Here is a 60948-nt window from a genome sequence, read left to right on the forward strand (position 1 = left end):
TATTTTTTAGAGAGCTTTTTACAATTTTCAGTGGAAAATATTGAAAATAACCTACAGTTCAAACGGATACTTCACGACGTCGTGGGCGTGGCGACCGACACGCCTTACCGCGTTTGACCTGTTGCTTCTAGTTGAATCGGCGTAACTTTCGTAAACATGTTTATGCGTATAAACTTTTGCAATTTTTTCAATATATTTTTTTTTACACGGACGAATTTTAAATTAGAGAAAAAACGTCTTAAAATATTAAGATACGAAATTAAATTAAAATACGAAAAGTACAATTTAAAACTATGAAAGTTTCACAAAAATCGGAGAAATCATATTTTTGTTACAAATTTTCAGCAAGAAAATTTTTATGCATAAAGAAAAAGATATTGCAACAAAACATTAAAAGAAAATCATATATTTCAAATTTTATAAACAAAAAATGGAAAAAATCAATAAACAGAGTAATTTAATTTTTCCTTCAAAAACGCTCTGAACAAAAACAAAATTTTACAGAAACAAAATTAAACAATTGAAAATATTAATGAAAATAACGGTAAAAGTGAAAATAAAGTAATAGATACTTACCAAATCCTGTAGAGCCGGCAAAATTGGAATTTTAATGGAGGAAAAACAATATTAAATTTAAATATTTCGCCACAAAAATAGGAAGTTTGCCGCTAAAAAACCGGCGGAAAAAAGAGCGCGAAAATTTAAAATGGAATGAGAAATTTCCCAAATAATGAGGAAAATCAGAAAAATCTGATGAAAATTCAGAAATAATGAAAGCACTGACTCTAATTAAAATGAGCAAGGGGCAGACTAGCAGAGCTTCTTCTTGATTTCAGTGATAACTCTTCGGCGACTAGTCCAGGACTGACGGAGGGCCAAAGCGCGGCGCCCTTATATAGGTGCATCCACCCGGGGGGTGGCATGACGCAAGAGCACCCCCCAACCTGTAGCTGTGTTGTACTCCAACTTTTGGGGAGGAAACCACCCCTGCACCCCTTCCACCCATCGAACTTACAAAGATTATAAAAACTAACGACTATCGCGGATATTTCACAACAGATTTTGCGTTTAAATTACGTTTAAACTTAAAGAAGTTTATTTAGAATATTAGACTAGTTTTTCCTTCCAAAATTAGCTACTAATTTATAACTAACCGAGCATTTTAAAAAACTATGCAGGAAAAATTCTATAGTTTTGAAATATTACTTCTGGCGGTCGAAATCTTTAATTATATGGAAAATTCATTTAATTTAACATAAATTTAATTTAAATATGATATAAATAAAATATTACAACATTATCAAAAAATTATCCAATGACAGGTCAAGGTCAAATTGAATGTAGGTATTAAGACACTCGGAACATTGTATTGATCCTTCGAGACGGAAAAACTTGGAACTTTTTGTGATAGAATAAAATATTCCTTTATTTCATTATAATGTATGAACTTCGAGATTGTTTTGGTGTGAGTTAAAAAATAAACAATAACTCTATTTAATTATTATTACTTTCTATAAAAATACAAATAAAAAATAGGTAGGTATCATTATTTTTTTATTTGTAAGGTACCTATACGTGAACCAATTTTCATAATTATTTTTCGTTTGTAAATTCTGCCTTTAGTAATATTTTTATTTATTAGGTACATACAATTAAATTGGAGACATTTTGTGGCATTATAGGTAAGTACCTAGGTACTTTATAAAAAATATATGTAGGTACCTACATAACCTAAAATGTCTGATAAATTTTGTGTATTAATCTATGGTAAATCCTTTTACAAATAAATTACAAAATCGATATGCATAATGTACATAATAATACGTTCTATACAAATATCAATCCGATTTCTGGGAATTTTACAAAGCTCACACAATGAAGGAGGGCGGGCCACGCCCCCTCGCAAGCCCCGCCCACCGAACGCCCCTTATCCCACCCGACTGAAATTATATTTTTTGGAATTAATCTCTCCTAGAAATTAATCGATTCGGCTTAGCACCTACGCTTTAGTACTTCCATTTTACACGTGTATTTTGTAAGTACTTTTCAGCATGTAATCGACTTGTTCTAGTTGTTATATACGTTATTTTGACTGTAAAATTAAATAAATGGACACTAAACTTGACCTACATTTGTTAAAAATTACATAACTTCAGCGGCATTTATGAAATAGGGTAAAAAAGTTTACAGCGACCGCATTAATTATGTTACTCTTACTTTCTGATCGGGAACAGGAAAATGATTCAATCATTTCTATATTCTGTAATTTAATAAGAGGATTGTTTCGTATTATCATTATAAGAATTATCGTCAAAACCTTTGTTGCTGAGGGTAAATTTAGCAAATTATTATCAGAGCTTTTAAAAATCGATAGGCTTCGATGGAGAGTTTTAGTAGGTGTTATTTTGGTATATAAAACATTTCTTCAGCATAATATTTTCCTTATGTAATAGTTATGATTAGTTATTTTTCTTCTTAAGGTCCTATAGTTCCTAGTCCTTAAACCGATCACAATAGATTTTCAAAATTGTAAATTTTGTTAGGTAGGTAGGCAATATAAATCTGTGAAAAATAAGTTCCGACGGATTTGCGGACAAATTTTACCTTGGAAAACTTTTTAATTTTTTTTAAATAATATAATATTTTAGTTAAGTACCATCAACAGTCAAATTTATGCGTAGCTAAATCTTATTTTGTGAAGTACTTAGTAGGTAATTATCAGTGGCGGTACGTTCATACAAGCCGAAAAGCCCGGCTTGCCTTAGAAATTCGCTAAGAGACAGGAAAATACCTATATTCACGTTTGAATATTCGCGCGCAATGAGCAACTCCGAATTCAATGAAAACTCACCTACAATATAATATAATATGTATAATACGCCTAGCCTAAAACAATGACGAATTCGAGCAAACTTTTAATTTCATCCTTCTTGCTATCGGAATAAGGTCGTACCTTTTATTTGGACGTTACAACCTAAATTCGATGGATTATAAATAGTGCGGTGTCTCGCTTGCACGCGTGGGCTTTTACCGGGCTTTGCGCTCATCTCTTCTAACGTATGAAATTTCGTCGGAGTAGATACATACCTAGCTATAGAACTCTATAGCAATTTCTAAGGGAAAAAAGGCCCGGCTTTTTAACAGTGTGAAGATAGTTACGATTGCGCGAACGAACGTCGTGAATATTATTGTTAAATTATAGTTATTAGTTTGTTAGAGCGGGTGATTATACCGGTGTAATTTAGGTTAAGTTTTTCGAATTTTGTGGTAAAATAAGTGTCGCGACAGCAGATTGTGTTGTAAATTGTGGTGGTTTGCTTTGTGCTCAGCGGGGGAAAGGTAAAATCATTAAACTTTACTGAAAAACAATTAATTTCTTCATCAAAACCAACTCCCGATTTGTGCATTACCGAAACTAGTAAATCACTTATACGAAATTTTAATTGTAATGTTTACGAACGATTTCATGAATGAGAATTACTTAGAAGAAGCCTTTCCCCAGCTGTTGAAACTTGCACATATTTTGTTAGTTACGATTCCTGCTAGTAAATAGGTACATAGTAGTTCTTCCACGGAGCGTGCTTTCTCATCGTTAAATCGTATTCATAGGTACGTATTAATTATTAAGAAATACGTATAAGTATTTATTTAGCCAAGAACGCATTTCTGTATTAGGTATCAATAATTGCCATAGAAAAGTAGCTGTTAGGTAGGTACTTAATTGAATTCTAAAACAAACACCTAGTTACTTTCTATAATTCCGATGTTATAAAATCTTTCCTTCAGAAAGATTGGCGTTTTGAATTAAAATATAAATAATCTGTACAATTTTATTAATAATATAATGTCATACAGTTTTATATAATTTATCGATTTTAATGATAGGTAAACGTTTGACTCAATTGTTTGAGGGCGCGCGTGAAAATTTAAAAGATTTGATTCGGTATGTAGGTAATATGTTCACGTATTTTTTTTTAAGTTTTATAACGAACATAATTACACAGTATACCTAGGTAGGTATCTTATTCATGAAAAGGGTACCCATCAAACACTTTGAAAAGTTTGGGCTTGCCCAGTCCTTATACCCTAGGCACGCCACTGGTAATTATATATGTATCTAGCATAGAGAATTTAAAAAAGAAAACTTTCCCGATGCACCGAGCGATGCACTAAAAAGTGTCTATTTTATGCAAACGTTCTTGCTTTGTTAAAACAACTGTGAATTTCCAATTGTTGAAATTTTGTCTTCCTAAAATCATATAATTAAATTGATTTAGGTACCTATTTGAATTAAAATTTTCAAAACTCTACATCTTAACCTCAAAATTAAGGACTGTTGCAATTATAAAAAAAACAATGCCTTTTTCCTTTGCTATATTATCTGTAGTTCCTAAACTAAGTTCCTAAACTTAGTTCCTAAAATATGTGGGTGTTTCATAACCAGCTTTGAGTATAGTTGTTATCACAACTGGGTCAGATACCTAGACCCATAATATCATTACCTTGTGTCAATTATGTGTCGTGATTGTCGTCCAAGCTAATTGGATGTGGGTGTGTTTAACCCTGTGTGTGTATATTCATACATATCATTCGATACAAAATTAACGAGAATTTATAATATGTACTACACAAATTAGAACAGGCATTGTTTATGCAGAATGTACTGGATAAATTCAGATTCATGGAACTCTAACATTAATTAAGTATGCATGCAAAATTATGTAAGTAATTACAAAGCACTGCATAGTACAAGGAGGTATAGAAATGTAGGTATAGGTATTTAGGTACCTACCCTAATTCTAATTGCGATAGTCGATATCCATTGCCTATTTGGCTAATAGGGCGGCCAATTTAAATAGCTTGAACCTACCATAATGATGTGATGTGATGCTGCTCTATCTTGTTTGTATTACCTACCCTCATATTGTAATATCATTATTAATAGATCGGTAAACATAGATTTAAAGTTTATCTCAAAGTTAGTTACTGATTTTGAATCTCTTCAGACATGTTTATTGCAATTTATAACTTTGAGCGCAGTTTCATGAAGTTTTAAATTACCCGTTAATACTTAAATACCTATTAAATATGAACAGCTTATTTTCACCCAGGTAACTGATTCCATGATACATATCTACTTACCGACGGCGACTTACGCCAAAATAAGAAGTTTCTACAAACTTCTTCCTACCTATTAAAATGTTTATAAATTCTAATATGTAGGAAGAAGAAAATTAAAAAAATAACAACCTCATATTGCTTATTGCAAAAGGTTTTCAAATATCGCTTCATTTGATCTATTTCACGATGTATTGATTTAAGGATTAGCGGATTAGCATCAGGTACCTAATATCGCTAATAGGCTAGTTTATAACAAGCTTTATGGAATGTTTTTTCATATAGCTCTACCAGACCTTATCATTTTTATGATCGGAAATCATTTTTAGCTACGGCTTAACTAGGTATATCAGCTGAAACTTTTTTCTTGTTCAAATTTTGTTGTTGCTAACTCATCTACTATAATATAAAATTTATATGAATATACATAGTAGGTATATGTAGTTTACCTACCTGTAAACCACTGTAAAAACTTTGTCAATATGAAGAAACCTACATAGTACCTATTTTCAACCATATAAATTCGACATTATACATATCTACTTATATTCGACCTATAAGTGCCTTTGATGCTTCTTAGATTAAATTGGCTTTGAATTTACATTTAACTATGATATCAGAATATGGCATTAAGTGATAAGTCAATCTTATTCTTTGTTGAATCTATCTTAACATGTGCCTACCTACCATGCGATGTTTTTGAGAAAAAATTGTTATTTTTCCATTGCTACATTTCATAAGTATATTTATTATACACAGTTTAATACTCCCAAGTCCTTAGACATAACAATTTACAAGAATGGAATATTGTTATCTTTTACGTTTGGTAGTCATAACAATTTTCCTTAATACTTGCGTGGGTAGACTAAATAATTGCCCTTCTTATAGAATACGGCCCTGGAAAAACATCCCACTGATTTTCTTATAATTAGGTACCTACTCTCAAATACGAATATTAGATATAACTTAATTGTTAAAGTCTCTAACAGAAACAATATTATAACTTTATGAATATGCATAGATAACATAGAATATACTAGATAATGGCACAAGATATATATATTTTTTTAAAGCTAAAAATTCTATAAAATAAATGATAAAATACAGATTTCTTTTTTTAAGCATTGCCAAATTGCCCAATATTTAGGATTCGAATAATTACCTGCTTTGTTGATTTCGTGTTTCAGGTATTTGAGTTTCTTGTCGAATATCATTGTTGGAAGTCAGTTTAGACCACGTTTAGACAATGTAGGTATTTTGACGCGTCCGCGTTAAATGTAGAAGCCCTTCTGAGGCTTCTGGCTAAACATTGAGACACCACACAAAAATAAAAGGTATTTTGATTTCGAATGAATCGCTTGCATTTAATTAATTTTATTCGTTGAATTTGATATTTTTAGTTTCATTCTATTCTGCAAATAATTATAATTTCATTCGTTTTTAAGACAAGCCTCCATAAAGGTAGGTTCTCGTAGGTTTGGTAATCTTCGGGTACCTAAACCCGAAGATTCTTTTAACTTTTAAATGTATAAATAAAACACATTCTTTTTGTGATATAAAAATAAAATTTATTATACAACTACATAACACCATTAACTATAAAAAAAGATTTTAACAAGCACCATTATCATATAAAAATAATAGTTTACAATGAGTTTACATAATATACTTCCTTCTATCAATAGTTTATCTTACATACGATTTTAATTTTATTTTACAATGCATTCACTTCTTTAGTCTTTGGAATGTTCAGAAATTAATACTTTCAAAATTATTCAATAACTATGTACTTAATTTGAAAATATGCAAAAAACACATAAAAAACATTGTAACATTGAATCAACTGCTTAAGGTGATGAATTAATTTTTCTAACATTTACGGCCCTTTTCAAACCTTCGTAATTTTTATATTATTAAAGTTGTCGTGATGAAAATTCTTGACAAGAAAGTTCAATAGTAACACAATACGTCTACCGTTTTAGAAACATGATTCCATGATATTTTCTCGATAGAAAAAAAATACAAAGTTCTCTTTGTTATTTTTTTATAATCTCTGGCATCTTCAAAATAACAAACGTAAAGTTACGACTTTTTGGATATTAACTATAAAATATACAACCTATACGTCTACCGATTTAGAATTTTGAAATATGCGATGGTTTTGAAATAAACAAGAAATACTTGAAATTAGCGCGCGACCAGCCAATATAGCGAGAGCCGCCCTGTACCTTCCTACCCCGATCGCTGCACGAGTCATTCCCGCTACGGCCGTCACACGGGGAACTTGTGTCGCTCGCGCAATCGTAAAAAAGGGTGACAACACGATAAGACAAAATGAGACAATAAAGAAAATAAGAAGAAGAAACATAAAGGTTGGAGAAAAAAGAATGCTTACAATTGGAACAAATTAATGAAGAAGTTGGTTTTATTTTAAATTTGATGATAATTGTATTATAGACGATGTTTGATATGTACCCCTGTTTTAAGTACATAACGAATGTGTAAGATTTTTTTCATTTATAGCATAGATAATCTTTTCAGAAATCCGGAATCCAGAAGGAAAATAAACCCACTGATTGTTCACAATGTGAACCCACTCCTTCGTAAGTACCTTTATTCAGTCAAAAATGTATGTTATCAACGTTTTATCGCATGATTCCATTTTTAGCAAAAAGCAACAAAGTGCAAAGAAATAAAAAATCATGGTGAACTTAGTGGAAGTATGGCGGACGTGATATGGAACAGGAGCTCATTGGAGTAGTATTATATTTAAAAAAAATACGAAAAAATTTCAAGAATTACATTTCTTAGTAGGTGGTAGATAAGTATGTTGTATAAAAAATTTGATGTTGATATTTATTTCATTTATACTTACTACACCTGTGCGGGAAATTGCTTAGTACTAAAACAGGTTTATATTCATATTTACATAGTAATGTGAGTTTTCATTTCGAAAAATTTTGTGTAAGTATATTAAATTGAGTTACTGGGTGATCTGGAAACACAATTGGGCCCGGAAGATGGCGCTGCAGTCACTCCTCCTAATTACATGAACCGATTTGGATGAATATTTGTGTGCACATTTCATTTTTGTGGGATGATTGGTTGACTCGCTTTCACATTAGCTAATATTATGTATTTTTGTTGTTAGAAAGTAAACTTAATTTAATGTTTATAATACATTATTATTGGTATAAATAAGCCAGTGTTCGTCTCACATTGCTGTACCTGCCTACCTACCCTACCAGGGCCTAACTTTGTTCTGGCTATTTTATTTTGATTATTTGTAATGAATAATTACAATTATAATAGAGTGCAAAAAATAAATACATGCGTCAATATATTTTGTGTTTTTTTTAAACAATTTTTTTATTTAAAAAAATATCATTCCGTCCGCGGCTTTGCCCGCGTGGAATTAGATTATATCGTGAATCCTGTCTTATCCCACAGAAGTGTTCAGTTCGGATAAAAAGTATCCTATGTGTAAATCCAGGCAATTAGCTATATTTTATCAAAATTGGTAATGTAGTCTTGACGTGATTAAGTAACAACTAACAAAAAAATATACAAATTAACATCCAAAGTTTCGCATCAGTTTTACTGTATTAGTGATATCTTCCACTCTTGACTTTGACTGAGAAGAATTAGGGTTTATAACTTCTTTCAGAAATATAATTACCTTTCATTTCTGGGCATGACGTAATATCTACGTCAGCATCAAATTCTATCTAAATCCATTCAGTAGTCCGCGTTATTGAGTACCATTTCATTTTTTCAGAGTAACAATATTTTTTGTTATTTTAAAGATTATTTATAACCTGTATTATTTTGTAATAAAGTAAACATTACGAAATAATAATAATTATTAATAATGTCTAAGTAGTTGTTGGAAAGAAGATTATTTGTTTATAAGCAAGAAAATAAAACCAATAAATCAACAATTGAATAAATGTATAACAATATTATAACTGTATGACGACTCCATACATGTTTGTCCCGAGTCGGCCAGCGGCAGCGCGGTGAGTTTGCAAGAATGACTTCGCGCACACCCGCGTTCGCGATAGCGAGCTATTAGACTCCGCCCGCCAAGCAGTGGATTTTTTTTTGTGTATCGTCTTAATATCAAATTATCATCGTAAAAATTGTTTCAAAATCATTAAAATCACAGTACATAATATAATCTCAATAAAATTCATATATAAAAAAAACAATAATAAAATCTGATATAAAAACAATAACCTCTACACAAAGTTTATAAAACAATATGCCATTTTCATAATTAAAATAGTAATTGTCAACTTAACTAATAAATACACCATGCTTTGCCTACAATTTAGCAGATGAATTCTTTTTAACAATTTTGTTCAATATAACATGGGCTTCATCATAATAAGGGTTGAAATGTTGTTTTACTTTCGGCCACCAAGCTGCTATGTTAGGAAACTTCTCAGCGGGATCAAAACCGGCCATTCCTGAAAAATAAAAAATAAAAAAAATATTATCTGCATCCCATAAAATTGCAAGGATTAAAAAGAATTTAGTACTGCATACTTTTTGACGATTAGATGTGTGAATGTGGTTAATTTTTTGACTGATATTTTTTTTTTATTTAAACTAACTACTCTTCTTCTATAACATTCAAAATCAATGTAATGTATAAAACAAATATGCTTTCAGCTGTCTGTGTGTCTGTATGCTTAGATCTTTAAAATTATGCAACAGATTTTGACATCTTATCTTTTTTTTTCAGGAATGTTTTAGCATATAACTTGTTAAGTTTTATACAAAGCGGTTGAAGCCACGCAAGTAGATATAGTTAAATAAAACCCATACTTGGTTGTTCCAATTCGACTGCTGCTAACAAATCAGCCACAGTAATAGTGTTGCCAGTTACAAACTCATGTTTCCCCAACCATAGAGTATCAAACTCTTGTATTGCGTTGAACATTCTCCTTTCATATCCTGCTAATGTCTTGGGATCTGCTGGCTCTCCTGTTGTTATTGGTGTTAGGTACTGAAATTTGTATTTATTTATATTATGAAGATTGCAAAAATAGTTGTTGTCAGGCTTGCTTTTGTTATTATAAAGAGAACTTCGCTAAGTTACTTTTAAGCATTTGGTGAGTAAAATGAGATATAAAAAGTTTGAAACTATATAAGTATCATATAAACGATCCTATTGGTCTTAGCATGAAATATAGCCCTTCCTCAATAAATGGGCTATCTAACACCGAAATGATTTTTCAAATCGGACCAATATTTCCTGAGATTAGCAGTAAACAAACAAATGGTTCCGATTTATAATATTAAGTATAGATTTGTAGTTTAAAATAATATATTATACCTTGACTCTGAAGTACATAGCGCAATGCAACCTGAGTCCGACATGTTGCCATTCTAGATATTCATCTACTCTTGCTTGTGCCTTAGATTCAATTGGATATAAACTCTTTGGTATTATGTTTTCGCGCGACAGAAATCTTATGATACCTATACTGAAAGTTAATGAAAATATTATAACAATTGAATTAAATTGTCTTTTTTGGATAGACAAAACTATATCGTAGTTATTTATTACCTTTCTGTTAATATAAAACCATTGTAGTCTATTACAGGAACTTTTTGAAACTTATTTATTGACGCGTATTCTTCCGTAAAATGCTCCCCTGAAAACACAAATTATTATGACTAGAAACATTGAACAATGCAATATCGTATTAAGTAGGAGATATGGAAACCCCAATTTTATTACCTCCTCGTAGATTCACTGGTTTTGGTTCAAAATTATACTTAGCTGTTTTTAATAAAATAAATAGTGCCCTAGAAGGTTGTGACAAAAGGTCATAGTATAATTTTAGGGCCATTTTAATTTGCGCACTAATTTACAGAATATTCTTCACTTTTTGTAGTTATAAACTTGATTTTTGACCTTAGACCTAAACTTTGAAACCACAGAGCAAGTAATGTTTGAAACAGTACAACAAACAACATCTGATAAGTTTTGACATTTTGAATGACACATAAACAACTTTGGTGTTAGAGGGTGCGTATTCATTTTTCATAATACAAATGATTCAAAATGTCCTGTGACGGATATTTTTAGTCAATAAAAAAAATGGCATTCAATGTATTTAGACTCGTTTTTACCTCGCCTTATTTAACAGCTGATTATTCTAATTTTCCACGCTCATTTTATTATATGATTGATATTAAAAGTCAAAGTAAATGTTGCGTGTAAGTCACTTAGTGTTTATTGTGCTTTATATTGGGAATATTATAAGTCTGTTTTACTCTGTACGGTATCTTATAAATCTGTAGTCTGTGGTTAAGTCATTCGTTTTCATGAAAAATGAACGGTGAAAACTAAAATTGCAAGCAAATTGGAATTATTTAGCGTTTTGTCTGAAAATAAAAATATCACCATTACATTGTATTGAGAAGAGTAAACATGGCGTCTCTTGATCTTTTAACGCCACATTTAGATAAAATCAAAATACCAACATCTCAGCAATTGGTTTACAAAGATGAATGTGTATATTCGTTCGACAACCCGGTGAGTTGCATTTTGTTTCTAACCATAAAATTTTTCCAATTGAATATGTTCCAACAGGAGGAAAATATTTCCCAGTCAATAATTTTTTGAATTGTTAAATAATCTTGTTTTCCAAAAATACTAAATTCAAGTTTCATTTAAATCATCCGAGAGTCAAGAGCTACCGTAATAATATGCCGACAAAGTATTTATTCAAGTTAATTATGTATAACGAAGATATAAATAAAAAAAATAAACATATAATGTTTATTTTAGCAATGAGTAAAACCAATAAGAGAAAGCTTGATTTAAAAAATAATTTTATTTAAGTACATGAAAACTTCTGTATTGAAATATAACTGTGTTACACTCGCAATTATTTGAGAAAATATAACTATTTTTACATTTTAGCTTATTCTTCTATCTATTATATATATGTATATATATTATTGGCCTGTCTATGGTTTCTATAGAAATGTATGTACTTTGATGTATGGATAAATACCAGATTACATTAACACTTCGCTACCAATTACCAATTATTACCAATAGGTAATTCCTATTTCTTAAAATTGCATAAACATGTATATTAAGGCAATTACACGGTTCAACGACCTTAATGATTCTGTCACTACATTTGAATTTGTTTTTTTAACCGCCCTCTATAAATATGACATCGTTGTTGAAGTAAAAGTGACCATTATTATGGAATTGTATACTGTATCGTATTGTATCGTAATGTATTAGTGGTTTCTACCTAATTTATGTTTTCTCTGAGAGGCAGTAACATATTACATTTATGAATAGTAAATATTGTGTACTATGTATGTTGTAAATGTAATGTAGGAAGACTCATATTTTAACATTAATCGTTATAATCAAAGTCTCTACTACATGACCCATTCTGGAGACCTTAAGATGACAATTCATATTTTATTATTCCTTCACTTGGTACATTCACTTGATAGTTTTAATAAATCCATACTAATATTATAAATGCGAAAGTAACTCTGTCTGTCTGTCTGTTACTCAATCACGCCTAAACTACTGAACCAATTTGCATTAAATTTGGTATGGAGATATTTTGATACCCGAGAAAGGACATAGGCTACTTTTTACCCCGGGACTTTGGGTAGGTTTTTTCCCGGAAATCCCACGGGAACTATGAGGGCTTTTCTTTGACTGCGCGGGCGAAGCCGGGGGCGGAAAGCTAGTCTTACATAAATCACAAGGCACGGCTATGCCACTTATAGACCGCACTGATCGTCTCTTCAAAAAATGTAAGCGATCGACTGACAAGTGAGATAACTAACCAACTGGAGGGGAGGTTAAGTTGTCAGGCGGTAGATTAAAAATACCAGAAAACCTTGTCGATGGAAATGTTCTATGTATGATTTTAAAATTTGTAACACGAATCTATTTCTTTTTTCCTCGGAGAGTTACTGCAAAGGAATTATTGTTATATAATTTATATTTTTATGAATCACTAGCTTTCCGCCGGCGGCTCCGCCCGCGGTTTCAAAGAAAAACTCGCATAGTTCCCGTTCCCGTGGAATTTCCGGGATAAAACCTATCCTATATTACTCGTGGATAATGTAGCTTTTGAATGGTGAAAGAATTTTTAAAATCGGTCCATTAGTTTATGAGCCTATTCATTACAATCAAACAAACATACAAACAAAGTTTTCCTCTTTATAATATTAGTGTTGAAGAAATCATCGGTTCACCCAGTTAAAAGTGCGGAGGTAACGGAACCAACAAAAAATTCAGTTGAATTGAGAATTTCGTCCTATAATGGCGTCGGCTAAAAATGTTGCTATACGTTTATGTCAGTTTTGACTTTCCTACGATTTTATACAATAATATAAAATTAAATGATTTTATACAATATAAAAAAAATTGCTGATTTTCGGCGGTATGGCGACCATTTGAAACTGTCTGAAAAGTATGGCATGGCGATTTTCGTACATGGCTATTGGCTACTGGACGATGATTACCTGTGCAAAAATTAGCCTGGTACAAATGGTTGAATTTTTTTTTTAAATCAACGCATTCACGTCGGTATTGTGGGCTGTAAATTACACCGGAAAAGTATGGCATGAAACTACCGAACTTCTTTTTTATGGGCTATCGGTGAATCCTAAAATTTTTGTGTTACAAATCGTTTGCATTCCGTAATTTATCCGACGAGTTCGACTAACGCCCACGCGACTAGTCTGCCGGTACCACTGTTCTGACCATGATTTTTCTTTTTGTCATTGCGTACTAAGACCACTGTAGAACAGGCATCCTGTTACAAATTACCCAAAATTTTGTGTCAGTATCTCCCGGCTTTGGATTGTTTTGGACCCTTAAAATATACGATAGAACAGCAATTAATCTTTTTTTAAAAATATTCAAGGCACAGGGAAAGTCTGGTTACTGTTTTATAGGTATGTGTTTTCTGATAATATTTTACTGTCAAAAATTATCAACACTGGATATTATTCAATGACGCCTTTCAAAAACAAAACTAATTTACAAACAGATTTTTATATCTTTACATACCTATTTTTAACTTTCATTTCATGAACTGCTCATCTAAATACCTATTACAATCTGGTTTAATTTAACAAAACATTCAATTCGGTGAATTTTAGCGTTATTTTGCAAAAAAAACCGCACGTACAGTCCCCCGTCCGAGTCGAACTGACACCGTCAAATTTCGTCGAAAATATGCAATAGAGGTGAGGTTTTATGTGGGTTTTATTATAAATTCGAGTTTTTTCTTGATAACTTAACAATAATAATGAAAATTGAAAAAACAATCAATACAAATTGTTACAAATATCATAACATATTTTTTGGTATAAATTTCATGTATAAATATGTAGCCGTTTTCCTAACAAAATGCGTTTTATGTTCAAAAAGGGGTTGATTTGTATGTATTTTTTTTATGTTTAGGCCGTTCTAAACTGAAAAGTAAACAATACACTTTGTTAATTATATCCTTGAGTATCACATATATTTTTTTTAAGACAATCGTACCTACAGTTTCCTCAACAAAATTCAATATGTATAAGGTGTTTTTCGGTTTTGACCATAGTAATCCCCTTAATCCAAATGGTAAGTTCCCAATATAGGGACACCATAAAACACAATAATATTATGAAGTATAACAAAAATATAAATCTCCTTGAAACTAACCTTTTAATTTTTAATATAGTTGTAAATTATAAAAGACACAGTAAATCAAATACAAAACTATTTTACTAAATATACAACAATTGAGGATAAATTTAAACAGGAACAACCATATTATCTTTAAAGTGCTTTGTGTTCATAAAATTCTTTACTGTTTGATACACATTTGCGATTACATTAAATAGTGATGTCCTGGTACTATGCATGGAGAAAGAACAAAGTATCAGTGATAAAAATGTGTCAAACATTACCGGAGACCAAAATAATACATTATATAAAACTTCTTTTGTTACGTATGACTTCACTCCAACTTTTTTCACACTCATGGTATGAATTTTAGTCAATATCGCAATTGAAATTGTGATCGGTACAAAAATACTTATAAATGCTAGTATAAACATGTATAAGAGAACACTTTTGTTGTCCGTTATACAAGCTTTCATGCAATTATAAGCGAATTTAGGAGTTCTAGCTGTTTTTGACATTTGTGTGTAGGCAAATTCGGTATTATTACTATAGTTGCTTAATATTTTGAACACATTATTTAATACAAAATTGATTTCAACAGTTTTATTATCATTGTAGTCTTGTTCAAAAGTCTCTGTATAATTTATTTGTGAAGGTATGTACTTATGGAGTTCCATACTGGAATTAAATGAACACTTATTCTCTGTTAAATCCAACAGACTAATGCAATTTTCACGGTAACTCCTCATTTCGGACATAGACACTTCTTGAACATTCATTGGATATAAAAATAGAGACAATACAATTGGAATAAACCACTGGAAAAAAATAGTTATGTATGAAGAATTTCGTTTCAAAAAGTCCACAACACTGTTAAATTTAAGTTTTCTCTCAGATTGCACATTTGCACTTAAATCTTGAACAATATTTTCGTTGTCTTTGCTTTTTTCGTCTTTTAACATTTGGTAGTGCATATAGTTGTCTATTACCAGGCTTAGAAAACTGTTCACCAAAGACAAAATCAATGGTCCATAACTGAGGAATAGAGATGAGAAACCGCAAGTCATTGTGTGATCGTGAGGCTTAGTTTGTAGCATTCTCTCTTCAAATTCTTCCATGCTCATATTATTTGGGCCCAATGAATAGACGGCGCGTGATAGAAATGCGACTCCGATGCATATAAGAATAATATTCTCTGACAGCAAGACATGTGAGAATTTATTCTTGGCTCTCAAAACACTTCTTAAATTTAGCAAACCGATCAAAAATCCACTCAAAATTAGGAATATTCCCAGATAGAAGTCAACTGTTTTAAACATGTTGTTTCTTTGTTAGTTTCACTTTAAATGAGCAAACAGTTAGCCCCTATATATTGCAAAGCTTGTGTGATTATGATACCTGTTATCAATATGCAAATTATGGGGGCGCTTTTGAATAACTTATTAAACTTTTTAGTGGCATTGTACTGGGTTAATATTGTACATGTACTTTAACATTTCTTCATGAAATAACTAATTGAATTCTGAATAAATTGATATTAAGGTATTTTTATGTAGGTATCACACAAAACAAAATTTTAAATACCTATTTATAAGCTTAATTACTCCTCATATTTAATTAACATCCAAACAATATTATTACACCTATATAGCTGTTTTACACCATTATTTTTACTGTAAGAATAATAAAAAAATAAGAGAAAGTTGATCTTCTATTGTGGAAAATATTTTTTATAAAATCAATATAAAAAATTAGCTGCTATCTTTCCTGCTATGATTTACCAATAATTTACATGTATCCTTTAATTTCAGGAATCTGAAACGGGTCTGTACGTGTCGCTGACATCATTCCTTGGTTTCGGCCGCAACTACGTCGAGCAGTACTTTCAAAAAACCGGTAATGCTGTGTTCTTGCACATTACCAGGGAGAAGAAACCAGTAAGTACTTTTCTTATAATTTTCTCTACACTCAATATTATTATATTAATAGCCGATTTCAGAATCTTTGGTTACAACTTGTACAGCAAACTCAAACTCAAAGATATTTGAATTTCACCAGCAAAATGTCGAAAATTACATATGTAATTGTATTTACAAATTTGAAATTGTTGTTTATTTGTACGATATAATTGATGATTGAAAAATGAGCCTGAGTACATTTTTTCCTATTGTCATATAAATAGCCAGCTAGCAACTAGCTTCCGCCCACGACTTTGTACGTGCATCCCCGTTTTTACCGTTCCCGCAAGAATTTTGGGAAATCTTTTCTTAGCGGATGCCTACGTCCTAACATCTACCTGCATGCCAAATTTCAGCCCGATACGTCCAGTGGTTTGGGCTGTGCGTTGATAGATCACTATATCAGTCACCTTTGAGTTTTATATATATATAGATGACTTTATTTTCTAATTTAAAACTTATTTTAGATCCCCGAACCGGAACAAACCGGCGATGGGCCAGAGAAGAAGATCACGCGTTTGGCGATCGGCGTGGAAGGTGGATTCGATCCTGACTGCGGCAAGCCAAAGTACACCTACACAGACCACTATAATGTGGTCGTGTTGCCAGGCTTCCAGACCTATCCGTGGCCCAATGATGCGTTGCCTGAAGTGGTAAGTGTTTTATTATTGAATAAAAATTGTTCACAATGTTTCGTAATATAAAAAAAAAGTTTGGAATACAAAATTTACCAAAAAATTCAATATTGACTGTTGTATTTATATTAAAAACACAACATTTTTTGTTTTTTTTGACGTGATAACGTTTTTAAAATCGTTTTAGTCGAGTGACATGTTCAGAAACTTGTGTCACACCAAAACCTCACGAGCGCGATCGCAGGTATAACGAGAGAAAGACGGACCGATCTCCCGTCTCATCTCGAGCGCTGCCACCAATAAGACGTTATCACGTAAACATCTCGATCGTAAACCTACTTTACAAACTACCAATTTTTTTTTAACAACTTAGTGAAGAAAGCTCTAATAAAAATTATTATCGCAGATAAAGAAGTCTGTGCAAGGAATATTAGATGCAGAATCGCCATTCAAAATAGCTGAAATGCAAGCATTACATGGCACTTGGGATGGTGAAAAACGAGAAGTCTCTGTGTAAGAACTATTATTACTCTATGTTATAGCAATATTAACAAAAAAAAACCACCAAAAGCCAGTTCCACGGTTCCTGATAGGCACAATTATTTGACACAATTTGATTTCTAGATATTTAGTTCATTGCATTGTTCAATTAATAAGGAATTCGGTAGCCGAAACACCATGCGTCACGGTGGGTAGGTGAAAGACGCGGGTTCGAATAACAAAATCACTATCAAAATTCATTTAACTGACGGATATACTTATCAGAACAAATCCAATTGTGAAAATGCTATTAATCTCATTTAACTTTCAGCCACGCAGTAAATTTGCTTCAATTGGACAACGGAATAAAGATACCGCCCTCTGGATGGAAGTGCGAAAAGTGCGATCTAACCAACAACCTCTGGTTGAATCTCACGGATGGGTCCATTCTGTGTGGACGTCGATTCTTTGATGGCTCCGGTGGTAATGACCATGCGGTGAGTAATGTAAACTAAAGTAAACATTCACAGTAAAATAATTAAAATCAATCTTTATATTAGTACCTACATGTTTAAACTATCCTATCTCTCAAGTTGGATCGAACTGCACATGGTGTGCGTATTTTATTATAATCGGTTAAGTGGTTTAGGAGTCCATTGAGGACAAACATTGTGACACGAGATTTATATATATTAAGATTTGGCGCAAAAAAATATGGGTACCGTCATTTTTAATCTAGTATTGATTTAAAAAAACTTAAATTTTGTCAATTATATCTATAAGGGCCGATTTTTCAATGCTTATCCGTCCAATAAAGTATTACATGATAATACTAAAATGTCACGTAAACTGTCAAATACGGGCAATTAGAATACGTTTTTAAAATGGTGGTTTTATACATTATTTTACGAATAAGTTTTAACCAAGCATTGAAAAATCAGCCCTAAGTAAAACAATTTAATTTATTTTTGCAGGTGGAACATTACCGCCAAACGGGCTACCCTCTAGCGGTAAAGTTGGGCACGATAACAGCGGAGGGCAAAGGCGACGTGTTCTCGTACGCTGAAGACGATATGGTTGAGGATCCGTTTTTGGCAGATCATTTGAAGCACTTTGGCATCAATGTGCAGCAGTTGCAGAAGGTGAGGTGGTTTTACACGCTTTTTATTAGCTTCACCTGTATGTTTGTTTGTAACCGACTTCTTTGGGCGCAATTTTGACCCACTTTAAAGTTACCCACGTTTAGTTTTTTTTTTAATTATTATTATTTAAATTGGCATGAGTAATAGATTTTTTTACATAAAACATTTGATCCTTTTTAAAGACTCCAAAATGACAAGACATTATTACAATGCTTTTAAACTAAACATAAGTCAGTCTCGACAAAAAAAAATTGCGTTTGTTAAATTTTTTTTTCATACTCACAAAGCAACTGAGCTTATTATATGTAACAAGTTTTTGCGATTATTTTGCCTATATATGAAATTAAATTTTCCACAAAAATCTAAAAAAATAAAATATATTATTCACAGACGGAAAAATCAATGGCCGAGTTGGAACTAGAGTTGAACCGTCGTACCGGCGAATGGAATACGCTACAAGAGAGCGGCAGTGAGTTGCGGCCCTTGCACGGACCGGCTCTCACCGGCCTCAATAACTTGGGCAACTCGTGCTATATCAATAGTGTGCTGCAGGTAAATTAAGTTACATTCAAGTAAATTAAAAAAATAATAATAATTTAATAGTGCTATAAGATAGGATATTTGTTAAATCTCGTTATAATGGTTAAAGCCATCGTCATACATGCGATATATTATATTATACAAACCCAAAAACCTTAAATACTATACATAATTGATACTTTTTCAAAAATATTTTATTTTATAATTAATATACTACCCGCCCATATTTAAAAAAAAAACATACCGGCCGAACTGATAACCTCCTTTTTTGGAAGTCGGTTAAAAATCGCGCGGAATTGCTTTAGTCTTTCGCATATTCAATTCCATCCTATCATAATAGACGCGCTACTTACTTGAAAAATATTTCAAGTAAGTAGTTATTGTTGTTAAATATAAAAATTTGCAGGTGATGTTCCGAATGCCAGATTTCGTGCGTCGTTTCGTCGAGGGTGCTCCAGAAATCTTCGCCACCTTCCCGGAAGACCCTGTCAATGATTTCAATGTGCAAACGTAAGAACTAATTTCTAATTTAAAACCTTATTTCATTGCAGTAATGTTCAAACTCATATTATTTACTCATAAAAAACTGATCAATAGACATCAAGGCAGAGTTTTGCTACAGACTATTTTGGAGTCCAGTATTGTCTACACTAATATTATAAAGAGGAAAACTTTGTTTGTTTGTTTGTTTGATTGAAATGAATAGGCTCATAAACTACTGGTCCGATTTTGATGAAATTTGGCACAGACAATTTTTAGACCCTTAGAAAGAACATAGGCTACTTTTTATTGCGAAATATGTACCACGGGCGAAGCCGGGGCGGACCGCTAGTCTTCTATAAAAGAAATGACTGCTTTATCAACAACATCATTTTCTCAACTTTCCATACAATTTTTTTCCAGTAACTAACTATTATTACATATTTAATTTTTTTAACTCCTACTAATATTATAAATCCGAAAGTTTGTGAGGATGTGTGTGTGTGTGTGTGTTTGTTACTCTTTCACGCAAATACTACTGAACCGATTACAATGAAATTTAGCACACATATAGAGGGTAACTTGGATTACCTTAGCACCTTAACACATAGGATAGATTTTATCCCGGAAAACCCACGGGAACTATCCGGGTTTTCCTTTGAAAACGCGTTTGGAAATCTAGTAATTTATATTTCCAGCGCGAAAGTGGGAGTGGGTCTAATATCCGGGCGCTACTCGTTCCCCGGTGAAGTGGACGGCAGTCAGCAGGGCATCTCCCCGCACATGTACCGGCAGCTCATCGGCAAGGGCCACCCGGAGTTTATGACCAAGCGGCAACAGGATGCGCACGAGTTCTTCCTGCACTTTCTCACTTTGTTGGAGGTTAGTTGTGTTTTGTGTGGAATAGGTTCATTGTGATTGTTATATCAATACATTATGAGCGGCAACAGGATGCGCACGAGTTCTTCCTGCACTTTCTTACTTTGTCTGAGGTCAGGAACTTGAATAAGATATTTTTGGTTTTGCTTTATAAATATAAATTTATAAAGAATAGAAAAATTTCAATCACAAGGCAGGACTCGAACCCGCATCCTTTCGCGCCAATTCGTGGCGGATGCCTGACTAACTCGGCCACCCGAGTGGCACGCCAGAGCGATCGAATTTATTCTATTCTTTCAGTTTTATGTGTCTAAGCCATCTATTAGGTGAGGAACTTGTATTGTTTATTCAGTATGAAAAAAATTGCTGATTTTAGTTTTTCAATTAGACAGTGGAATAATTTGCTGATGTTTTGAAATGTTATAAAAGTTTCCTTATTCATTTTACAACACTACTACCAATAATGCGTCATAGCACAGTAAAGTTAGCTCTCGCGTGTTCTATCTGACAAAGCCTGTAGAGTACAACTCCTCCCCATTATAATAAAAAATTGCTTATATAAAAAATGACTCAACACCTAACTAGTACTTCTTAAAGTTTTAATATGCGATTTATTGCTATTTATTTAATCCTTCGAAACATGTAAAATGCTGAACTAGCATGTTTTTAACAAATAATTTACCACACCTAAAGTTTTTTCTAAACTTAGACAAAGTAATGAACATTTAATCAAGCCTAAACTATTTATCTAACCACACAGCGCAACAGCCGCCACCGCGTCAACCCGTCCGAATGCATGCGTTTCGCGGTAGAAGAGCGTGTACAGTGCACAGAGTCACGTGGAGTGAGATACACTAGACGTGCTGAACATCATCTACCGCTACCAGTACCAGTCGCAGCGGCTGATAATGTGCAGCAGTTGAGGGAGTACGAGAAACGCCGGGCGAACGCGGAAGCTAGCGGGCAGAGACTGTGAGTGGACTTTGAACCTTATATATGTCGCAGCAAATTGTACAATTTCTTCTGTTTACAAACGGCGTATGTCACTTTACAAACGCTAGGCATTTTGTTATATATGTCGAGAATTCGTAATCAGAAATTTTTGGTTTGGATAAGGGGGTGGGTTAGGTTAGGTTAGTTCTTGTTTTTATAACTACACAGAAATAGGAACCCCGCCAAGCGATGGCTCCATCGGTTCACAACCGTCTTCTTGTGGACGTTTGAAAAAAATAAATACACAGCATATTACAAAATGCCGCGCGTTTGTAAACGGCGAGGTTATACAGTGGTGGACGTTTAATTAGAAACAGGTAACACGATGAAGTAGTCATCAAGTTTATTTAACATTTGTGTATATGTATTAGATTATATGTATTAGAGATTAAGCATTATTTCATATGTAAAAGAACACCCGTTTATCTAGTTTTATAATAAATTGCTTAATTTTAATCAAACGTTAGCTTAAATTAATAAAATCAAACAACTTTAGGTGAAGTCTGATTTCCGCGTATTTTCAGTCTGGACAACAAATTAGAAACAGCATGTTTCGAGTGGTCTAAAGTCAAAACCTATTAAAATGCCGTCAATATTTTTTTCATCTATAAATATTTGCACCGTTTTTTAAACATTCTATCTAAAAGTTTCTGAAAATTAATTTACTTTGCAGCAAAAATGGGTAAAAGTAAGATTCGTGACCCATCAACAAGAAAAATAATTTTAAGTTTACATTTTGACAAAAACTGGAGTTACAGGAAAATTGCAAATCATTTAGAGTGTTCGATAAAAAGATATTCAATGTTACAGTCTATTTCAATAAGCATGGTAGTTCTGATCAAGTGTCTAGAAAAGCTGGACCATGAAAAATCACTGCTCGCGAGGATAGGCAAATGATTCTTTTGGCAAAAATGGATCCATTTAAAAGCTCAAATTCTATTATAAAATTAGTTTTTTCCGAAGATGAACCACGCCATGTGTCGATGAGATCGGTTTTCGGGTGGTAAGTCAAGGCAAAATTGTTTGTGAGAGACGCCAGGAAAGTACAGCTTCTTATTAGGCAGGGAACGACGATTTGCATTTACTAAGAAATATTGTTTGAGAACAGTCCGCCAGTGAAAAAGTTTTATTTTGGGACGAAACAAATTAATTTAATCAATTCTGATGGCAAAAGATACGCGCGTCGTCCAGTTAACCATACCTTAGATAATAAATTAAAAACAGTTAAGCAAGGCGGAGGAAACATTATAGTATGGGGTTGTTTTTAGATTGTTATAATCTTTATAGACAACAACGGCTTTACAACGTCGTGGCTCAGATTGTAAGAGATTTTCACACGTTTGCAAAAACATATTTCCTAATAGAATTGGAACCTTTAAATGGATCTATCTTTGCGAAAAGAATAATTTACCTATCCTCGCGAGCAGTAGTTTTTCATGGTCAAGCTTTTCTAGGCACTTAATCAGAAGTACCATGCTCTTTGAAATAAACTATAGCATTGAATATCTTTTTATCTAACACTCTAAATGATTTGCAATTTTCCTGTAACTCCAGTTTTTGTCAAAATTTAAACTTAAAATTATTTTTCTTGTTGATGGGTCACGAATCTTACTTTTACCCATTTTTGCTGCAAAGTAAATTAATTTTCAGAAACTTTTAGATAGAATGTTTAAAAAACGGTGCAAATATTTATAGATGAAAAAAATATTGACGGCATTTTAATAGGTTTTGACTTTAGACCACTCGAAACATGCTGTTTCTAATTTGTTGTCCAGACTGAAAATACGCGGAAATCAGACTTCACCTAAAGTTGTTTGATTTTATTAATTTAAGCTAACGTTTGATTAAAATTAAGCAATTTGTTATAAAACTAGATAAACGGGTGTTCTATTACATATGAAATAATGCTTAATCTCTAATACGTTAATACACAAATGTTAAATAAACTTGATGACTACTTCATCGTGTTACCTGTTTCTAATTAAACGTCCACCACTGTATATACAATTTGCCTGCGACATATACACGGCCGTTGAGCTCATATTAGCATGTCATATAACACTATGCAGCAGCACGTTTGTTTATTAAAAACACATTATGTAACCATAACACTAGTTAAAAAAACATTCATACAGATTTACACCACATACAAAACTATCCGAATTTGAAAATGTACCATCTGAAATATTTTCAGAGACCCATCGGAAGTGGTGCGTCCGCACATCCCGTTCCAGGCCTGTCTCGAGAGCTTCATGAAAGAAGAAACCGTTGAGCAGTTCTTTAGCTCGGCCGTCAACAAGAAGGTCACTGCTAAAAAGTATGTGTTTACAATATTTGTTCAAATATTTATTCATTTGATATGACTTTAAATATCAGAAATTCAAACACTACATTAGTAGAATAGCTAATAATTTGCATAAAACTAACAGTTTATTACTTTTTTAATAATCATATTACAACAATAATTATATTTCACATTATAGATATATAATTATTGTAATTTGTTATCCATCATTTGGATTTGCTTAAAAAATTCTACCTGTACGTTCGATTGTTGTGAATATTTTGAGCCTATATATTATGTAATGAGACGTAAAAAAACTTAAGTTTTCAAACAATAAAAAAAAATTATATTTGAATTTCTACCTTTCAGGATTACCCGATTGGCGACTTTCCCGGACTATTTGCTGATACAGTTGAAGAAATTCACCATCAAAGAAGATTGGACACCCGCTAAATTAGATGTCGCTGTTGATATGCCGTGGGAGGTTAGTTGTTACAGATTATATTATCATACTTTTATGGACACTTAATATAAAAAAAAGATTGAGTACTTAGTTGTTGTGTTGAATGATTTATTTAAAATGATTTTTAAACATTACATATTAGTTGTTTAATAAATTGTGACATTAAACACAAAGAAAATATTATATGTACTTAATTTTAATAAATAACGCTCATTCAAATTCGTTGGCGAGTGTGCAACTCAAATTAAATGATTATGCCTACAATAAATAAAATGTTGTTGATTGTCATACTAACTTAAAAAAATGAAAAAATATAAAGCTTTCAAACTATTCTCAAATATTTTCTAAATAAAATAAATAATTACAGGTAGATCTAAGTTGTTTGCGCGGAAGTGGCCTGCAGGCTGACGAGACGTTGCTGCCGGAAACAGCGAATGAAACACCTGCACCCGTGTTCGATGATAATTTGTTGTCGCAGCTTGTAAGTGTATTATTTGTATTAAATATGATTATTAATTATGTATTCTACCGATATGATTATTTTAATTTGCGCGCCTGTATGGATGAATGTTACTGTTCAGAATGGTTAAATTGGTCAGGATGAAATTTAAAGCACAAATAGATTGCATCGGAATGAATGAATGAATGAAAACGCTTTATTGTACACCATTACAAACAGGATAAAGACATACATATACAGAAGAGAGACATGCACAAATGGAATTAATAATTAAATTAAAAATATACGTATATAGTTAGGTAGACAAATATCAGGACATAATCACGTCGAACATACAACTTAGGGTCCGAATGAAAACAATCGATGAGGTAGAACAAGCTATAGAAGCACTAAATCAATTAATTCATGAAGCAGCATACAAGTCCACATCCCATCATAAAACGAAACAAGTCAAAGAACATGTTTACCCATTGTCGATCAAAGACTGCATTAAGGAAAGACGTAAACTTCGCCAAATATGGCTAAACACTCACTATCCCAATGATAAGACCGCGTTCAATAAAGCCTCACAACGTCTGAAAACATTAATTAAAGAGTCGGTAAACGAGAATCTCCAATCGTATCTGGCTGGACTGACACATTCAAGTGACACGAATTATTCTTTGTGGAAGGCTACAAAATACCTAAAGCGTCCCAAGCAGCCAATAACTCCATTAAAAACACCTTTAGGATCCTGGGCTCGCTCTGACAGCGAAAAAGCTAACACTTTTGCTAATTACTTGCATAATGGCACTTTTGCTAATTAATTATATTCTGGGGCAACTCGACGGACGTGACAAATGTATTCTTGGCACAGAAGAGGTGCATAAGGGCTATGTGCAATATTGGTCCCTTAGAATCTTGTCGACCATTATTCAAAAAGCACCATCTTTTAACACTCACGGGATTATACGTTTTGGAAATTTGTATATTTGTCAAAAAACATAGTGAACTTTTTAAAAGCATGAAAGACCACTCTATACTGGGACTAAGAGATCCCACACGTTTAATGATGCCTAACTGCCGTTCAGCACTCTACCAAAAGAATGCAAGTGTAATGTGTGTAAAGATTTTTAACCATATACCAAAACATATAAGGGAACTACCAAAAAATTTAATGCACAAAAAATTAAAAGCGTGGCTTATTAATCACTGTTTATATTCCTTAAACGAATTTTTTAGATTATAATTACCGAAACAATAAAAATGTTCACCTAGCTTGACAAAATTGACGTAAGAAATCAATTATAATGTAATAGAATGGAATAATCAAATTGTCATATTGCTATATTATAATTTATAATGCAAAATGAACTAATGTAAATAATATATTGCTTAAATAATAACTCACGTGAATTAGTTTAAATTATAAAATTTAAATATTTGTATGCCAATTGTTGGCGAATTGTGCGGACGTGAAATTTATTATAACTTTGCTTTGTAACCACAATTCATACAAATAAATCATTTCATTTCATTTCATTTCATTTCATTTCAATGTTTTCGAACCGCATCCATGTAGTACCCGATGTCTTGGGAATGAAGTAGAAAATCACTTGAACTCACCTATGCAAATGTGCTTACCACTAAAACACGTGACAATTAGGGAGCTTAAGCGGGAAATCATGAAACTTTCAGAAGGTAAATGTCCTGGATATGATCTCATTGATGCTACCCTACTAAAAAATCTCCCAAAAAAGGGAATATTATTCTTACTCACTATTTTCAATGCATGCTTAAGATTATCCGTATACCCAAGCCAGTGGAAAATAGCACAGGTGATTATGATCCTGAAGCCAGGTAAACCAGCTCATGAAGTGTCTTCATATAGACCTATAAGTCTGCTTCCTGTTATTGGAAAATTAATGGAAAAGATTATCCTAAACAGAATGCAAGAACATTTAGCAAAGATAATACCAACTCATCAGTTCGGTTTTAGAGAAGGGCACGGCACCGTAGAGCAAGTACATCGGCTGGTGGATGTTATAGGTAGAGCGATGGAAAGTAAAAAATATTGCTGCGCAGTTTTTCTAGATATAAGCCAAGCGTTCGACAAAGTGTGGCATGACGGGCTTCTTTTCAAAATTAAAAAAATGCTCCCACATTCGTTCTTCCCACTACTAAATTCTTACCTGGCTAAAAGATGCTACGAAGTAAAATATAATTCTGATATATCAGACATGCATGAAATTAAGTCAGGAGTACCTCAAGGTAGCATACTTGGTCCCGTACTTTATCTTTTGTACACATCAGATATACCAACTGACCCCAACACCATTACTGCTACGTACGCAGATGATACGGCTATTCTAACTACAAACGAAAACCCTGATACTGCTTCAGTTAAACTACAATATCACCTTACCCGCATCGAAGAGTGGCTTGATAGATGGCGCATGAAGGCTAATACAGATAAATCAGTACAAGTAACTTTCACACTTAGAACGAAAACCTGTCCACCTGTCAAACTTATGAACAAAGAGATCCCACAATCAGATGACGCAAAATATCTGGGAATGCATCTTGACCGTCGTCTTACTTGGCGTAAACATATATGGACCAAACGCAAACAACTAGACTGTAAAGTACGTAGTATGTACTGGCTAATCGGACGTAAGTCAAAGTTGAATGATGCCAGTAAAATGGCTATCTATAAAGCTATTCTAAAACCAATCTGGACTTATGGCATTCAGCTCTGGGGAACAGCCAGCCATAGCAATATCGAAATTCTCGAAAGGTTCCAGAATAAAACTATGAGAGCTATGTTCAACATCCCACCATACATTAGCAATAAATATATGAACTTAGATCTCAACCTGCACACAGTGAAGCAAGAAATAGAACTAAACAGCAAGAAATATCAAGGCAGATTGGGACACCATATAAATAAATTAGCTGCTGAACTGAAGGGAGGGGGCACTGTGAGATTTTCTCGCCTGAAGAGAAATAGCATACCCGATCTTGCGATAAGATTCGCAGACAAATGATGAGCTTTGCGTCACTGGATGCAAATCTCATTCTATAAACATATTTACAGATGAAAATCAGAGACCATATTAGATTATTGTTTACATAAACAGATGGCTAAGTTGCAGTATAGAAAAAAAAAAAAAAAAAAAAAAAAAGTTAGGTAGATTAAAAATTTCTTGAATTATAGGGACTGAACTGTATAGGAGAACTATAGATATTGTCTCACAATAAATGGTTTTTATTGTATACTAGAGGTCCGCCCCGGCTTCGCCCGTGGTACATATTTTTCAATAAAAGGTAGCCTATGTCCTTTCTCGGGTATCAAAATATCTCCATACCAAATTTCATGCAAATTGGTTCAGTAGTTTAGGCGTGATTGAGTAACAGACAGACAGAGTTACTTTCGCATTTAGAATATTAGCATAGATTCTATTATTAGTTTTAATATAAATGATATATTCCAGTTGGACATGGGATTCCCCGTAGAGGCGTGCAAGAAGTCACTCTACTACACGAACAACTCGAGCATGGAGGCGGCGTCCAACTGGCTGATGGAGCACATGACCGACTGGGACTTCGCCAACAAGTTCGAGCCCCCCGGCTCTAGGGCTTCCGGTCAGTTGCCGGTGATAAATAATAAAATAAATAAATATTTCAGGACAACTTTCACACACGGCACGATCTGATCCCATACTAAGCTTTCGCTTGTGTTATGGAAACCAGATGGCTGATAAACATACATATATAATTTTAAATAAATACTTATATAGATAATTAACACCCAGACACAGAGCAAACATCTATGTTCATCACACAAATATTTGCCCCGGGTGGGAATCAAACCCACAACCTCTGGCTTGGAAAGCAGGGCCACTACCAACCAAGCCAACCGGTCAGTCAATAAGTCATGAAGAAACTATACCGAAAATTTGACCTTAGCTTGAACAGTTTTTTGAAGTGAATTGATTGATTTTTTCGTGAAAATATACCCAAAATCAACTTTAAAATGTCATTGCTAGTTTAGTTATGTTAACGGTCATTCTTGTTAACTGTTAAAGTAATAAATATTAGAATACGTGAAAGAATTAAATACGTTAATTCTTAAGCAATTGATTACTAACCAATTGAATTAAATCGCGTGCCTTTTGCGTTACTTCTGACGTCTGTAATCACTACATAGTATTTATACTACAAAGTCGCTTTCTCTGTCCCTATGTATGATTAATCTTTAAAACTACGCAACGGATTTTGATGCGGTTTTTTTAATAGATAGAGTGATTCAAGAGGAAGGTTTTAGTATATAATTTAGAGCGTATACGCACTATGCGGGTAGCCGTCCGGCTGACCGCAAGCACAATTATGTACGTAATATTCATTTCTATGCGCACTGCGATGCGGCTACCGCAGACCGCACAGTGAATATTACGTACATAATTGTGCTTGCGGTCAGCGGGACGGCTACCCGCATAGTGCGTATACGCTCTTATATATTTAGAAGCCGCGGGCGGAAAGCTAGTTTTTGTATAAAAAACGAAAGTTTTTTTCTTGTTTTTATTTAAATGTCATAATTATTTTACAGATGACGCATCCATCGACGTGGACCCGGCCAGCGTGGAACAAATAACCAGCATGGGCTTCACCAACACACAAGCCGCTAAAGCACTGCGAGCCACCGGGGGTGATGTGGCCCGAGCACTCGACTGGATCTTCAGCAGAGCTGACCAATTGGATGAGCAGCCCGGTGCAGTGGACAATGAACGCTCGTTGGGGTGCAGGGATGGACAGGAGAGTGAGTATATACGGGTGGAAACCAAAGGGAAAAGGGGGGGATTAGTGATAAACAGTTTTTAAAAAAATTGTTAAAAAAATTGGACTTTGTAAGGAAACTTCGCTAATGAGCTGACCGATTTCCATACAAAGTCCAAATTTTTTTCTACGAATTCAGCAAAGTTGTAGAACAAAAGTTGTTCAGTTTCATGAGTAGAAGCTCCTGTCCAAATTTGTCTAATGTCTTACCTTTCACCTGGATGGGGGTGAAAACCAAAGGGAAAAGGGGGGATTAGTTATAGAAATAGGTACAGAAGTGGGTGAAGCTGGCCAATGTGAGAAGCATCACCAGCATATGCTTCACAGCTGTCAAAGTCACTACAAGCCTCTAGGTAGTTTTTTTTTTTTTATAAATGGTCGCGGAAGAATTCCAACAAATACCCGCGGCCCCATCATTAAAGCGGCTCGACGGAACACAGTGGGGTTTTAGTCGGTAAGAATCCGACATAACCCACGGCTCCTTCCCCGGGGGCCGTGGGTATCTTTGGAAGATTTCCCCACTATAAAAAAAAAAAAAAAAAAGGTAGTTTATAAATGCTGACGTCTTTGTCTTGTAGTTGATAGCCATTTCACTATGTAACGGATTCCCTTCTATAGATTATATTCTACCAAAAAAATAATGCGTTAAATGATGAACATAAATGTAATGCATTATAATTTATCTATTCTACAGTAATCAATCTTGCGGAATATATTATAATCTTTTTACAATTTTACGATGACTTACACTGATTCATCATTCTTATATTAATTTATCCATATTATTTGCAGAGTACAAGTTGGTAGCGTTCATATCTCACATGGGCACATCGACGATGGTCGGTCACTATGTGTGCCACATCTTGCACGAGGGACGCTGGGTTATATTCAATGATAATAAGGTACTTTATTGTTAATTTATTTTATACTAGCTTTTCTTTTTTTAGCTTGCGAATTCAAAGAAAGACCTGCATAGTTCCCGCTCCCGTGGGATTTCCGGAATAAAACCTATCCTATGTCCTTCCTCAGGTCTCAAGCTATCTCTGTATCAAATTTGAAATAAATACATGCAGTACTTTTTGAGATTAACCTGAACATACATACAAACAAACAGACACAAATTCTAAATACTATATTTCTTACTTCGGTATATATTATAAATCTCGCCCCAAGTATTCTTTCATAAACATTTGCAATGTACAGTTTTGAGTTTCCTACGATTTTATTATATGTATAGATTGAAGAAAATATTTTATTTTCGACTATAATGTTGTATAATAATAATAACCTCGCCTTATCAACGTGGTCAAAACAGAGTTAAAAGAATATATGTATATCACCTATCATTGAAGATCCTTATTTTTAAGCATCATCTAATGTAGCTTCCTTCAGTTAGAATAGTTATAAGATTTTGTTATGTTATTGTAACATTGAGTTTTTATTATTTGATAGTATTAAATGGATAAAAAACATACAAATGAATCAAATAATATTAGCTTCAAAGTACTTTGTTGTAAATGTTTTTCAATCATTTATAAATGTAATATTTATTTTCTCAGGTCGCGCTCTCAGAGAATCCCCCCAAGGACCTCGGCTACTTGTACCTATACGAGAGACTGTGATGCCAGGAACAAGGCGCGTCGCCTGACTTCGTCCGACAACTGCAATGTCTTAGACTGCGTTAAATTCGCCACATGCAGATTTAACGGGAAGAAACACGGTTTAAAACCGTTAAAATTAGATTTAATACACTACTTGATTGTGACATTGGAATAGACTTAAGTTTTTTTCGCTGTTTATTTATTTATGAATAATGAGATGTGTATGGATACTAATGTTTTTTAATACGCTTTTTATTATTTTTTGCCCAGTTCATGATAAATAGTAAGAAAATCTCATATTATATCGTACTAAATATTACATTAAAAGAATTCAGTAATTTACCAGTGAAAAAAAGAGTCAAGGCATTTATTCGATTCAATATTAATAAATCTTTATTATTCATCATCACATGGATTTATTATATCCATAACAAGACTTCTATTGTAAATTTAAGTCATATAGAAATATCCTGCCTTACCACAAAAAACTTTAGACAGGGTTTAACTTTAAGCGCGGGTTCGCTTTAATCTCGTTTTGTCGTATTTCACATAGACAACTATTAAAGTGACAGATCCCTGGTTTAAAGTAAGACTGTGTTTAAATTGTTTTATGGTAAGACCAATCTAGTTTTAATCCGATATAACTCCATTAATCGCGGAGCTCTCTCATCGAACTAAGATATTGCTTTTATTATTAATTAAACTATTAAATTGGTCTCATTATCACAAAAGTGATATTTCACATTAAAGCCTAAGGTATGTGTACCAAAGCTAAAAATAGCTAAAAATCTGAGATTCTATATGATAAGTATCATTTTATACAAAAATACTTACTCGTATAAGATGTATAATAAATAATAAAGCTCATAAAATATTATATAGTTACAATTTTAACTATAAATGCATAAGGCATGCTTTTATTCACGAATATGGTAGTGATGTGAAAGTAGAAAACAAATTCGTGTAACATCGATTATTATACTTTTTTTGCAGACGCAATATTTTTATTTACCTAAAAGCTGTTGTTTTAAAGAACTGTCTATTATAAGAAATTAGTAGATATGTGTGAAATTTCAGATGTTTTATGTCAAAAATGTTAGATGAATTTCTATGTGTATAAAAACAACGAATAAATTATTGTCTTAATTTTTTGTTTTATTTATCCTACACTCCACTAAAACTGTGTACTTTCCAGATAAAAAAATGCAAATATATGGATTAATTCAGACATAAGATTGTTAACATCAGATTTGATCAGCCGTTTCTGTGAAACAAATAGTAACAAACGCATCACTACAAAAATCCATCTTTACAATATTAATTGTAATATTAGAAGTGGGGATATGCATCCCACATAAGATTGCGTTTTGAGATTTGACAATAACATATCAGTTATTTTTTTAAAGTGAAACTTTATTACATCGTTCAAACTTTTTGGTCTGTGTAGCGCATGTCGCGTGTATCGCGGCTGCCGAGTAGGTATACCTACTCGGCAGCCGACCGTCACGCGACATGCGCTACACAAAGCAGTGTTCGGAACCGTTCGAACAGTTTCACTTTTACCGTGGTTTCATAAAACCACACAACATTTTTGTACTTTTATAATATCTACAAATAAATAGTCAGGAGAAGTAATGATTGGGCTGAAAATTAGTATTGAATTACATAAAACAAACAATTTTATTTAACTACTTTATTATCTAAATCAGAATTACATAATATTATAAATCTATATTTATCGCTTAAATTTATCCTTTTGATCTGGTATTCTCTTCATAAAGATAGTTGACTCATCAAAGTAAGTGTTGAACTTTTTGAATCCATATCTTTTCTTTGGATCCTTCTTACAAAATGATGGAGTTAGGTTAATCATGAGACCTGAAAATATATTATTAAATTAAAGTAGATAAGAAAACATTATTAGTATCATTAATAAACTTGAATGAATCTTCAGAGGGATTAATATATATTACTAGCTTTCCGCCTGCGGCTTCGCCCGCGTTTTAAAAAAAAAACCCGCATAGTTCCCGTTCCCGTGGGATTTCCGGGATAAAACCTAGCCTATGTCACTCAGAAATGATGTAGCTTTCCAACAGTGAAAGAATTTTTCAAATCTGCCAAGTAGTTTCGGAGCCTATTCAATTCATACAAACAAACAAACAAACAAAAAATCAAACCTTTCCTCTTTATAATATTTGTATAGATTACTTTATACAAACACTTGAATACTAACCAGCTTTTTGTGCCATTGTTACCATTTTGCCAACTTTAAACTGTTGTCTCCTACATAGACCAGTGATACGACGTGGTAGCATGCAGCCGTCTGATCGTACGAATTGACTCAATATCAAGACATCGGTATGCTTAACATCCAGCCCCAATTTACACATGTAACATAGCGGTTTCTCGGCTTCAGGTAAAGGCAAGCCGGGCACATTCTCCGCCTTTACTAACACTTCTGAACGCGGCGAAGGAATTGTTACACCTTCGACTACTAATTTATTTCCCTCTTTATATTCTCTCACTGAAAATGTACATTAATTATTTAAGGTTATGTTATGATCATTGTATATGAAATTTGTCGATGATACTTACATTCCTTTATATTCAATTGTTGCGTTAGGGACAAAGCCCGTACAGATGTTGATGTTATCGCATTTTTAATTAAGGAAAATGTAGTTTTTGTAAGTAAGGCCATTTTCAGATAATTCTACTCATAATAATTTTCGTACAAGAAGTTTTCGTTATTCGTAGTTCGTACATACACAATGACAGTTTGTCAAGTTTGACAAATTGTCAGTCACAACTCACAATAGAGGAAGGATGTTCCCGTTTTCCAATTACAGCACTAGAGCGCATTATGCGGCATAATGCTTAACGTTGAATGTTCCAACTACAGCAACGCTTCGCACAATCGAGCACAGAAAAAGTAATGCGCGTGAATTGATGCGTGCAATCGATTTATCGTTAGTAATTATTAATTGTTGGAAAAAAATTAATGGCTTTCGTTTCATTGTAGTTTTTTCGAAATAATCAAAGTTAATTCAAATTGTGTTAAAAAAATAAATATAAGTATGGATGAAGGTACAAACCATAGAGTAATATAATATATACGGGTAGTACCTGTGGGTAGTACAAACATTGAAAAAAATGTTAATGAAATAATCAAAATCCAAATTACTTAAAATAATTTTCAACCAACTTATACTGATGCCAGAATGATGGATGAAAAACACGGTTATTATTACACCAGTGCAAACTTAGCACCCCATCAATGGAATTTTGGGTCGAAAATGACCTTGATCGTTAGGTCCCCGTTAGGTCCTTTAAGGTCCCACAATTTTTTCGTTAGGTCCCCTTTAGTTTTTTTTTAAATAATTTTTTAAATTTTAGGTATAAAAAAAAATGCACTTTAGCACCCCATCCATAGAATTTTGGGTCAAAAATGACCTCAATCGATAGGTCTCCGTTAGGTCCTATAAGGTCCCACAGTTTTTTCGTTAGGTCCCCTTTAGTTTTTTTTTAAATAATTTTTTTTTAATTTTAGGTATAAAAAAGTTACACTTTAGCACCCCATCCATAGCAAAATTGGCAAATTTTATCAAAATCGTATTCTTTACCGTTAGGTCCGTATGGGCTCATCATTGAAATTGTTGAATTATTTATTTTATTAAAATTATAAAATAATAAAAACCTGCGCATGCGCCTTAGAGCATTAAGGCATGCGCACATCATACATAAACAGCGCGAAATTTAAAATGGTATCGTTTCATTTATTAAATAAATCTATTGTTCTGAGAGTGCTTATTTATTAAAAACCTACTTTTCAACCTAGAATTAAAATAACCTGGTATTAGTGTCAATCTATGGTGTCAATATATTTTTTGTAGCGGCCACAGGGCCACACTACGGTCGAGGTATAGATTCGGAAAGAATAACATGCAACAAATCATTAATTTGATTCGGGATGACCTTCGCGTGGACACTCGAGGGGGCGGTATTCCAGTGGAACTGCAAGTGATGGCAGTTATTCGATATTGGGGCCGGCATGAGGTAGATGTGACTTGTGGGCTAAAATGTACCTTAAGGGCCATCGAGTTGGGCAACCAAAATTTTTTTGGAGAAAGGTCTATGCCTAAGTAACTGACCCGTAAAATCTTAACCGGCGGAGATTTATAGTTTTTTAGAAATTAATTATCAAAGTTTCATAATTTTTCATACAATTTCGAGCAACCATCTTGACATTTGTTTTTTTTTGTTGCGTTTCGTTTTTGCAAGTACAATTCTTGTAAAATGTAATTTTTTTCAATGATGGAATATTATGTATTCAATATTAAGCTGCGAAAGTCCAAATCTAGCTAAAAAACGTTACGCTAAAATAAGCATTGCATTATCATAAGACTTGCCACAGAACCGAAGCTGTCAACCCCGAATTCCACGTGGTCTTGTCTGCCCTACCCCTAGAGTGTATGTAAAAAGCCGGAGGCGCGGAGGGAGAGCAGCCCTCGCCCGCCGTGACAAAGCTCAGGAGCCGTGCGGAGCGGAGCGGCTGAGGCTGGTCGCTGAAGGCGACCAACAAGCCGAAGCTGCGAAGCGGAGTACGGGCGACCGTGCTTTGTCACGCAAGGGCGGAAGGGCTGCACTTCCCGTAGCGCCGGAGCTAAGGCAGTGTCTGACACAATATAAAAATCGATTTCTGGAAAATCGATTTTTTTCAAATTTGTATTTGCAATGTAAATATAAATCCATTTTTATGTAGCCCAAGAATGGTACCATAATAAACAATCTCTGGGATCTCTTATCAGTAAAATCAGGAATTTTTTTAGTTCAGGGAATTCGATAATATTGTGAGTACATTCAGTTAATTCTAAATATTTTTTTTTACCATAAAAGAAAAAATCGAAAGTCGATTTGAGATCGAGCACACCAATTGGGTTAGCCCGCTTTGAGTAGCAGATCTGAATCGAAGCACCCTGACTTGAGTCAAATTAGGTCACTTTGAGTAGCAGATCTGAATCAGAGCACCCCAACTTGAGTCGATTTAGGTTACATTGAGTAGCATATCCGAATCAGAGCACCCCGACTTGAGTCGAGTTAGGTCACTTCGAGTAGCAGAACCGAATCGGAGCACCCCGATCCCACGTGGTCTTGTCTGTCACACAACTAGAGTGTTTTTGTAAAGCGAGGGGGCGACGAAGCGAGTCTTCTGGCGAAGCCCACTCGTTTCCCCCTCCTTAAAAAAGTTTAAATTTTCTCTCGAAACTATTAAAAAAAATGTCAAAAATTACTGTATTTTATGTTGTATTCTTATCCCCCCTCCTTTTTCCAACCCTCCCTGCCAAATCTCCTCTCCATTACCCCCTTTTTCCTATTACATTTCGTTACATAACCTTAAAAATTGTTTTGCATTTTTCTCGAAAAGGGGGGGGGGGGGTTCCGCACCTCCCCCTTCACAGAGGGGGTTCCTCTCCCCCCCTCCTCCCCCCCCCTTTACCCCCCCCTCAACGGCCCTTAAAGTACATTTTTACCATCTGCGATATTGTGTGTCACTGGAGAGGAAGTACACATGATTCCCGCATATATAGAGAAAGCTCAATAAAGCGGAGGTTTGAGGAGAATGAATTTCATGGGAAGCTGATTGGAGATAGCGGGTATCCTTGTACTTCGCATCTTCTAACACCAATATTAAGACCAAGGACACAGGCAGAAGAAAGGTACAACCTGAGTGTAAAGGACGAGCACACGCAGGCGGTAACGGGGCTCCCCGCGCAGCGGCTCCACGTGTATGAGGCGGAATATTAACGCTGCACGTGGAAGAGAGGCGCACCGCGGTTTCGACGAGGCGCACCGCGGTTTCGCCTATCGCGCTGTACTCAGAACGCCACGTGCATTGCGTTTACACGTGGAGGAGGCGTGGCCTAGGCGGCACATACAAGACAGCCGCCGCCGCTTTTGGATGCCGCCGCCGCTTTGAGTCTCGCCGCCTTTTGGATGCCGCCGCCGCTTTGAGTCTCGCCGCCTTTTGGATGCCGCCGCCGCTTTGAATCTCCCCGCCGGCGACGCATATAAATAGCACGAATTTTCAAATGGAGTTCAGTTCGAGCAAGTGCTTACTCCAGACCAGTAGCGAATAAGTACTAATAGTGATCAGTTCGAGCAAGTGCTTATTACAGACAAGTAGTTAATAAGTAATAGTGATTAGGAATTGTAATTGTAAAGAGAAAATATATGTACTTATGTATGTCGAAGGAAGGGTTTTATTTCGACCACGAACCCAACAAACTTATACAGTCCACAACAACGTGTGGTCCTTCGAGCCGGATAACAACGTGTGGTCCTTCGATCGCCGGATAACAACGTGTGACCCTTCGATCGCCGGATAACAACGTGTGATCCAACGAGCACCGGATACTTCAAGGAAGAAACGCTGCACGTGGAAGACCAGATCCTGCCGAAGAGAGGTACGCATCGGCAACGAGCTCACCTTCGAGGGACGAATATCGGCAAACCGGTAACGTTGGTACTAGCCTGCTGGTGTTTTTGATCGTCACCAGGCGAGTCAGGTACCTACCGACGGGGCCGCGCTGTTGGTACTAGTCCAATAAGGTGAGTCGTAAGGTTTTTTACGGGCAGACACGGGCCGCCAGTGGTGACCTAGTGGTACGCGCCGGGAATCAGGGGTGCTGGTCAGCGGAACGAGTCTGCCAGTATAAGCCTGCGGTGCGTCACTAGGCATGGTGGTAACCCGCAGCCAGGGTGACGCTGTGGAAGTTGAAGACCGGAGCCAGGAGACAGAGCGTGTGCGGCAAGAACGAATGCGGCGGCTGGTGCTGGACCCGTTAGCATCGCCATCTGACGCACGCTTGACGTCAGCCACAGACACAATGGAGATCCCGCCGCAACCGCGACGGCATTCGCCAGCGAGATCCGCTAGATCGGTGCGGTCGTCGGCGAGTACGGCGCGGCGGATTAAGGCGGCGGAATTAGAAGCGGCAGAGCGACTCGCCGCTATCCAGAGAAAAGAACTACAAATTGAGAAAGAACTAATAAATAAACGCTTACAGTTCGAGGTGTCCGCCATACAGGAAGACGAGGGCCTGCCGGAAGATATCGTCACCGCGACAGAAGAACGAAACAAGGTGGACGAGTGGCTCCAGTCACATCCTGTGCCGAAGGATGACAGACACCAGAGATCCGAACTAAGAAGAGGAAGATCGCCGACGCCGACCAGACGAACAGGAATAGAGCAGCTGGCGGCATCCCTAGAGAAGATGGCGCGACCGCGCCTACGCCACGCGGACCTTCCAATATTTTCAGGTGCGATTGAAGAGTGGCTGCCGTTCCGAGCAGCCTACCGGGATACAAGCAGCATGTACCAAGTGTCCGACGCAGAAAACATCCAGCGGCTGCGTACATGCCTGAAGGGGGAAGCAAGGGACGCCGTGGCAGCGCTGCTTCACACTGCTTCATCGCCTGAAGCAGTCATGAAAACCTTGGAGCAGTGCTTCGGGAGGCCCGAGATAATTATCGACAGGGCCATGGAGGACCTGAGGAAGCTGCCGCGACCTGGAGCAGCGGCCAAGGACATCAACAGCTTCGCTGTGAAGGTACAGAACGTGGTATGCATACTTCAAACCATAGATAGGAAAGGGTACTTATACAATCCTATGCTAGCAAGGGAGATATTGGACAAACTAAGTCCGCACCTGCGGTCCAGATGGTGCGACTATGCATATTCACAGGAAGGTACGGCAGATCCGGAAATTGTGGTGCTGTCCCGCTTCCTGATGAGAGAGGCGGACCAGGCGCTCCGCTACACATACGCGCCGACGAGCAGCACTGCGCCAGCGCGCAGAGACACCACGGCAGCAGCGGCAGCAGCGGCAGTGCGACCTGCTCCACCGAGAAGGAAGTCGGCAGTATACGCCATAGTTTCCAGCAGTGGTGATGAAGAGGAGAAGAAAGAAGAGAAGAAAGAAGAGAAGAAAGAAGACTTCTGCCTATGCTGCGGGCGCGACCACACCATGGTTGCCTGCCCGCGCTACGCCAAGCTGTCGGTGGATGAGCGGTGGGCGCTGGTGAGGGAAAAGGGCGCCTGCTTCAAGTGCGCCACGAAGAGACATCGGCGCATCTACTGTCGAGCGAAACCATGCGGCGTGAACCAGTGCCGCCGCCCGCATCATTCATCACTGCACGACGTGAGAAGAGAAGAGCCTGCTGCGTCGACCGAAGAAACCGTCATGGCGGTTGCTGACCGCGCAACCGCACCGCCCCGCGCCGTCCTGCTGAAGATGTGTCCAGTCACCGTCGTCGGCCCACGGGGGGAGGTATCGACGCACGCACTGCTCGATGAGGGCTCCACCATCACCCTCATTGATGAGGACCTGGCGCGACAAATCGGCGCCGAAGGTCCCGCCACGCCGCTCCGCATCCACGGGGCGAACATGGAGCAGATTGAAGAAGGAAGTCGACTGGTGACGGTGCAGCTGCGGGGGCAGAGCGACGGGACATTACACGACCTGCGCGCCCGCACGATGAAGAAGCTACAGTTGCATCAGCAGTCCATCCCGGGTTCCCTGCTTCGGTACAGACACCTGCGCGACATACCGGAACATGAGGTATGTTACGAACAAGCACGCGCGGGTGTCCTGGTGGGTACCGACCACTGGGAGCATATCGTGACAAGAGAACTTCGGACGGGCGACGCAGACGAACCTGCCGCCTCCAAGACAAATCTCGGCTGGGTGATACATGGGACAACGCCGCGTCGAATGATCGTCGAAAGGGACTGCGTGCTTCACGTCCGAGAACAGCAGCAAGCGGACCTACGGCTGCACAACCTGGTGGAAGAACACTTCAAGATAGAATCATTGAACATAGCCAGTAGACCGCGCATTGGTGAAGCCGACCGACGAGCGACGTCAATCGTCGAGATGACTACGAAGAAGACGCCGGGCGGGTATGAAATCGGCCTGCCATGGAAGAAAGATAATGTCCGCATGCCGCCGAGCTACAATGCCGCGCTGCGGAGACTTCTGAAGATTGAAGCCAAGATGGACGCCGCGCCGGAATTCGCAGCCGAGTACACCAAGCACATGAACAACTTATTTGAGAAAAGGTATGCGGTTCCATGCGATGGCAGTGAAGGCGAGAGCAGCGTGTGCTGGTACCTGCCGCATTTCGCTGTGACCAATCCCAACAAGCCAGGGAAGCAGCGATTGGTTTTCGATGCGGCAGCCAAAAGCCACGGGACTTGTTTAAATGACGAACTGCTTGAGGGCCCAGACTTGCTACTATCACTGCCGGGTATATTATTTCGATTCAGGGAAAAGGCAGTGGCAGTCACGGCAGATATAGAGGAGATGTTCTTACAAGTAAAAATAAGACCCGAAGACCAGCCAGCGCAGCAGTTTTTATGGAGGGGGAGCCGACGCGACACGCCGCCACAGCACTACAAGATGACGTCCATGATATTCGGCGCAGCGAGCTCTCCGTTTATGGCGCATTACATCCGTAATCATAATGCGCAGCAGCACGCAGAACAATATCCAATGGCGTTAGAAGCGATAACTAAGAGCCACTACATGGACGATCTGGTAGTGAGCTACGCCGACGCGGAGGAAGCCAGACAAGCAATCGAAGAAATACGGACGGTGCACGCGGCGGCAGGCTTCAAGCTACGAGGATGGAACGCCAGCGATAGGAGCGTGCTGAGGGACGTGCCACGAGAACTGCACGCCAGCACACCAACGCAGCTGGGAGGAGCGCAGCCAGCCCCGAAGATCCTCGGGCTAATTTGGGACGCCGAGCAAGACGCGCTAGGATTCAACACAGCAATGAACAGGGTACCGGTGGAGGTGCGAGATCGCAAGCGCCCGCCAACCAAGCGCGAAGCATTAAGTGCGGTAATGTCAATTTATGACCCACTAGGCCTCTTAAGTTATTTCACCATCCGTGCTAAAATCATATTGCAGAGCCTGTGGCGCCTCCAAATTTCATGGGACGAACCAATACCTGAAGAAGAGGGCGAGCAGTTTGCGGGCTGGCTGGCGCAGCTGGAAGCGGTCAGCGCGCTACGTTTGCCGCGATGCTACACAACGGACAACGTCGAAGACATCGAGCTGCACGTGCTATGCGACGCCAGTGAACAAGCGTATGCAGCCGTGGCGTACTGGCGTATGCGGCGAACGGACGGCAGCATACAAGTGAAACTCGTCTCGGCGAAAGCAAAGGTGGCACCACGGCGCGCGCAGACAATCCCGCGCCTAGAGCTGCAGGCGGCGGTGATCGGCGCCAGACTCGCTGATCAGATAAGAAGAGAGCACAGGTATGACATATCTCGTACTTGGTTTTGGACAGACTCATCGACGGTGGTGCACTGGGTGCGCAACGATGCAAAGAGATACACGCCGTTCGTCGCGCATCGCCTCGGTGAGATTGGAGAACTAACACAAAGGGAAGAGTGGCGGTGGCTGCCGACTCATGAAAACGTTGCCGACGACGCCACCCGCCTAAGTTTCACCACGGGACATGATCGATGGTTCCAGGGTCCAGAATTCCTGACAAAGACGGAGGACCAGTGGCCCACGGAGAAGGAACTACGAGAAACTACGGACGAGGCTGATGTACTGCATGTAAGCGAGCTGCCACGGAAGATGGAATGGCTGCCGGATCCAGAGCGCTTCTCCAAATTCCGCACACTGGTGGGAGCAACAGCAAGGGTGCTCGCATTCATCGACATACGCATCAGACACACGGCGACGAGACTAGAATGTCGCCACCTGGAGCAAGCCGAACGACTGCTGGTACAGCGCGCACAGAACGACAGCTTTGGAGAAGACATAAAGCGAATCAAGGACGCGCGCCCCATCAGCAGATCCAGTAGACTGTACAAATTGGACCCGGTAATGGAAGACGGCGTGCTGAGAGTAAGGGGCCGCATAAACGCAGCCACGGCACCCGACACAATGAAGAAGCCGGTAATCCTCGACGGCCGGCACAGAATAACCAGACTAATAGTGTTACAGGAACATTGTGCCGCCGGACACGCCAACCGCGAGCGCGTCACCAACGACCTGAGGCAGCGCTACTGGGTCATCCACCTGCGGCCTACAGTGCGCGCCGTGGAGAAGAACTGCGCGCTGTGCCGAGTACGCCGAGCAATGCCGCAGGTCCCAGCCAAAGGGGACTTGCCGCGCGCTCGCCTCGACCCGTTCCACCGACCCTTCACCAACTGCGGGGTCGACTACTTCGGGCCAATGATGGTCAAGATCGGACGAAGAAGAGAGAAGAGATGGGGCGCGCTGTTCACATGCCTGACATCGCGCGCCGTGCACCTGGAGCTCGTCGCATCTCTGTCAACGGACTCAGCCATCATGGCGCTGAGGAGAATGGCGGCGCGCAGAGGGTGGCCTCGTCTGATGTATTCGGACAACGGAACAAACTTCAGGGGCGCCGATCAAGAACTGAAGAAGGCGTACAACGAGTGGGCGCCGGCGCTACAAGAAGAAGCGCTGCGCCACCGGATGGAGTGGCGCTACATACCGCCGGGTGCGCCGCATCAAGGCGGTGCATGGGAGCGGCTGGTGCGGTCGGTGAAAACCGCGCTCGGCGCGACACTACGGGAGAAGGCGCCGCCAGAAGAGGTGCTGCGGACTCTACTCACCGAGGCGGAGTTCGCGGTGAACGCGAGGCCGCTGACTCACGTGAGCGTGAGCCCAGACGACCCCGAAGCCCTCACGCCCAACCACTTCCTGTTGGGCTCCTCAACGGGACTGCCGACGACGGGGCCGTGCGACGAAGCAGACCGACGGACCTGGCGTGCCAGCCAGGCGCTCGCCGACCACTTCTGGCGCAGATGGATCAAGGAGTACCTACCGACGCTCGTGCCACGGGGGGAGGCGCGAAAGGACACGCGACGCCTCGAGGAAGGTGACGTGGTCATCATCGTGGACCACGTCTTGCCGCGCAACACATGGCCCATGGGAGTCGTGGTGCGCGTTCACGCCGGGCCGGACGACGCTGTGCGGGTAGCCGAAGTGAAGACAAAGAGCGGGATCTTCAGACGCCCCGTCAGCAAGCTCGTCGTGATGAAGGAGGCTACGCAAGCTACGCCGGGGGGAGGACTGTAAAGGACGAGCACACGCAGGCGGTAACGGGGCTCCCCGCGCAGCGGCTCCACGTGTATGAGGCGGAATATTAACGCTGCACGTGGAAGAGAGGCGCACCGCGGTTTCGACGAGGCGCACCGCGGTTTCGCCTATCGCGCTGTACTCAGAACGCCACGTGCATTGCGTTTACACGTGGAGGAGGCGTGGCCTAGGCGGCACATACAAGACAGCCGCCGCCGCTTTTGGATGCCGCCGCCGCTTTGAGTCTCGCCGCCTTTTGGATGCCGCCGCCGCTTTGAGTCTCGCCGCCTTTTGGATGCCGCCGCCGCTTTGAATCTCCCCGCCGGCGACGCATATAAATAGCACGAATTTTCAAATGGAGTTCAGTTCGAGCAAGTGCTTACTCCAGACCAGTAGCGAATAAGTACTAATAGTGATCAGTTCGAGCAAGTGCTTATTACAGACAAGTAGTTAATAAGTAATAGTGATTAGGAATTGTAATTGTAAAGAGAAAATATATGTACTTATGTATGTCGAAGGAAGGGTTTTATTTCGACCACGAACCCAACAAACTTATACAGTCCACAACACTGAGTCACATACGAACGAGGAATACTGTAGAGCGTTGCTTTGGGGTGTGGAAGCAAAGATTCCGCATACTCAACGAAACAATGCGAGGGTCTCTGCAAGTGATCAAGACCACTATTGTTGCTTGTGCAGTTTTGCACAATTTAGCAATACTCTTTAATGAGTCTATTTTAAATCAAGGTATTTGTGCAAACTAATATGTAAACAAAGTATATTTAATAATGCCAATACATAAAAAATAAGCATATTTTAATTCTTTATTTTGTATTTTTCTAGATCCTTCAGGCCTTGAAAATCAATTATTAATCGATCCAACTATCCCTGATAATATAGAAGATGAAGACGAAAATATAAACAGGGCCATTTATATTGAAACTTATTTTAATCAATAAAAACCATATTTTATTATTTTTCAAAATTTATTTTTTTTAAATATTCCTCCTCTAATGCAAGTATTTGGAGCTTCTTCTCGTGAAGCTCCCTCTCTTGTTCTATTCTTAATAGGTGAAGCTCCCTCTCTTGCTCTATTCTTAATAGATGCAACTCTTGTTGTTGCTTCATTAATTCCTCCCTGCTTTTTTTTGCAAGGAGGAATAATTGATGCTCGTAATTGGAATTTGATTTCCCACTGTAAAAATAACATAAACATTAAACATTATTTCACATAAATCACAGCTGAACAATAAGCACAGGAAATTTCATGAAATTCTATTTTCAACATTACATACTTACGTTTTTTTTGGTTTAGCTTTGAAAATATGATGTGTAGGATTTATACGTGGCAATTCAGTGGAGAAATTTGGCAATTCAGGCTAAAAATAAAAAAATAATAATTATTTTAAAATAATATAAATTTTATTTATAATACTGATATTTTTGTATAACATAACTGATAAAAATATTATACAAATTATTATATAATATGATTACCTATGCATGTGCAGTGCTTTCATCATTTTCATTCAATTTCAATGTATCATCAGCAGACTCCTTAGTAACTTCCTATAAATATATAAAATATAATTACTCAATCTCACAATAAAAAACTATATATGCATAGCGCTATTATCCCTTAATGGATATTCCAAATTAAGGAATAATAGCAGTAGAAAATGTAAAAAATATAAACCTGTTGGCCATGTGTTGCATCGCTATCGAAAGGATTGTTATCAACCACAAACTCATTAGGAAGAGCTGCTATAAGCTCTTGATCTTCAGGCGGAGGACTTGGTGGCGGAGGTCCCCCGCCTGTCATGTTTCTTGCCGTTCTAAATTTGTGTTCCGAAGCCTTAGCTTTCTTCAAATTCCTCCACTGATTTTGTATTTGGCTTAAGTCCCTTTTATGGAGTGAAATGATATTATAACTGAAATATAAATACAATAATAATGTTATTACACTGTAACAATTTATTAAATACAAGAAACTGTTAGAATAAGTAAAACTAAAATAACCAAGACAAAACATCTTCCCATGCAAGTTTTTTTGCTGTATTTGTATTAGTCGACGTATCTGTTCGAACCAAGGCCTGCCACCCACTGTCTCTCGGGAACGATTATAATAAAACAAAAGTTCCAAGTGAGCAACGAAAAATTTATTCTTCTAAACAAATATATGTTTACACAAAAAAATTACAATAGTGCGATGTAAATATGGCTTAAAACAAAAATATGCCATCTCTTGGCGAATAGCAGAACTAAGTATACTCTAGGTATTTGATAAATGAACAAACAATTCAATAGCGCGATGCAAAAACACACGTTTTCGGTACAGCGACCTCTAGCGACAAATAGTTATAACTAGTACCTAATTAGAACCTTTAACATTCCGCCCACCATGGACAGAATGTCCATCACTTAAAACTACATACATTGATAACTGCGTTACCGCCCACCATGAAACATTAATGGCAGTAACGTCTTAAAACACAATACATGTTTTAGAATAGAGTAAGTGGACTGTAAACAATAATAATAAAAAAAACAAAATACATAAAAATAACTCCGATACAAATTACATGAATAACTACGCGTACGTTGTGACTGGGAGCACAATAATAATAAAAAAATACATGAAAATAACTCCGATACAAATTGCATGAATACTACGCGGACGTAGTGACTGGGAGCACAATCAGCTTTGAGGTGGGGCGTTTAATGATTGAACCCTTGCAACGCAAAGACACAACTCTTGTGACCTTGTCCGAACCAGTGTGCTTATCTAAAATTACCCAATGAAGCAATCGCGTAGGAGGCAAATCATCCTCCAGCTCTCAATATGTGTTCACTGTCGAGATACGGATGAAGCGAGGTAAGCCTAGGTAAGCCAAAATAATGACTCTGACATACACGAATGCACGACATTAAAACCTCATAAATTTCGGAAAACCTTAAATTAACAGAAAATTTTGTTTTAGATTTAAAAATTAAAAAAAAATACCTTCGGCAATATGTAAGAACTCTCGTTAGGTTAATCAATGATGAAAATCTTTTAATAAATTCATTTTTTTTTTTTTTTTTATCTCCTATATTAACTACGTAACACAGAAATTTGTCCTTCTTCTCTTCAAGATGTGTATTTCTAACTTCACCCTTGCTATATTCAATTGACTTATTTTTGAGCCAACTAGGTCCCTTCATCCATGACTCAAGTTCCAATAATTCCATCGGACTAACACCTTGCGAAGCGCAATCTGCAGGGTTGTCTTTCGATTGAACGTGTGACCATTGATCGCCATCCATAATGAAAAGTATTTCAGAAACGCGGTTTCCAACAAAAGTTTTCCAACGGCTGGGGTGGCTTGTCAGCCATGCTAAAACTACCGAAGAGTCAGTCCACGCATGTAAATTATTTTTTGAAACGCCTAATGTGACTGAAACTTCACTTAGAAGTTTCGCAAGCAATACGGCGCCACACAACTCCAACCGAGGTATGGACACCTGTTTGATAGGGGCTACCTTGGTCTTAGATGCTATGAGACTAATATGAATATTGCCGTTGGAATCAACTGATCGCAAATTAACCACAGCCGAGAATGCCCTATTGGAAGCGTCACAAAAAACTTGTAGTTCGAGCTCAATATCCTGTCGACTAGTGTGAATCCACCGGGGCAAGCAAAATTGGGTGAGTTTATGTAAATGGTCTCGATATACGAGCCAATCCTTTAAAAGCTGATGAGGAAGTTCCTCATCCCATTCAATACCCGAAAGCCAAAGTCGTTGTATAAACACTTTAGCCGTTATAACAACTGGAGAGATCCATCCGAGTGGGTCAAATATACGAGCTATGTCCGATACCACTCGCCGTTTGGTTACTGGAGTCTTCAAAGTAGGTAGATGGACAGTGTATTGAAATTCATCAAAATTTCGATCCCATGTTAGACCTAAAATCTTCATAACATTATCCTTTTCGAAGATAATGTTCTCATCACAATCACACGTTCCATCTCTTATCTTGAGTAACAATTCATGGCTATTGGTGGACCACTTCTGAATTTGAAAACCTCCACGACTCAACAACTCGGACAACTGACGATGATTCTGTTCGCCTTCAGAAATAGTCTTACAACCAGACAGAAAATCATCGACATAAAAATCAGACAAAACACGTTTTGCTACCAAAGGAAAATCATGTCCTTCGTCATGAACCAATTGCTGCAAGGAACGCACGGCTAAGTATGGAGCCGAGGATGTACCAAAAGTTACACGCAACAAACGCAAATGATGTAACTCAGTTTGCGTATTGTCACGCCACAAAATGCGTTGATAATCTACATCCTCGTCAGCTATATCCTCTGACTTGCCAATCTTGCATTGGGGATTGTCTGTCTTAAAAGGCAATCTAACGATACTCGTATCGTCTCTTTTGGTAGTTTTAGAGTAAAATTCCTCGCATTTCTGTTCTTCTTCAGTTAAAATAACCCCCAAATTTGAAGAATCTTCCGACTCTTCCAACTCCCAAAACTTCTTCAGATGATCATTGATATCATTGATATTCACCTGTGAATTAACAACTACGCCGTAGCAAGCCGGCTTTTGAGTTTCGACGGACTGGACTTCGCCAGACAAAATCCAACCGAGCTTAGTCCTTTGAGCAACTGGTGCTCCAGGTGGTCCTCTTATCAAACCTTCCTCCAGAACAGCGCCGACCACTCTAGTGCTCAACAGCAAATCAATACTGCCTGGAGTATGGAATGAGGGATCCGCCAACTCCAAAGGCGAAACCATCGGCAAAGCCTGAACGATCCTTCTCTCAGGAAGGTGTGAGGTTAGCCTTGTTAAAACATACGCGTCGACATATAAAACAAAATTGGGGTCTAGGCGAGACTGCAATTTAAACTTAACAATCCACTTGGAAGGCATTGAAATGCCTTCGTCATCGCCTAGACGGAGTATGTCGGTATGAGCAGGTAACTTGGTCAAGCCAAGAAGCTGGACTGCAGATTCCGTGATAAAGGAAACCTGAGAGCCTTGATCCATCAAAGCTCTTAAAACAAAGGCAGCTCCAGATCTCGATTCGACGTTGACCAAAGCTGTGGCTAATAAGCCTTGACTATGAGTATTTGCATAACAACAAACAGGGGTGGTTGACTCACCTTGATAAGATGTAGCAGCTGCTACATTTACATCTGCTGGACTATCAGTCACAGCAGCGTTGACAGTTTTAGGGTGCAGAAGTGTGTGGTGTCTTTTCTTACACTTATGGCAACGGGTAGATTGACGGCATGAATAAACATTGTGATTTCTATTAAGACAATTATAACATATTTTACTGGTTCGGGCAAATTCACGACGAGAGTTAATGTCCTTTGCGGCGAATTCCTTGCAGTGACACAGTTTATGATCACCAGAACATAGAATACAAGACACAGAAGCTACATGAAACGATTTAGGATTATGTGAACGGGTAACATTTTGTTTAGGATCTAGATATTCTAGGGATCGAAATCGGGTTTCCAAGAATTCTTTCATGCTATCAAAGGATGGTAACTCATCTTTCGAACTAACTCTCACCTCCCACAACTTGCGCGATTCGGAATCTAATTTTAAGCTAATTATGTATATTATGATTGTGTCCCATGAACTCACATCTATACCTAATGTACGCAAACCGTGCAAACAATCAAGTGTCGTATCTAAAAGGTTCTTAATTAAATTTGAAGATTCTTTTACAATGGTTGGCTGATTCATAAATCGTTTCAAAATGCAATTAGACAAAAATCTCTTATTGTCATAACGCTTAATGAGAGTTGCCCAAGATTCCGTGTAATTAGAAGCCGTGACAGGAGTATATCTCAATAATTGTTCAGCTTCTCCAGATAAATGTGTTTTCAAGTAATGAAGCTTCTCAACGTCGTCCAAAGTTTCATTTTTGTGAATAAGTGAAACAAAAAGATCGCGAAAAGACGTCCATTCGTTATATAAACCGGAAAAAATAGGTAAACTAATTTTGGGTAACTTTACTTTCGATGTGACTTGAGATGCTTTACTACAATTATTACAATTTAAATTATCTTGTTGTGTATTTAACAACTCTTTTAATTCTGATTTATAATTGAAATAAATGTCTTCTGTTTCGTCGTAGACGTCAGCCGTAAAATATGGGTTAGTGGTTGCATCTTTGTCAGATGCCTTTTCGATGATAGACTTATGAGTATTAAGAAAATTTGACCATTGTGACTCGAGTGCTTCTAATCGAGTTTCAATATAAAACTGAGTCAATCTTTCTTTAGGAGATTTTTTGAAGTTGATCCTGCCCTTGTAAATAATATTTTTGTTGTTTAGTTGTACTTTAATCAATGATTCCATGTTAAACAACAATAACACAAATTTATGAAACAAAAATATGAATCAGTAAAAATTCTAAGTTCAAGAATAAACTTGAAAAAATTACAAGTGTTTAAATTTATAAACAACTTAGAAAAAATCGGGCATGGATTCCCCGTCTAATCACTTTTTGCTTAATTATTCTAAGTCTAAATTAACTCTAAATTTTAAACTAAGTACAATGTTCTAAATATACGTAAAATAATTAAAGTCCCAAACACTTCACTAATAATTGTAACTTGATAGAAGATCGAAATGAAATATTTTTACAAGTACACAATGTTTACTCACAGTTGTTTCTTCAAACCATTCATAATATGTTGCCAGTCGTAAGTGGCGCCCTCTATAGTTGGTCGTGCTCAGTTGCTGCTGTGTGGAAGGCCCGCCCTCTGCCGGAACGTAGCACTAGACTGCGAGTGCTTGCTGCTTGAACTGGTTCCCATAGGCTGGTGGCGCCCTCTCGCGGAAATGCTGCAGCTTCTTATGCACACTCCTTATGGATGCGCTTACGCCGCTCACCACAATGGCGCTTCAGTAGCAATCCACTACCGGTTTGCGCGCCGTACTTTAATACAAAAATCCACTGGTCTAGGTTCTTAATATCCGGCTCGAAGGACCAAAAAATGTTCGAACCAAGGCCTGCCACCCACTGTCTCTCGGGAACGATTATAATAAAACAAAAGTTCCAAGTGAGCAACGAAAAATTTATTCTTCTAAACAAATATATGTTTACACAAAAAAATTACAATAGTGCGATGTAAATATGGCTTAAAACAAAAATATGCCATCTCTTGGCGAATAGCAGAACTAAGTATACTCTAGGTATTTGATAAATGAACAAACAATTCAATAGCGCGATGCAAAAACACACGTTTTCGGTACAGCGACCTCTAGCGACAAATAGTTATAACTAGTACCTAATTAGAACCTTTAACATATCCTTATTCTCTAATATAATATGTGCTCGCTCGAGCACTAATTATTTTCGAAGCACTTTCTAAAGAGCAATATATATTTATTAATAAGCATTAAAACATGTAAGGAAATAAGTACATTCTATTAGATTTCTTGTGTACATTACGTACCTTATCCTCCTCACTCCAATTCGTCGAACGAGAACGTTTATTGATCATTGAACTCATTTTAAATTAAAACTGAATTTGAATTTATCAAAAGTCTCAAATCTGTACAAATGTTTGAAATTTGAAAGTTATCAATATCCTGTCAGTTAAACGTCATACAAAATAAAGTCTACCATTCATATTTGTCAAAAAGTACATTTTTAGTCAAGTTTTACGTGAATAGTGGGTTTTATTTCGATAATGTTACTAGAAAAAAATACATATATTGACGTAACTTAGTTGAGAGACTGCTGAGATAGGTTTATAAGTACCTAAGGGCGTATTCAGAAAGAAAGCTTGAAACTTGTAAGCGCTTATCGGCGCTTGTCATGTTCATATATTTTCCTGTCAGTGCTGGTAACCCGCGCAGGAAAATATATGAACATGACAAGCGCCGATAAGCGCTTATAAGTTTCAAGCTTTCTTTCTGAATACGCCCTAAGATTATTTTAATCATTGTTTAAGGAGTTGAGAGTTATTTAACTGAGAGGTGTTTATGCAACAGATCAGTCAGTTTTTATAAGTAAGGCTGGTAATTTTTTACGACATCACATTAGAAACCTCAAAAATAGCAGTACTTCTCCACTATTTAATGGATGTTATTATACATATAAACCTTCCTCTTGAATCACTCTATCTATTAAAAGAAACTGCATCAAAATCCGTTGCGTAGTTTCAAAGATTTAAGCGTACAAAGGGACATAGGGACAGAGAAAGCGACTTTGTTTTATACTATGTATAATATAATAATGATAGTGATAGCACAGTATTACAATATTATTTCCTACAGTAAGGAAACGCCTTTGATGTCGCGCGATGCCGCCGCCAGCGTAGGTACTTACGCTGCCACACGAAAATACGCTAGGGTTGCAACAAATGGGCAATAAAACAATTGTGATTATTAATATTATGATGAAATCATTTATTCATATGTACATTCAAAATAATTGCGATTATTAAATCTAATGTAGGTAATCATTTGTTCATAAATATATAATTACAGATATTGCACTGCTAAATATTATTTACGTGGACACTTTATTTTTGGATGTTCTTAATTGTATATTATACCATTTAAGAAGTAATGCATTCGCATTGGGATGTACAATCTGATTAGAAAATAATGAGGACAACATATTATACATAGCTTTGATTTTAATTCAACAGATACAATTATTAATACAATCTTTCTGAAATATTGTTTCCTTCTGGGATTTCAATGTAGATTTACATCCGTAAACGGAACAGTTTTTGCGCGCCATAATAGAATATGTAAGTACCTATGTACCTATAATAAAATTATTACACAAAAAATACGACTGCGTCGTCCTTTCGCGATAGTTAATGCAAACTCAGCGTGATTGCATTAAGCGGCCCGCGTCGCCCGACCCCCCGCCAGTTCCCCTCCGTTTCTCTGCACAAGTACATTCGTCGCCATACTGTAGGAAATATGGTGATACTGTGGTGATAGTCCGGCTAACGAAAGATAAGACTGGAAAAGGCGGCAAATTCAAAAAATCATCATATTAAGGTAACCTAATGGTAACTTAGGTTATAGTTGGAAATAAAGTTTTGATACTTTAATTTATTATTACGAGCTTTGTTTTTTTGAGAGATTAACAACCTCTACAAACTCTTCATCTATATAATATTATATATATGTAATCTGGTACAGTTATCTGATACAGATAAAAAAAAGAACAGCTAGTGAAAGTAATAAAAAACATAATAAAATACAATTAAATTTTGTTTAATCAATATAATCATATTAAATCTAAAAGCCGCGTTCAGCCGCGAATAAAGAATAAGAATCACTATCATTATCTCTGACATCATTAACTCTTCCATTTCTGCAGTTATTCCATCTTGTTTTTTTTGTACTGCTCTTCAACATGAATAACATGGTTCGGTCATAGAAGAAATCTCGTTGAGATACTGATTTTGTGTCTTTAAACATTTTGAACGGACAGATCGTTCAATTTTATATTGTTGCTTTAATAGTTTATAACTGGATTACTGGTATCATCCATGCAAAATAATAATAATAATATTAAACAAATCATATAATGTGCAATGCAATCAAGATGAAAAGTATCAAAATATCAAGTCACACTGTGTGTTTTTCCTTGAAAACTACATCTCTTTCAAATTGTTTCTTTTTAAATTTATTAATCATAGTTTAAAGTTTTCGTCATGTTTTCAACTCAGTTTTCAATTATTAGAAATCACTAAAATCCTAAGCTAAAATCGCAGAAAATAAAATCACTTTGACAAGCTTTGACACATCAACAACTCAGGTTTTAATGACAGTTAACTGTTAAGTGCTGCCAAATAAATTTTCGAAATAAAAAGCCAGTCTCATCTTTCGAACCAGACGTGACTAGTATAGATTTATTTATTGATTTAATAAATGAAACGATACCAATTTAAATTTCGCGCTGTTTATGTATGATGTGCGCATGTCTTAATGCTCTAAGGCGCATGCGCAGGTTTCAATTATTTTATAACTAGTGCCCCGGCTTCGCCCGTGGTACATATTTAGTATCCTATATCCTTCTCCTGGCTCTAAACTACCTCCCTGCCAATTTTCAGCTAAATCGGTTCAGCCGTTCTTGAGTTATAAGTGGAGTAACTAACACGACTTTCTTATAAATATATAGATTTTAATAAAATAAATAATTTAACAATTTCAATGATGGACCTATACGGACCTAACGGTAAAGAATACGATTTTGATAAAATTCGCCAATTTTGATATGGATGAGGTGCTAAAGTGTAATTTTTTTATACCCAAAATTAAAAAAAAAATATTTAAAAAAAAACTAAAGGGGACCTAACGAAAAAATTGTGGGACCTTATAGGACCTAACGAAGACCTATAGATTAAGGTCATTTTTGACCCAAAATTCTATGGATGGGGTGCTAAAGTGTAATTTTTTTATACCTAAAATTTAAAAAATTATTTAAAAAAAAACTAAAGGGGACCTAACGAAAAAATTGGTGGACCTTAAAGGACCTAACGGGGACCTAACGATCAAGGTCATTTTCGACCCAAAATTCCATAGATGGGGTGCTAAGTTTGCACTGGTTATTATTACGGTATTTTTGTCATTCTGAACCATCAGTCCGTCAGTCAACCGGTTAGACGAGAATTCTCCCGTCATTCTGAGCCTCTGAGCCTCGGAGCAATTAACAAGCCGAGCAGACTGATGGACTGAACTGACGCCAGACTGAGCGTGTAACCTTATTGTGCACAGATTACTATATATGTATTAGATTGTGTTTTATAAATAGCCTTTTTCGTAAAATTTGTTTCACATTCATCCAAAACAAGAAACACCAGTTCTATCTTTTTCTCACATAACTTAACATATTCAGAGAGGTCAAATTTTTATTTTGGCTTTAAATATTATAATAAATTTAAACTTATGAAGTTATGAACCACAGAACCATTACACAGAACAGTAAGTATATCTGTGCAGTAAGTTTGTTTTTACTATTCTGTGCAAGGTTCTGTGCTGTGGTTCTGGAAGTATGAACTATGAAATCCCGTGCTCGCTTTTCATCACCTTTTCATCTCCCCTGAGTACCTATTATATATAATATTATGTTCTGTGCTTTTAATTTTTTGTGATATCGGGCAGATGGGGCAGATGCATTGTTTTCACATCTTCATTGATCGATTTTCTTTACGGATAAGTTATGATAGGTACCTAAGCATAATAGCGGCAGTACACATGGGGCCAAGGCGTTGGGCCAACGTGTTGGGAAAAAATGAAGGATATCAAGATTCCTGTTCACACATTGGCGTACTGATCATTCTGCATTGGCGCTTCAAGGATGGACGTTATACCTAGTCCGTAGAAGTTCTTGCAGCCGCGGCAATTTATTTATACAGTGCGTTTAATTATTACGTACATGTGCATCAATAACAATGAATGTACTCTGCCGTCTGCGATGATACCATTTTCCAATCTCTATTGTCCTTTTTTATTTCTGTATAAATAAAACATTTTTATTTTTAGATTTTAAAATGTGTACATTTTACACTTAATTTAATTTTAATTACCTATAAAACGAAACTTTAAAGATTATATAATATTGTTATATTAAATGATAATACATATTATTTTTATGTAATAAAGCACAATTTGATCAAAACCATGCTCATTGTATATTGTTATTTAATTTTTAAGAACAAGTAACTTTTTAATTCTATTTTACTCATTTTATAAATATATTTTTTTTTATCGCATTGTATGAAAGTGAGATAAGAAAAACATCTAGAATAATATAATAAATTGAAAATAAAACATCTGATTTATTGAGATTGGTTTTTAATTTTGTGTAGTTCATGCCGTGGATTCCAAATTATTCCTTCATGTCGATACAATTCTACGAATTGTAAAACCTCATTGCTTGTCCAAATCGGCGCCTCGGGCCTCCATCGCTATTGGAACATGGTTAAACGTAAATTTCATTGACGCGCAACGATACTGTCTCCGCTGACGCGTAACAATAAACTGAACAAGACACCAACGTGTGAACGCTGTTTGCGGAGCGCGCCAAGATCCTTTGATGTGTGCACAAAAAACCGACAACATTCGGTTGGCCTGCCAATATTGGCGCCAACTAGGCTAATGAAGCCAACATACCGCCAAGTAGCTCTCTACACGTTGGCCCAACACGTTGGCCCCATGTATACTGCCACCATAAGGATATCAAGGTTCCTGTTCACACATTGGCGTACTGATCATTCTGCATTGGCGCTTCAAGAATGGACGTAGTCCGTAGAAGTTCTTGCAGCCGCGGCAATTTATTTATACAGTGCGTTTAATTATTACGTACATGTGCACCAATAACAATGAGTGTACTCTGCCGTCTGCAATGATACCATTTTCCAATCTCTATTTTCCTTTTTTTATTTTATTTATTTATTTCTGTATAAATAAAACATTATTAAAAAATATGTTTAGATTTTTTCAAATGTTTAAAATGTGTACATTTTACATTTAATTTAATTTTAACTACCTATAAAACGAAACTTTAAAGATTATAATATTATTATATTAAATGATAATAATATTATTTATGTAATAAAGCACAATTTGATCAAAATCATGCTCATTGTATATTGTTATTTAATTTTTAAGAACAAGTAACTTTTTAATACTTATCTTCTTGCATTTCCTCTCCCGCCAGGTTGCCTGGTAGAGATTGCTGTTTAGCAATAAGGCCGCCTTTTGGGCAATTAATGCTTTTGTATTACTACTTCCTTTTGTATACTATTGTTTGATCATATTTTGCACAATAAAGAATTATAAATAAATAAATAAATAAATATTTTACTCATTTTATAAATATATCCATTTTTTTATCGCATTGTATGAAAGTGAGATAAGGAAAACATCTAGAATAATATAATAAATAGAAAATAAAACATCTAATTTATTGAGTCATATGGTTTTTATTTTTGTGTAGTTCATGCCGTGGATTCCAAATTATTCCTTCATGTCGATACAATTCTACGAATTGTAAAACCTCATTGCTTGTCCACATCGGCGCCTCCATCGCTATCGGAACATGGTTAAACGTAAATTTCATTGACGCGCAACGATACGTCTCCGCTGACGAGTAACAACAAACTTAACAAGACACCAACGTGTGAACGCTGTTTGCGGAGCGCGCCAAGATCCTTTGATGTGTGCACAAAAAACCGACAACATTCGGTTGGCCTGCCAATATTGGCGCCAACTAGGCTAATGAAGCCAACATACCGCCAAGTAGCTCTCTACACGTTGGCCCAACCCGTTGGCCCAACACGTTGGCCCCATGTGTACTGCCACCATAAACAGTTTGCTCGGTGAGGTAAGCTTTCTATTAGAAATATAGGTGCAGTGGAAAAAAACCGATAAGTTCAATCTGGGGAAGATGTAGAGTAATATAAAGTCTATAGCCTTCCTCAATAAATGGGCTATCTAATAATATCTAACACCGAAAGAATTGTTCAAATCAGACGAGTAGTTCGGGCAGTTCCCGAGATTAGCGCGTCAAAACTCAAAACCTTGTTCAAACAAACAAACCTTCCTCGATAAATGGGCTATCTAACTGTGCCACTTGCCAGTAGTTTCCGAGATTAGCGCATTCAAACAAACAAAAAAACTCTTCAGCTTTATATTAGTATAGATAAATTTATTATTGTAATAAGACTGAGTTAATTTTCAATTTCTCCTTTTTTGTATATTTTAGCTTTGCCAATCTATCATTAAACATAATGGCATTCTATCAATATTATATGTTGCCTGAATTACTATATTACTTGCTCTGTGGCCTGAATAAGTTGTTTTCGTAAGGTAAAAATAGTTAAATAAAAGAAAAATCATTTAATGATGGAGATGCATTTATTAAACAACAAATACACAATATATTCATATCATGCATTCATATAAATTATCATAAATTAATTTGTGAGAAATAATTAATTTGGGAAATCTAACAGCTTGCAAATATTATTGTGCTTTTTTATAAATGCTGTATATATATTTAGTCTTATTTTCTATTAAAATATACTTACTAAATTTTCGATAACAGTATTATTATTGTGTAAATATAATAGCGGATATATGGCGGATATATTATTTTTAATATTATACTCTGTTAAAAACTTATAAAAGTTTATTTTTCATCACATTATTAAACATTAAAATAATATATAAATATTTTATTTACAATGCAGTCTGTCAGTTTCCCGTATACCTAGATATCGCAGAAAAAAGAAGGGAGATGATTTTTATGAGATTTTTATTTGAAAGCCGAGAGGCCCTTGTTTAGGAGACCGGCAGCACCCTCGGCACCATCATGGGCTGCTGTTGAAAAGTTTTTGGCAAGCTGTAAAAATAACACAATTTTCATAATTAATATATGTATTTAAATTAAAAATGTAGTTAGTTATATCAGTATGACTTATGTTATTAAGTAGGTATTTGAAAATATAAAATCCTTATGAAATTTAAATAATATGTTTAATTAAAAAAAAGTAAAAGCATAAATGCATTAATTCATAATTATGTAGGTAATTGGGCTAGAATTTTCCATTAACCTTTTTTATATGAAAATGGCAACAAACAATTAAGTTGTACAGATAGTTATGAATGTATACAACCTAGGTATATTTAGTTTTTAGATCTAAATCAATAACATCATCTTCTTTACAAATTATCAAATCTAACACAAATTTGGTACATTTCCAAACTCACCGTATCGCTTTTCTCATTGACAACTGCCCCAGCATCCTTGAGTCCTTGGCCTGCGGCATTTTCAACTCCCTTGAGAGTATTGCCCACGGCGTTAGATGCGTCGGCTGCTACTTTTTGTGCTGCTTTCTTGGATTCTTCCATTGCTACGTCTGGTGATGGAAATTTATTGATTTAATAAGAGTTTTATTTTCAGGTAAAACAAAGCGATTAAACACTTGACCGTAATTTAAAGCTTACTATATTGAGACGTGTTTGTGAGTTTTGTGTTAAAAATGGAAATGGAAACGTACCTAGTGACTAGTGATTTAAATTTTCTTTGATGGAAATTTCCAATGTATTACTATACTCTATGGATGGAAGCCAATGTGACTTTCAACTTCATATTACATTTCAACTTTATATTATAACTGCATATTAAAATGGGAAGGCGGCAAACCGCGCGGTTAGCCGCCCCCGCGGTTAACCGCTAGTGCGTAAGGGCACTTAAGTCACTAGTGTAGACTATAGACTATAGAAGATAATTTTACGCAACTTACTTTTAAATGTATTTTAGCGTGTTGTAATAAGTAATTAAATACTGATATAATATTTCTTAGATATCTTTACTCGACCAAAGTCAAGACAAGAATAAGAATGCTCCGCAACTGCAGTTACCTACTGCAGACGACCGTTATTTATAGGACGATCAAAACAACTATGTATTCGATTGGTGTGAGTCAGGCCAGACAGCGCAGGTTAGGTCAGGCCGTTATCAGGTGTTGTTTTGATAGTTTTTTTTTTTAATATGATATGAAATATTATTATTATTTGATAAATAAATGATTATTTATACTTTTATCCAATTTATTATTATTAAAATAATTAATTATGTGCATCAATTACTTTTAAAATATAATGTTATCGCGCTATCATGTATAAATTATTCAATAACTAGGCATAACATAGACATAAAAAAATGTTTTAAAAAGTTGTAACTTGTAAAATGTGTAGTAAAAAATAAATTTCTCTAAAAATAGCTTCCTCATGAAGGGTAGGGGTTCCAAGTAATATATTCTAATAACACGAGGCTTTTGTTTAGAAAGATTGACTTTCCGTTATTTATCCTCTATCCTAAATAACTCTACCGTCAATATTCACAGCATTCGTTGGGTACCTACTTAAACATTTTACGTTATTACATATATAACAGACTATCGTTATATTATAATTATCGATGAAGGAGATTTCAAAACCTATTTCTACCTACAGCTACCTCGGAAGAGTGAGATCCCTTGCTGCCACTTATAAAACTGCTTTCGTGCCCTCGTTGACTAAAGCAAGCCCAGGCAAATCCCCGTGAGGGCATATATTTTTTTGCACCACCGCGAGGGACGATTGTAATCAAAGACCCCCGAGGGCTGATACAAATTTGCACCATATCGACGCGACGGATGGACTTTACGGACAAGTTATGGCTTTCTATTAGCAATATACTTAGGTGCAGTGGAAAAAAACAACCCATAGTTACGTTTAATGTCTTTTTTTTTTTTTTTTTTCTGTTTTGTGTCTTATATTAAGTACTATAAGATTTAAATATTTTTTACATGGTGGCAAATAAAGCGCTTTCTATTTCTATTTCATCATCACTACATAGTATAAAACAAAGTCGCTTTCTCTTTCCCTATGTCCCTTTGTACTAAAATCTTTGAAACTACGCAACGGATTTGGATGCGGTTTTTTTTAATAGATAGATTGATTCAAGAGGAAGGTTTATATGTATAATAACATCCAATAAATAGTGGAGAAGTACTGTTATTTTTGAGGTTTTTAATGTGATGTAAAAAATTACATTTTTTTCCGCTTACATTGCAAACGCAGGCTGAAACCTACAAGTTTATAAAAATCCATACTAATATTATAAATGCGAAAGTAACTCTGTCTGTCTGTCTGTTCTGAACCAATTTGCATGAAATTTGGTATAGAGATATTTTGATACCCGAGAAAGGACATAGGATAGGTTTTATCCCGGAAATCCTACGGGAACGGGTTTTTCTTTGAAAACGCGGGCGGAAAGCTAGTAATGTACTAAGTATTATACACATTGAAAAGGGCTACAGAAAAGAATGGTATATGTCTATCTCTTATGGATAACCCACAATAACTTTTTTGTATTTTTAATAAACGATCACTAGGTATCATAAAGAAAATTGAAGTATGTAGCTAATATACTACACTTTCTGTGTTCTTCAGACGAACGATGACTAGAGGGACTATGATTTCATAAAACATTTTCTTCAGATTCTAATAAGGGTGGATTTCACCAAGCACGAATAAGTCTTACTCCAGAGTATAACAGCAATTATTCTATGATTTAAACGATTTTTATGTTACATCAAGGACTTATCTTAGGGCTAAACGGTTATTCTCATGTAAATCACTACTCCGCTAATTTCTGAGGAGTATTGCACTTAACCATGATTATGATTTCAATATGACTTCGCTTTCTCTGTCCCTATATTATGATATAGGCTATATCCCTATG

At 36.5% G+C, this 60948-nt stretch overlaps 5 protein-coding genes and 1 long non-coding RNA gene across 6 annotated transcripts; 3 read left to right on the forward strand and 3 right to left on the reverse strand.

Moving 5' to 3' along the window:
- Positions 1 to 7193: 7193 nt before the first annotated feature.
- LOC149903590 (uncharacterized) lies at positions 7194 to 8755 on the forward strand. Its single transcript, XR_016457428.1, has 3 exons — positions 7194 to 7536; positions 7660 to 7721; positions 7787 to 8755. It is a non-coding gene; the product is annotated as an uncharacterized LOC149903590 (long non-coding RNA).
- Positions 8756 to 9239: 484 nt separating this feature from the next.
- Positions 9240 to 11062, reverse strand: LOC149903591 (glutathione S-transferase theta-1-like). The gene is made up of 5 exons (XM_090108503.1): positions 10871 to 11062; positions 10697 to 10784; positions 10463 to 10613; positions 9952 to 10132; positions 9240 to 9590 (listed from the first exon to the last, which is right to left on the reverse strand). The coding sequence occupies exons 1-5, from the start codon at positions 10980 to 10982 to the stop codon at positions 9445 to 9447; spliced, it is 678 nt and encodes a 225-aa protein (XP_089964629.1). The 5' UTR covers positions 10983 to 11062; the 3' UTR covers positions 9240 to 9444.
- A 367-nt stretch (positions 11063 to 11429) lies between these two features.
- Positions 11430 to 32676, forward strand: Usp5 (ubiquitin specific protease 5). The gene is made up of 17 exons (XM_090108334.1): positions 11430 to 11671; positions 16612 to 16737; positions 17226 to 17411; positions 17800 to 17906; positions 18205 to 18370; positions 18848 to 19015; positions 19406 to 19567; positions 19962 to 20065; positions 20734 to 20917; positions 21675 to 21886; positions 24102 to 24224; positions 24561 to 24675; positions 25022 to 25135; positions 28588 to 28738; positions 29703 to 29912; positions 30722 to 30831; positions 31489 to 32676. Exons 1-17 carry the CDS (start codon positions 11567 to 11569, stop codon positions 31549 to 31551), a joined length of 2406 nt encoding a protein of 801 aa, XP_089964460.1. The 5' UTR covers positions 11430 to 11566; the 3' UTR covers positions 31552 to 32676.
- Positions 32677 to 33208: 532 nt separating this feature from the next.
- Positions 33209 to 34292, reverse strand: mRpS18A (mitochondrial ribosomal protein S18A). Its single transcript, XM_090108827.1, has 3 exons — positions 34126 to 34292; positions 33764 to 34054; positions 33209 to 33408 (listed from the first exon to the last, which is right to left on the reverse strand). The coding sequence occupies exons 1-3, from the start codon at positions 34226 to 34228 to the stop codon at positions 33266 to 33268; spliced, it is 537 nt and encodes a 178-aa protein (XP_089964953.1). The 5' UTR covers positions 34229 to 34292; the 3' UTR covers positions 33209 to 33265.
- Positions 34293 to 38264: 3972 nt separating this feature from the next.
- LOC149903594 (uncharacterized) lies at positions 38265 to 43661 on the forward strand. Its single transcript, XM_090108929.1, has one exon. The coding sequence runs from the start codon at positions 38265 to 38267 to the stop codon at positions 43659 to 43661; it is 5397 nt and encodes a 1798-aa protein (XP_089965055.1).
- A 2159-nt stretch (positions 43662 to 45820) lies between these two features.
- On the reverse strand, positions 45821 to 50990 carry LOC149903595 (uncharacterized). Its single transcript, XM_090108912.1, has one exon. It carries the CDS (start codon positions 50031 to 50033, stop codon positions 46485 to 46487), a length of 3549 nt encoding a protein of 1182 aa, XP_089965038.1. The 5' UTR covers positions 50034 to 50990; the 3' UTR covers positions 45821 to 46484.
- Positions 50991 to 60948: the final 9958 nt, after the last annotated feature.

The sequence above is a fragment of the Colias eurytheme genome, chromosome 13 (assembly GCF_061535395.1).
Source record: "Colias eurytheme isolate Ceu_HAF_F1 chromosome 13, ilColEury1 Martin Lab GWU primary, whole genome shotgun sequence".
NCBI lineage: Eukaryota > Metazoa > Arthropoda > Insecta > Lepidoptera > Pieridae > Colias > Colias eurytheme.

Excerpts from the sequence above, each read along its gene's own strand:
- LOC149903594 (XM_090108929.1), top strand. The coding sequence starts at position 38,265 with ATGGTGGTAACCCGCAGCCAGGGTGACGCTGTGGAAGTTGAAGACCGG.
- Usp5 (XM_090108334.1), top strand. The coding sequence starts at position 11,567 with ATGGCGTCTCTTGATCTTTTAACGCCACATTTAGATAAAATCAAAATA. Across the intron at positions 21,887-24,101 it reads GAAGCTAGCGGGCAGAGACT|AGACCCATCGGAAGTGGTGC; the intron begins GTGAGTGGACTT and ends AAATATTTTCAG. Across the intron at positions 25,136-28,587 it reads ATAATTTGTTGTCGCAGCTT|TTGGACATGGGATTCCCCGT; the intron begins GTAAGTGTATTA and ends GATATATTCCAG.
- LOC149903595 (XM_090108912.1), bottom strand. The coding sequence starts at position 50,033 with ATGGAATCATTGATTAAAGTACAACTAAACAACAAAAATATTATTTAC.
- mRpS18A (XM_090108827.1), bottom strand. The coding sequence starts at position 34,228 with ATGGCCTTACTTACAAAAACTACATTTTCCTTAATTAAAAATGCGATA. Across the intron at positions 34,055-34,125 it reads ACAATTGAATATAAAGGAAT|TGAGAGAATATAAAGAGGGA; the intron begins GTAAGTATCATC and ends GTACATTTTCAG. Across the intron at positions 33,409-33,763 it reads AACAATGGCACAAAAAGCTG|GTCTCATGATTAACCTAACT; the intron begins GTTAGTATTCAA and ends ATATATTTTCAG.
- LOC149903591 (XM_090108503.1), bottom strand. The coding sequence starts at position 10,982 with ATGGCCCTAAAATTATACTATGACCTTTTGTCACAACCTTCTAGGGCA. Across the intron at positions 10,785-10,870 it reads ACCAGTGAATCTACGAGGAG|GGGAGCATTTTACGGAAGAA; the intron begins GTAATAAAATTG and ends TTGTGTTTTCAG. Across the intron at positions 10,614-10,696 it reads GGTTTTATATTAACAGAAAG|TATAGGTATCATAAGATTTC; the intron begins GTAATAAATAAC and ends ATTAACTTTCAG.